The sequence below is a fragment of the Rutidosis leptorrhynchoides genome, chromosome 3 (assembly GCF_046630445.1).
Source record: "Rutidosis leptorrhynchoides isolate AG116_Rl617_1_P2 chromosome 3, CSIRO_AGI_Rlap_v1, whole genome shotgun sequence".
In the NCBI taxonomy this organism is placed as follows: Eukaryota; Viridiplantae; Streptophyta; class Magnoliopsida; order Asterales; family Asteraceae; genus Rutidosis; species Rutidosis leptorrhynchoides.
Genome location: NC_092335.1, coordinates 222,275,229 through 222,347,317, shown reverse-complemented (window position 1 = coordinate 222,347,317; position 72,089 = coordinate 222,275,229). Strand labels below are relative to the sequence as shown.

Genomic DNA, 72,089 nt, shown 5'->3' with positions numbered 1-72,089 from the left:
ATGCACGAACCTAACTTCAAACAATCACCATTTATGACCCGCAAACAACCAAAACATGTATCTTATATCATCGAAAAGGTATTTTGACAAGGAACACAACTAACTACTTTTCATCAAGCGAAAACATCATTTACAATAACTGATTTCTCGCCAAGTGGTCATTCAAGGTCCATTTTCAAAGTTTCAAGTTCTTGAAATGCATTACATGATTCGGGAATACAATCCACACATATGATATGCCATTTCGAAGGTAATTACTCATGCAATACAACTAAACACTTACTAACAACATTTCATGGCATCCAAAGTATCAAAAGTTCATTTCAAGTTCATCAAACCCTAATCAAAATTCACAAAAATCACAAATCATGTATTTGAAGTTTTCTTAATCAACCTACGCATCAAAACGAAGCTAGTGATACTAGTAACACAATTAAAACATGAACTTTAACAATTTAACAACATTTAATCTTCCAAAATCAAAGATTAAGCAAACCCATTTTCAAGTGTTCAAACTAGTTACTCAAATCAACAAATCGAACAAACAAAACATATATTCATGTTATACACGAGCCATAGACACTAATTAACACTTTTATAATTCAAAAACATCAAGAACACAAAATCTAGTGATTTTAGAAAGTTACCCAAATGAGATGAAATTGGTATCAAGTCGAAGAGGATGAAGAGAGGATTCCAAATATGTAATTTGTTTTGTGAAACACTTGCTAGATCATGAATGGATGATGAATTCTTTGTTTGGAGAATTTAGAGAAAATGTGAAAGTATGAGAAGAAAATGAAAATGAAAATGAAAATAATGAATGGAGGAGGTGGTGTTTTACTCCTTTGACCTAGTTAAATCTTTGACACTTTGGCAAGTTTAGTCCCTCAAGTTTGTAATCGGGTGCGGGAATTAACCGAACGAATATTTTAAATTACACGAGAGAACGAGAGATGTTATAATCCAATGATGGAAATATTTTAAGAATGTAAGCTACTGGAGGATACGAATCGAGATACTGGGGATATTATTAAAATAAAAAGACGGGCGTTAAAATAATTTAACCAAAAAATGCGGGATGTTACAATACGTTGTGCTGAGATTAACTCGATTACCCAAATTCTCCTGTAAACTCTGCCAAAAATTAGACACAAACCTCGAATCTCTATCTGATACAATAGATAATGGTATTCTATGTCAAACTATAATCTCATTCACGTATAGTTGGGCTAACTTGCTGAGCGAAGTTGTCTCACTTGTGGCCAGAAAATGCGCGCTTTTAGTCATTCTATCAACTATCACCAAAATCATGTCATGACCTTTCTGGGTTCGGGGTAACTTTGTTACAAAATCCATCATTATGTGCTCCCACTTCCACTGAGGAATCTCAAGTTGACGTAATGACCCGTAAGGTTTCTGATGTTCAGCTTTTACTTGAGCGCATATATGACACTTTTCCACGTAATACGCGATATCTTTCTTCATTGTTAGCCACCAATATAAAGGTTTCAGATCATGATACATCTTCGTACTTCCAGGATGGATAGACAATCTCGATTTGTGCGCTTCATTCAAGACTAAATCCCTCAACCCTCCGAGCAAGGGAACCCAAATTCTGTTACTGAAACTCTTTAATCCACGAGAATCGTCAATTAAATTCACTTTTTGCTTTAATAATATCTCTGATTTCAAATGTTCTTCCTTCAAAACTTCTAATTGGGCTATCTTTAACCGATCAATCAAATCTGACACAATTTCAATTCGCATAAATTTTACATTGTCAGTGGATTTCTTTCGACTCAAAGCATCTGCAACTACATTTGCCTTTCCTGGATGATAACGAATCTCACAATCATAATCCTTGATCAACTCTTGCAACCATCTCTGATACATGTTTAATTCTTTCTGTGAGAAGATATGCTGAAGACTCTTATGGTCGGTACAAATCACACAATGAGTGCCGTAAAGGTAATGTCTCTATAATATTAATGCAAACACAACCGCAGCCAACTATAGATCATGTGTCGGATAATTCTTCTCATGAGTTTTTAACTGTCTTGAGGCATAAGCAATAACTTTCTCTCTCTGCATTAACACACAACCAAATCCGGCTAATGACGCATCACAATACACAACGAAATCTTTTGTACCCTCAGGTAATGCTAAAATCGGAGCTTGAAACAATAACTATTTAAATGTATGAAAGGTGTTTTCTTGTTCATCGCTCCATCGAAAAGTTACATCTTTCATGGTTAACTTGGTCAATGGACCCGCGATCTTTGAGAAATCTTTAATAAACCTTCGGTAGTAACCGGCTAAACCCAGAAAACTCATAATCTCTGTCGGAGTCTTCAGTGAATTCCAATTCATTACCACTTCTATCTTAGATGGATGGACTTTAATACCCTCTTGGCAGATAACGTGACCCAAAAACTGCACTTCTCTTAACCAGAACTCACATTTAAAAAACTTGGCGTACAACTTTTCTCGTTTCAATAGTTCTAATACTTGTCTCAGATGTGTAGCATGTTCTGATTCTGTCTTTGAATAAATCAAAATATCATCTATAAATACTATCACGAATTTGTCGAGAAAATGTATGCACACCCGATTCATTAAATCATTGAATATTGCTGGCGCATTTGTCAATCCGAATAGCATAACTAAAAACTCGTAGTGACCGTATCTTGTACGAAAAGATGTCTTTGGAATATCTTCCTCGGCTACACGAACCTGGTGATAACCTGATCGTAGATCAATTTTAGAACAGTATGATGCCCCTTGTAACTGATCAAACAGATCATCAATTCTCGACAACGGGTACTTGTTCTTCACCGTTCTTTTATTTAGTTCTCAGTAATCAATGCACATACGGAGAGTTCCATCTTTCTTCTTCACGAACAACACTGGAGCACCCCATGGCGAAGAACTTGGCCGAATAAACCCACGATCTAGCAACTCCTAAAATTGTGACATCATATCACGAATCTCGGAAGGTGCTAATCAATACGGAGCTTTAGCAACTGGTGTGGATCCTGGAAATAACTCGATTTTATATTCTACTTCCCTAACTGGCGGTAAACCCGGCAATTCATCTGGGAAGACTTCTGGGAATTTGGACACTATCGGGATATCTGACACGGATTTCTTCTCTTTCTTTGCATCGATCACATATGCTAGAAACGAATCACACCCCTTGGCTAACGATTTCTTAGATTTTATCATCGAAATTAATGGACAATTAAACCCGCCTCGTTCACCTCAGACCACAGCACGTGTCCCATCGGCCAAAGGAAAATGAATTATTTTCTTATCACATTTTATACTTGCCTTATGGCGACCTAACCAATCCATACCTAATACAAAATCAAAGCTCGGTATAGGCATAACAAGACAAGTCATAGGGAATTCATTCCCATCTATTTCAATGGTTACTCCAGACACAGAGGTTGTGACTGGAACCGTTCTACCACTTCTATTCTTAAAGGTTCAGATAATACGTTGATAGGCAATTTCAACTTATCACATAGTGTAACAGACATAAAAGAGCGATTTTCTCCACAATCAAATAACACACGAGCCGGTGAAGAATTTATCATAAACATACCGGTAATCGCATCATCAGTTTCAGTAGCTATATCAATCGACATTTAAAAGGCTCTTGCTTCAGGTGGTGGAGGATTCTTTCGCTTCTGTCCCGTTGAAGAAGCAGATGATCCTCCGACTGACATTTTTCTTGCTCCGACCCCTACCTCAGAGCTCGCTCACCTTGCAGAAGGACAATCAGCTGATCGATGACCCGGTTTTTTGCAATTCCAACAAACATTTTCTCGGAATGAACAAACTTGAACATCATGACCCATCGCTCCACACCTTATACATCTTTTTATTAACTCTGTACAGGGTTCAGCGTGTGTTGACCTACATACATTGCACCACGTTTTCTGACTCAAATTAGTACCGCTGCTTTGAGTAACCCTGCCTCTTTGTTGGTTACCATGAGATCTTCTAGATTTACTACTCATTTGGCTCGTCTGGCTTGTCGCTCATTTTGGTTGTGACATTTGCTCTCTCTATTTACTCTTGGTGGCTTTGACGTCTCCTTCCACCATTCTTGCCATAGCAAATGCTTGAGGCAAGGTTGTTGCTAATCTCACCATTGATCGGTACTCAGGCAGAATCATTTCAACAAACTGATCGATTCTGGATTATTCATCAGGAAGCCATTGTTGTACAAAGCGGAGTTTGTCTGTGTACTTTTCGATCACTTCATCAATTGACATCTGCTCAGTCATTCTTAAATTCATAAACTCGCGCTTCATTTTGGAGATTTCGTACGGAGTACAGTATTGCTCGCACACCTTTGCTGAAAATTGTTCCCAAGTGACTTAACTCAACTATTCTTTTGAAAACTGGGCAGTCAAAGAATCCCACTAGCCCATTGCTTTCTTTTTCAGAAGTCATCTTGCATAAGTAACACGTAATTCAGGTTCGCATTGACAAGCATCCAATGTTCGATCTACTTCACGCAGCCAATCTAAGGTGTCTGTCGGGTTTGTACTTCCAGAATACTCTGGGGGTTTACAATCCATGAATTGTTTGAATGTACATTTCTTTCAGGTTTCAGCAACTGGTTGCGGTATCATTTGTAATGTGTAAGTGAACATAAACTGGTTAGGATATTGGTTTCCAGTTTGGAGAGGTATCTGGTTAGGCTGTGGTGTTTGAAATTGAGGAGGTAACGGAAACTGGTACTATTGTTGGTACTGAGATGAACTCCCAGTGGGTGCAGGCCCATGTTGGGGAAATGGAAAACCAGGAGGTGGCGGTTCCACATTTTCCCCTAGGGTACGTGCATAAAGAGTATTTTCTAATTCTATAATCTTTTCCCGAGTTTTCTGTAGCTCACTTTCCAACCTCTGGATGTATTCTCCTTGATCTTCATCTGAGATTTCACCCTCTGTCGGAGCTCTAAAGATACCAGGGGTCGGGGGAGCATGAATATTCGATTGTCCGTCAGTCATCTTTAACCTGTACTGCACATCATCTCACCAAAGCTTAGTGGATAACTTGTTAGTACCTAACACTAACATACAACTTCCACGTTCACTTAACTCTACCCCATGGATGTGTTTGACACAACATAAGCAAGGTTTGGGAACATGATATCCATGTGTACACGTTGCCAAACCTACGCTCTGATACTAACTTGTAACACCGTACATTTTTTTTTTAAATCACATCGGAAACATAATATATTGATATTTACAAACCATACGTAGTAATTAACTAAACTACAGTTATTACAGTCATCCAGGTGTTACGTTAACCAAAAAGCTTTTACACACATATGGGTATCAAAATATAAACATCAGAGTGTAGCATGTCAAACATATCCAAAAGCAATAGCTCCCAAAACTATAGCATGCAAAACTTAACCTGCAAGGGAGAAACTGTGGGGGATTAGCATAAAGCTAAGTGAATGGAATTATCCTAATAGTCATAGGTATCTAGCATCAAGCTAAGCACAATGACATAGCATCAACAAGGTAAACCAGAATGGTAACACTAGGCTCGGCGGCTTGTACGGGCCATTAACTACTAGTTGATCGAGCTAGAGTTTACCGAAAGTTCATGTTACTGTCTCCCTTGTATAGTAATTCGGACGCAGGGGATACATCATTCAAACTATACTACACGAATAGTAACTCTTGAACCTAACCTGACAGCAAGGTTGACCTTATGCTCAGCTTTATACCCAAATCTGATTACCGACTAGACATCATAGCCGATAATACCCAAGTGCACATAATCATCACATAAGCATAAACATCATATGCTAACTCATCAGGTATAACATGGCAGGACAACAGTAGCATAACCTGCTACTACATACATATAACAGTTAAGATACTCCCACTCACCTGATAAACAGCAAGAACTCATAAGTCTTATATTACTGAGCCTTCTTCGTTCCCTTATCACCTGAGAATATCATATCTCAAGTTAGCACATATCTAACCAATAATATCATCAATTCATACTCTAAACAAAATCATATAGCCTAATATATCCATATATGACAAGTTTACATGGTTTCCCATCCAATTGCAACTATCCCACACGTGTAGAATGAGGCATACACGCTATTTCATCATTTTTACCAAAATTAAATTTGATTAAGTGTTTCAAAACATCACCATTAGAAATTAAATCTCAGTACATTTCCAACGGTAGTTTATTCATCAAAAATGGAGTTACGGTTTGAAAGTTAAGGCCAAAACAAGTTTTCCAAAAACTGTCAGACTGCAACCGCGCGGGAGCACCTGCAACCGCCCACTTGCACCTGCACCCGCCCGGTTGCACCTGCAACCACCCGGTTGCATCAGAAATGGTCCGGATACACCCCGTAACTGTACAGATGCATCCTGCAACCATACGGGAGCTGTTCATCAGTATTAGGTCGCTGTTTTCGTCATTTTCAACCCCAAATCTCGTTTTTCACTATTTTGACACTACAAATCACTTAGGAAACATATATAACTCATATACAAACATTTTCTAACATCAATTTGACATAAACAACACATTCAAATCACTTTTTGATTCAAAACCCACTTTTACCAAAACCTAAACAAAAACCCATTTTGCAAACTGATTTGGCTATGAATATCTGATTAGTTTACCTTGTTGGATTCGTGAAATCACAAGGATTCCGATAATATGATTTAATTGGACAACCAAAAATGAATTTGGATTAGGGTTTGAGAGGATAGAAGCGTATGTGTGTGTGGGTTAAATTTCTAAAAATAGAAATAAAGAGTAGAGGCAGGAATAAAAGGAAAGGGAAGTTTTCTTCATGTGAGAGAAATCTCTTCCGTGATACACACGGGTATTTATCAGTTATCTAAAATACGAAACACCACATTAAGTAGTCCAAACGAGGTCCAAATTAAATAAACAAACCTATTCTGTGACCCTTGCCACAAACTCCTCAACTATATAATTAAATACGGAGTAATTATAAACATATAATTATTAAAATAACGTATAATAACACACAAGGGCAATTAGGACAATTACCACTAGGCCAAATGTGAGGTTGTTACATAGATTGTCGTAATAAGATCATGTATAAACTTTTGCATTGATAGATATTTAAAAAGTGAAGTTAAGTAAATGGGTCATATACTAACCTTAGCAAGGTACTCTTGAAGCAGTCATCTCAATAATAGCATGAATCTATAATCAAATCAGCCATTCAAACACAATTACATCTTTTAAAATATGCCTTTATATATGTTGCTAAATGATTGATATCCCTAAGATACCGTTTTTTAAATCACCATCATTTAAATTTAATTTCATTCAAGTTAGTCGCCTCAAATGAAATTCAACCATGGTAAGCACAAACATTTGACCAAACTCATGATTTCAACAACCATTTGAGTGACATTTGATAGCGGATTCCATACTTAAGGGCAACATATGCACAAATTGTAGTGACCCGAACTTTTCCGAACCTTTCTATGATTATATGTTTAATGAAAACTATATTTACATGATTAAATGTTTCCAACATGTTAAGTAATCAAACTTGTTAAGACTTGGTTAATTGAAACGAAAATTTTGTAAACGTTTGATTACCCAGTTTGACCAATGATTCATGAACGCTATAAGTTGTATATGACATGATGATACATAAATGAATAAATATATATGTTTAAAATGATATAATGATCATCAAGTATCTCATTAAAAATAGTACCAATAAGTTATATACTTAAAAAGGAGACTATTGACGTATGAAACTCGAAACGATACATATAACGATTATCGTTATAACCACGTCTTACTAAATATATATGAAGCATATTAATACATTGTTATATTATATATAACATGATAATATGATAATTAAATATATCATTAAGTGTATTAACAATGAACTACATAAGTAAAAACAAGACTACTAACTTAAGGATTTCGAAACGAGAAAAATATGTAACGATTATCGTTGTAACGACATTTAAATGTATATATCATATTAAGATATATTAATATATCATAATATCATGATAATATAATAATTTAAAATCTCATTTGATATTATAAACATTGGGTTAACAACATTTAACAAGATCGTTAACCTAAAGGTTTCAAAACAACACTTACATGTAACGACTAACGATGACTTAACGACTCAGTTAAAATGTATATACATGTAGTGTTTTAATATGTATTCATACACTTTTGAAAGACTTCAAGACACTTATCAAAATACTTCTACTTAACAAAAATGCTTACAATTACATCCTCGTTCAGTTTCATCAACAATTCTACTCGTATGCACCCGTATTCGTACTCGTACAATACACAGCTTTTAAATGTATGTATTATTGGTATATACACTCTAATGATCAGCTCTTAGAAGCCCATGTGAGTCACCTAACACATGTGGGAACCATAATTTTGCAACTAGCATGAAATATCTCATAAAATTACAAAAATATGAGTAATCATTCATGACTTATTTACATGAAAACAAAATTACATATCCTTTATATCTAATCCATACACCAACGACCAAAAACACCTACAAACACTTTCATTCTTCAATTTTATTCATATAATTGATCTCTCTCAAGTTCTATCTTCAAGTTCTAAGTGTTCTTCATAAATTCTACAAGTTCTAGTTACATAAAATCAAGAATACTTTCAAGTTTGCTAGCTCACTTCCAATCTTGTAAGGTGATCATCCAACCTCAAGAAATCTTTGTTTCTTACAGTAGGTTATCATTCTAATACAAGGTAATAATCATATTCAAACTTTGGTTCAATTTCTATAACTATAACAATCTTATTTCAAGTGATGATCTTACTTGAACTTGTTTTCGTGTCATGATTCTGCTTCAAGAACTTCGAGCCATCCAAGGATCCTTTGAAGCTAAATCTATTTTTCTCATTTCTAGTAGGTTTATCCAAGGAATTTGAGGTAGTAATGATGTTCATAATATCATTCGATTCATACATATAAAGCTATCTTATTCGAAGGTTTAAACTTGTAATCACTAGAACATAGTTTAGTTAATTCTAAACTTGTTCGCAAATAAAAGTTAATCCTTCTAACTTGACTTTTAAAATCAACTAAACACATGTTCTATATCTATATGATATGCTAACTTAATGATTTAAAACCTGGAAACACGAAAAACACCGTAAAACCGGATTTACGCCGTCGTAGTAACACCGCGGGCTGTTTTGGGTTAGTTAATTAAAAGCTATGATAAACTTTGATTTAAAAGTTGTTATTCTGGGAAAATGATTTTTATTATGAACATGAAACTATATCCAAAAATTATGGTTAAACTCAAAGTGGAAGTATGTTTTCTAAAATGGTCATCTAGACGTCGTTCTTTCGACTGAAATGACTATCTTTACAAAAATGACTTGTAACTTATTTTTCTGACTATAAACCTATACTTTTTCTATTTAGATTCATAAAATAGAGTTCAATATGAAACTATAGCAATTTGATTCACTCAAAACGGATTTAAAATGAAGAAGTTATGGGTAAAACAAGATTGGATAATTTTTCTCATTTTAGCTACGTGAAAATTGGTAAAAAATCTATTCCAACCATAACTTAATCAACTTGTATTGTATATTATGTAATCTTGAGATACCATAGACACGTATACAATGTTTCGACCTATCATGTCGACACATCTATATATATTTCGGAACAACCATAGACACTCTATATGTGAATGTTGGAGTTAACTATACAGGGTTGAGGTTGATTCCAAAATATATATAGTTTGAGTTGTGATAAATACTGAGATACGTATACACTGGGTCGTGGATTGATTCAAGATAATATTTATCTATTTATTTCTGTACATCTAACTGTGGACAACTAGTTGTAGGTTACTAACGAGGACAGCTGACTTAATAAACTTAAAACATCAAAATATATTAAAAGTGTTGTAAATATATTTTGAACATACTTTGATATATATGTATATATTGTTATAGGTTCGTGAATCAACCAGTGACCAAGTCTTACTTCCCGACGAAGTAAAAATCTGTGAAAGTGAGTTATAGTTCCACTTTTAAAATCTAATATTTTTGGGATGAGAATACATGCAGGTTTTATAAATGATTTACAAAATAGACACAAGTACGTGTAACTACATTCTATGGTTGAATTATCGAAATCGAATATGCCCCTTTTTATTAAGTCTGGTAATCTAAGAATTAGGGAACAGACACCCTAATTGACGCGAATCCTAAAGATAGATCTATTGGACCTAACAAACCCCATCCAAAGTACCGAATGCTTTAGTACTTCGAAATTTATATCATATCCGAAGGGTGTCCCGGAATGATGGGGATATTCTTATATATGCATTTTGTTAATGTCGGTTACCAGGTGTTCACCATATGAATGATTTTTATCTCTATGTATGGGATGTGTATTGAAATATGAAATCTTGTGGTCTATTATTATGATTTGATAATATATAGGTTAAACCTATAACTCACCAACATTTTTGTTGACGTTTAAAGCATGTTTATTCTCAGGTGAATATTAAGAGCTTCCGCTGTTGCATACTAAAATAAGGACAAGATTTGGAGTCCATGTTTGTATGATATTATGTAAAAACTGCATTCAAGAAACATATGTCGATGTAATATATTTCTATTGTAAACCATTATGTAATGGTCGTGTGTAAATAGTATATTTTAGATTATCATTATTTGATAATCTACGTAAAGCTTTTTAAACCTTTATTGATGAAATAAAGGTTATGGTTTGTTTTAAAATGAATGCAGTCTTTGAAAAACATCTCATATAGAGGTCAAAACCTCGCAACGAAATCAATTAATATGGAACGTTTTTAATCAATAAGAACGGGACATTTCAGTTGGTATCCGAGCGTTGGTCTTAGAGAACCAGAAATTTGCATTAGTGTGTCTTATCGAGTTTGTTAGGATGCATTAGTGAGTCTGGACTTCGACCGTGTTTTCTTTAAAAATGATTGCTTAACATTTTTGTTGGAAACTATATATTATTAACATGTATATGTTATGTGATATATTAATCTCTTAACATGTTTGATATTGTGTGATAGATGTCTACCTCTAGCACAAATCCCATTGACTCACCTAATAATAATGAAGAGTCAAATGTAAATTGGAATGATTCGTGAACTGATTCACAAGTTTCTGAAGAAGAACCGGAAGAAGAGTCAGAACCGGAAGAAGAATCGGAACCGGAAGAAGAAATAGAACCAGTGGGGGAAATAATAAAACGGTTAAGAAAATCCTCAACCAACCGACCAAAGTTAATTATGGTCAATGGTGTTTCCGCCAAGTATTGGGAGGATTACCAATTCTCCGATGAATCGGATCCCGACAAGGATTCCGATGATGTTATAGAAATTACCCCAACACAATTTAATAAGGCAAAAGAGAACAATAAGGGAAAGGGCATAAAAATAGAGAAATTTGATTCCAAACCCGGTGAACTTTATATGTATCATCAAAACCCGTATTTCTTAAGTTGTGACAATAACCCGGGAACCTCTAAACCACCAGGTTTTTCTAAACCAATGTGGAAAACGACGGCTCGTATTAGGGGAACATCATATATCCCTAGAAACTTGGCAAAACGAACCAAAATCGAACACGAAGAAACGAGCGAGTCGGAATAAGATAGTTGTATTCGTATGGTGTAATATATGTAATATAGTGTGCTTATGCTTTATGATATATGTAAAAATTGCTTGTATTAATAAGTATTTTTTTTATGAATCTAACTCTTGTCTATTTTATAGTATAAAAACACAAAATGGATAGACAACCCAATATTTTAAGAGACCTACCCGGAGACATGATTGATGAAATCTTGTCTAGAGTCGGTCAGAATTCCTCGGCACAACTATTTAAGGCGAGATCAGTTTGTAAGACATTCGAAGAACGTTCCAAGAATTCCTTGGTTTATAAAAGGCTTTCGTTCGAAAGATGGGGGATATCACATTGGGAAATCCATAAGTTACGATGTGTTTTCTTTGACGCATATATTGCGGGGAACCCAAATGCTATTTTACGCAATGGGTTAAGAAATTATTTTGACTCAATATATCCGAATATAGGACTTCGTGATTTAGAAAAGCGGCTAACATGCAACATAAAGAAGCATGTTATGCTTACGGCTTAGTAATGTTCGCTTCTCACCAAAGTGAGAACAAGAACATCGGGCTACAACTATTAAATAAAACGTTCCCACAAGTGACGGAGTCGGTCATTGGAGTAAGAAATGAGGTTTTTAGATTGTTAAGGGACTGTTGGATATTACGTAACCCTCGTCCCTTTGACGACGTTACAACACGCTGTCTTATCAACGGCCATAACGGTTATGTTTCACAAGACCAAGGATGGGAAGTAGTCCTAGTAAAACCAGAATGCATAACTTGTTTCTGGACGTATGAATTACGTGTCTTTATTGCCTTTGCTGAATGACTTGTGTACTAGCTAGAATTATCTTCACAACTATCTTGTATCAAAGTTATTGTGTGCTATATTTCATGCTTTATGTAAAATAAGCGGTATTGTAAGTTTATAAAATATTGTATAAAAGTTTGAACGCGAAATATTATTATAATCAGTTTTTCATATAGAATTGTAGTAGTTGAATTGTATATTAGCTACTAAGTATGAACTTAATGGGTAGGTACTACCCGAATTTAAACTTATAAAACGCTAATATGAAGAAAAAGCTTTTATAAATGAGTTCATATTATGCTACGAAATACTATTAACTACTCTTAATATTCTGTATGATTAACTTGTTCCATTTGACTATTTTGAAGGAAATGGCACCGACTACTCGACACACCGTAAATATGAATGAAGAGGAATTCCGTACTTTTCTAGCTTCAAACATAGCCGCAGTACAGGCTGTGCTACATACCAACAATAACCTTGGATCTAGCAGTACAGGAAATCGTGTAGAATGCACCTACAAAGAATTCACTGCCTGCAAACCTTTGAAATTTGATGGAACCGAAGGACCGATCGGATTGAAATGGTGGACCGAGAAGGTCGAATCAGTGTTTGCCATAAGTAAGTGTACTGAAGAGGACAAAGTGAAGTACGCTGCGCATACCTTCACAGGTTCTGCGTTAACATGGTGGAATACCTATCTAGAGCAAGTGGGGCAAGATGATGCGTACGCACTACCGTGGTCAGCATTCAAGCACTTGATGAACGAGAAGTACCGTCCCAGAACCGAGGTCAATAAGCTCAAGACAGAACTTAGAGGGTTACGAACCCAAGGATTTGATATTACCACGTACGAAAGACGATTCACAGAATTGTGCCTATTGTGTCCGGGAGCGTTCGAAGATGAGGAAGAGAAGATCGATGCGTTTGTGAAAGGATTACCTGAAAGAATCCAAGAAGATATAAGTTCACACGAGCCCGCCTCCATACAACAGGCATGTAGAATGGCTCACAAACTAGTGAACCAGATTGAGGAAAGAATTAAAGAACAGACGGCTGAAGAGGCCAATGTGAAGCAAGTCAAAAGAAAGTGGGAGGAAAACGGTGATAAGAATCACCAATACAACAACAGCAATTACAACAGTAATCGCAACAACTATCCCAACAATCGCAACATCAATCGCAACTACAACAAACGGCCCAACAACAACAACAACAACAACAGCAACTACAATAATCATCCCAACAACAATAATAACCGCAACAACAACAACAATCAGAAGCAGCTATGCCAAAGGTGTGAAAAGTATCACTCGGGGTTCTGCACCAAATTTTGCAACAAGTGTAAAAGAAATGGTCATAGCGCGGCGAAGTGTGAGGTCTACGGACCAAAGGTTAAAAGAACGAAAGGAACAAATGGTGTCGGAACGAGTAATGGCAGAGCAAGTAGTGTCGGAGCAAGTTATGCCAATGTAGTTTGTTATAAATGTGGAAAATCGGGCCACATTATTAGAAATTGCCCGAACCAGGAGAACACGAATGGACAAGGCCATGGAAGAGTTTTCAATATTAATGCGGCAGAGGCACAGGAAGACCCGGAGCTTGTTACGGGTACGTTTCTTATTGACAATAAATCTGCTTACGTTTTATTTGATTCGGGTGCGGATAGAAGCTATATGAGTAGAGATTTTTGTGCTAAATTAAGTTGTCCATTGACGCCTTTGGATAGTAAATTTTTACTCGAATTAGCAAATGGTAAATTAATTTCAGCAGATAATATATGTCGGAATCGAGAAATTAAACTGGTTAGCGAAACATTTAAGATTGACTTGATACCAGTAGAGTTAGGGAGTTTTGATGTGATAATCGGTATGGACTGGTTGAAAGAAGTGAAAGCAGAGATCGTTTGTTACAAAAATGCAATTCGCATTATACGAGAAAAAGGAAAACCCTTAATGGTGTACGGAGAAAAGGGCAACACGAAGCTACATCTTATTAGTAATTTGAAGGCACAAAAACTAATAAGAAAAGGTTGCTATGCTGTTCTAGCACACGTCGAGAAAGTACAAACTGAAGAAAAGAGCATCAATGATGTTCCCGTCGCAAAAGAATTTCCCGATGTATTTCCGAAAGAATTACCGGGATTACCCCCACATCGATCCGTTGAATTTCAAATAGATCTTGTACCAGGAGCTGCACCAATAGCTCGTGCTCGTTACAGAATTGCACCCAGCGAGATGAAAGAACTGCAAAGCCAATTACAAGAACTTTTAGAGCGTGGTTTCATTCGACCAAGCACATCACCGTGGGGAGCTCCTGTTTTGTTTGTCAAGAAGAAAGATGGTACATTTAGGTTGTGTATTGACTACAGAGAGTTGAACAAACTTACCATCAAAAACCGTTATCCACTGCCGAGAATTGACGACTTATTTGATCAACTACAAGGCTCGTCTATTTATTCAAAGATTGACTTACGTTCCGGGTATCATCAAATGCTGGTGAAAGAAGATGATATTCCAAAGACTGCTTTTAGAACACGTTACGGTCATTACGAGTTTATGGTCATGCCGTTTGGTGTAACTAATGCACCAGCTGTGTTCATGGACCTTATGAACCGAGTGTGTGGACCATACCTTGACAAGTTTGTCATTGTTTTCATTGATGACATACTTATTTACTCAAAGAATGACCAAGAACACGGTGAACATTTGAGAAAGGTGTTAGAAGTATTGAGGAAGGAAGAATTGTACGCTAAGTTTTCAAAGTGTGCATTTTGGTTGGAAGAAGTTCAATTCCTCGGTCACATAGTGAACAAAGAAGGTATTAAGGTGGATCCGGCAAAGATAGAAACTGTTGAAAAGTGGGAAACCCCGAAAACTCCGAAACACATACGCCAGTTTTTAGGACTAGCTGGTTACTACAGAAGGTTCATCCAAGACTTTTCCAGAATAGCAAAACCCTTGACTGCATTAACGCATAAAGGGAAGAAATTTGAATGGAAGGATGAACAAGAGAAAGTGTTCCAGTTATTGAAGAAAAAGCTAACTACGGCACCTATATTGTCATTGCCTGAAGGGAATGATGATTTTGTGATTTATTGTGACGCATCAAAGCAAGGTCTCGGTTGTGTATTAATGCAACGAACGAAGGTGATTGCTTATGCGTCTAGACAATTGAAGATTCACGAACAAAATTATACGATGCATGATTGGGAATTAGGCGCGGTTGTTTTTGCATTAAAGACTTAGAGGCACTACTTATATGGGGTCAAAAGTATTATATATACCGACCACAAAAGTCTTCAACACATATTTAATCAGAAACAATTGAATATGAGGCAGCGTAGGTGGATTGAATTGTTGAATGATTACGACTTTGAGATTCGTTACCACTCGGGGAAGGCAAATGTGGTAGCCGACGCCTTGATCAGGAAGGACAGAGAACCCATTCGAGTAAAATCTATGAATATAATGATTCACAATAACCTTACTACTCAAATAAAGGAGGCGCAACAAGGAGTTTTAAAAGAGGGAAATTTAAAGGATGAAATACCCAAAGGATCGGAGAAGCATCTTAATATTCGGGAAGACGGAACCCGGTATAGGGCTGAAAGAATTTGGGTACCAAAATTTGGAGATATGAGAGAAATGGTACTTAGAGAAGCTCATAAAACCAGATACTCAATACATCCTGGAACGGGGAAGATGTACAAGGATCTTAAGAAACATTTTTGGTGGCCAGGTATGAAAGCCGATATTGTTAAATATGTAGGAGAATGTTTGACGTGTTCTAAGGTCAAAGCTGAACATCAGAAACCATCAGGTCTACTACAACAACCTGAAATCCCGGAATGGAAATGGGAAAACATTACCATGGATTTCATTACTAAATTGCCAAGGACTGCAAGTGGTTATGATACTATTTGGGTAATAGTTGATCGTCTCACCAAGTCAGCACACTTCCTGCCAATAAGAGAAGATGACAAGATGGAGAAGTTAACACGACTGTATTTGAAGGAAGTCGTCTCCAGACATGGAATACCAATCTCTATTATCTCTGATAGGGATGGCAGATTTATTTCAAGATTCTGGCAGACATTACAGCAAGCATTGGGAACTCGTCTAGACATGAGTACTGCCTATCATCCACAAACTGATGGGCAGAGCGAAAGGATGATACAAATGCTTGAAGACATGCCACGAGCTTGTGTTATTGATTTCGGAAACAGTTGGGATCGACATCTACCGTTAGCAGACTTTTCCTACAACAACAGCTACCATTCAAGCATTGAGATGGCGCCGTTTGAAGCACTTTATGGTAGAAAGTGCAGGTCTCCGATTTGTTGGAGTGAAGTGGGGGATAGACAGATTACGGGTCCGGAGATAATACAAGAAACTACCGAGAAAATCATCCAAATTCAACAAAGATTGAAAACCGCCCAGAGTCGACAAAAGAGCTACGCCGACATTAAAAGAAAAGATATAGAATTTGAAATTAGAGAGATGGTCATGCTTAAGGTTGCACCTTGGAAAGGCGTTGTTCGATTTGGTAAACGAGGTAAATTAAATCTAAGGTATATTGGACCATTCAAGATTATTGATCGTGTCAGACCAGTAGCTTACCGACTTGAGTTACCTCAACAACTCGCGGCTGTACATAACACTTTCCACGTCTCGAATTTGAAGAAATGTTTTGCTAAATAAGATCTCACTATTCCATTAGAAGAAATCCAAATCAACGAAAAACTTCAATTCATCGAAGAACCCGTCGAAATAATGATCGTGAGGTAAAAAGACTTAAACAAAACAAGATACCAATTGTTAAGGTTCGATGGAATGCTCGTAGAGGACCCGAGTTCACCTGGGAATGAGAAGATCAGATGAAGAAGAAGTACCCGCACTTATTTCCAGAAGATGAGCCAACACCTCCAATCGCTTAAAATTTCGGGACGAAATTTATTTAACGGGTAGGTACTGTAGTGATCCGAACTTTTCCGAACCTTTCTATGATTATATGTTTTATGAAAACTATATTTACATGATTAAATGTTTCCAACATGTTAAGCAATCAAACTTGTTAAGACTTGGTTAATTGAAACGGAAATTTTGTAAACGTCTGATTACCCAGTTTGACCAATGATTCACGAACGCTATAAGTTGTATATGACATGATGATACATAAATGAATAAATATATATGTTTAACATGATATAATGATCATCAAGTATCTCATTAAAAATAGTAACAATAAGTTATATACTTAAAAAAGAGACTATTGACGTATGAAACTCGAAACGATACATATAACGATTATCATTATAACCACGTCTTACTAAATATATATGAAGCATATTAATATATTGTTATATTATATATAACATGATAATATGATAATTAAATATATCATTAAGTGTATTAACAATGAACTACATAAGTAAAAACAAGACTACTAACTTAAGGATTTCGAAACGAGACATATATGTAACGATTATCGTTGTAACGACATTTAAATGTATATATCATATTAAGATATATTAATATATCATAATATCATGATAATATAATAATTTAAAATCTCATTTGATATTATAAACATTGGGTTAACAACATTTAACAAGATCGTTAACCTAAAGGTTTCAAAACAACACTTACATGTAACGACTAACGATGACTTAACAACTCAGTTAAAATGTATATACATGTAGTGTTTTAATATGTATTCATACACTTTTAAAAGACTTCAAGACACTTATCAAAATACTTCTACTTAACAAAAATGCTTACATTTACATCCTCGTTCAGTTTCATCAACAATTCTACTCGTATGCACCCGTATTCGTACTCGTACAATACACAGCTTTTAAATGTATGTATTGTTGGTATATACACTCCAATGATCAGCTCTTAGAAGCCCATGTGAGTCACCTAATACATGTGGGAACCATAATTTGGCAACTAGCATGAAATATCTCATAAAATTACAAAAATATGAGTAATCATTCATGACTTATTTACATGAAAACAAAATTACATATCCTTTATATCTAATCCATACACCAACGATCAAAAACACCTACAAACACTTTCATTCTTCAATTTTATTCATATAATTGATCTCTCTCAAGTTCTATCTTCAAGTTCTAAGTGTTCTTCATAAATTCTACAAGTTCTAGTTACAAAAAATCAAGAATACTTTCAAGTTTGCTAGCTCACTTCCAATCTTGTAAGGTGATCATCCAACCTCAAGAAATCTTTGTTTCTAACAGTAGATTATCATTCTAATACAAGGTAATAATCATATTCAAACTTTGGTTCAATTTCTATAACTATAACAATCTTATTTCAAGTGATGATCTTACTTGAACTTGTTTTCGTGTCATGATTCTGCTTCAAGAACTTCGAGCCATCCAAGGATCCTTTGAAGCTAGATCTATTTATTTCATTTCCAGTAGGTTTATCCAAGGAACTTGAGGTAGTAATGATGTTCATAACATCATTCGATTCATACATATAAAGCTATCTTATTCGAAGGTTTAAACTTGTAATCACTAGAACATAGTTTAGTTAATTCTAAACTTGTTCGCAAATAAAAGTTAATCCTTCTAACTTGACTTTTTAAAATCAACTAAACACATGTTCTATATCTATATGATATGCTAACTTAATGATTTAAAACCTGGAAACACGAAAAACACCGTAAAACCGGATTTACGCCGTCGTAGTAACACCGCGGGCTGCTTTGGGTTAGTTAATTAAAAACTATGATAAACTTTGATTTAAAAGTTGTTATTCTGGGAAAATGATTTTTATTATGAACATGAAACTATATCCAAAAATTATGGTTAAACTCAAAGTGGAAGTATGTTTTCTAAAATGGTCATCTAGAAGTCGTTCTTTCGACTGAAATGACTACCTTTACAAAAACGACTTGTAACTTATTTTTCCGACTATAAACCTATACTTTTTCTGTTTAGATTCATAAAATAGAGTTCAATATGAAACTATAGCAATTTGATTCACTCAAAACGGATTTAAAATGAAGAAGTTATGGGTAAAACAAGATTGGATAATTTTTCTCATTTTAGCTACGTGAAAATTAGTAACAAATCTATTCCAACCATAACTTAATCAACTTGTATTGTATATTATGTAATCTTGAGATACCATAGACACGTATACAATGTTTCGACCTATCATGTCGACACATCTATATATATTTCGGAACAACCATAGACACTCTATATGTGAATGTTGGAGTTAGCTATACAGGGTTGAGGTTGATTCCAAAATATATATAGTTTGAGTTGTGATCAATACTGAGATACGTATACACTGGGTCGTGGATTGATTCAAGATAATATTTATCGATTTATTTCTGTACATCTAACTGTGGACAACTAGTTGTAGGTTACTAACGAGGACAACTGACTTAATAAACTTAAAACATCAAAATATATTAAAAGTGTTGTAAATATATTTTGAACATACTTTGATATATATGTATATATTGTTATAGGTTCGTGAATCAACCAGTGGCCAAGTCTTACTTCCCGACGAAGTAAAAATCTGTGAAAGTGAGTTATAGTCCCACTTTTAAAATCTAATATTTTTGGAATGAGAATACATGCAGGTTTTATAAATGATTTACAAAATAGACACAAGTACGTGAAACTACATTCTATGGTTGAATTATCGAAATCGAATATGCCCCTTTTTATTAAGTCTGGTAATCTAAGAATTAGGGAACAGACACCCTAAATGACGCGAATCCTAAAGATAGATCTATTGAGCCTAACAAACCCCATCCAAAGTACCGGATGCTTTAGTACTTCGAAATTTATATCATATCCGAAGGGTGTCCCGAAATGATGGGGATATTCTTATATATGCATTTTGTTAATGTCGGTTACCAGGTGTTCACCATATGAATGATTTTTATCTCTATGTATGGGATGTGTATTGAAATATGAAATCTTGTGGTCTATTATTATGATTTGATAATATATGGGTTAAACCTATAACTCACCAACATTTTTGTTGACGTTTAAAGCATGTTTATTCTCAGGTGAAAATTAAGAGCTTCCGCTGTTGCATACTAAAATAAGGACAAGATTTGGAGTCCATGTTTGTATGATATTATGTAAAAACTGCATTCAAGAAACATATGTCGATGTAATATATTTCTATTGTAAACCATTATGTAATGGTCGTGTGTAAACAGTATATTTTAGATTATCATTATTTGATAATCTACGTAAAGCTTTTTAAACCTTTATTGATGAAATAAAGGTTATGGTTTGTTTTAAAATGAATGCATTCTTTGAAAAACGTCTCATATAGAGGTCAAAACCTCGCAACGAAATCAATTAATATGGAACGTTTTTAATCAATAAGAACGGGACATTTCACTAATGAGATTCAAAGGTGAAAGAGTTGATGGATTGTAGTTGCTAAGTAAAAAAAAATTGATGAAGCATTTAAGAACCATGACACAAAACATGAAATCTAAACAAAGCAAACAAACAAACTTTAGCACAAAATGTCGAAATTTTAACACAAAACGTGAAAGAACTTAAACCAAAAAAAAAAAAAAAATGAAGGAACCCTATACACACTGAACACGATTTGAAATTGATTTTATATTAGCATAATCTTTTTTTTTCAACGGTCATCACAATCACAACTTTCAAAGTCAACTATCAAAAACACATTAACATAAAACAACACCACAATTCATAACCCATCAATTATAACATCCTTACCATATTGCCAAGAATCTTGCATAACATAGTCCACCAAGACGACTTCCTATAACCACAACATATGCTTCTTCCTTGCCAGAATGCCATTGCATTATAATTTTGCTAAACATTAGACTTGAACTGCATGACGATTAAGAATCAAATTAGCAGGATCATTATCTAAAATGATGTATAGCACCAATTATAATAGATGACAATTCAATATGATGTATAGAAACATATGACATTATCAGATAGGCGGAACACATTTACAGATTCAGTTACTCTATATGGCCAAAAAGTCTACTTTCAATTTTGTTGCCAAATGTTTTATGGTAAACTATAAACTTTAAAGATTTCAAACTTCGACGTATTTCTTATCAAATTACAATCATAAGGTAACAGATTTGATAGTACAAAAAAATTATTAGCATCATAACGTAACAAAATTAGACAACTACTTCCATTTGAAGAACATCTTCAAATTTAATTGCATCATAATCAAACCCGTGAGTCTAACAAATGCAAACACGAAACCAAAAAATCAAAAATAATCATTAGCTACAAACAAATAAAATATAATTACAAAGTTTAATTTCATCAAATTGTGGAAGGAAAAAAGCAAATAATTGAAGTTACAGATCTTGCCTTCCAAAATTGAAGTTAATGACACTATTTGAAGCATTGAGGCAAAACAAAACCATAACCAAAATGATACATTACATAGTCCCTGCAATCAAAATCATAAATTATATCAAAGAAAAATCAACTATCAATATAAATAAATTCTCAATATAAACAAAAATAAAGATAAAAAATTACATGAGATGAACCAAAGATCTGATGAATTTAGTTGATTTGAGAGAAATATTGTCAAAAGCACTGTCATTGCATCATACACACCAACCCAAGAAAAGTTATAAATAACTAAACTATAAATTTGACAAATAAATTCAATCAGTTAATGATTAAGCTCAATGGCGAACAAATGAATAAATTAGGGTTTATGGGGGGGTTATGAAAATAAGCGTTTATGAGGAACCTGATATTCTTTCGGGATATATTAGGTTTGTGAGGAACCCGACATATCCGATACAACAAATAAATGGAAGTCGCCATCTTAAAACTCGAGTGTAAAACCTGTACAAATCTTAGCCGCATAACAAAAATTAGAACTTTTAGGGTCATTACCCACATATGTTGAAACACATACCCAATCAAAATCAAACCCTATACTAAGATATATTAAAACACAAACCCAAAACTAAACAAATCGAGACTTATCATTTTCAATTTCAAGTCAGTAACATGCATTATAAAATATAGTCCCTGGAATCAAAATTACAATCATAAGGTAACAGATTTGATAGTAAAAAAATTATTAGCATCATAACGTAACAAAATTAGACAACGACTTTCATTTGAAGAACATCTTCAAATTTAATTGCATCATAATCAAACCCGTGAGTCTAACAAATGCAAACACGAAACCAAAAAATCAAAAATAATCATTAGCTACAAACAAATAAAATATAATTACAAAGTTTAATTTCATCAAATTGTGGAAGGAAAAAAAGCATATAATTGAAGTCACAGATCTTGCCTTCCAAAATTGAAGTTAATGACACTATTTGAAGCATTGAGGCAAAACAAAACCATAACCAAAATGATACATTACATAGTCCCTGGAATCAAAATCATAAATTATATTGAAGAAAAATCAACTATCAATATAAATAAATTCTCAAGATAAACAAAAATAAAGATAAAAAATTACATGAGATGAACCAAAGATATGATGAATTTAGTTGATTTGAGAGAAATATTGTCAAAAGCACTGTCATTGCATCATACACACCAACCCAAGAAAAGTTATAAATAACTAAACTATAAATTTGACAAATAAATTCAATCAGTTAATGATTAAGCTCAATGGCGAACAAATGAATAAATTAGGGTTTATGGGGGGTTATGAAAATAAGCGTTTATGAGGAACCTGATATTCTTTCGGGATATATTAGGTTTGTGAGGAACCTGACATATCCGATACAACAAATAAATGGAAGTCGCCATCTTAAAACTGGAGTGTAAAACCTGTACAAATCTTAGTCGCAGAACAAAAATTAGAACTTTTAGGGTCATTACCCACATATGTTGAAACACATACCCAATCAAAATCAAACCATATACTAAGAAATATTAAAACACAAACCCAAAACTAAACAAATCGAGACTTATCATTTTCAATTTCAAGTCAGTAACCTGCATTATAAAATATAGTCCCTGGAATCAAAATTACAATCATAAGGTAACAGATTTGATAGTACAAAAAAATTATTAGCAACATAACGTAACAAAATTAGACAACTACTTCCATTTGAAGAACATCTTAAAATTTAATTGCATCATAATCAAACCCGTGAGTCTAACAAATGCAAACACGAAACCAAAAAATCAAAAATAATCATTAGCTACAAACAAATAAAATATAATTACAAAGTTTAATTTCATCAAATTGTGGAAGGAAAAAATAAATAATTGAAGTTACAGATCTTGCCTTCCAAAATTGAAGTTAATGACACTATTTGAAGCATTGAGGCAAAACAAAACCATAACCAAAATGATACATTAAATAGTCCCTGGAATCAAAATCATAAATTATATCGAAGAAAAATCAACTATCAATATAAATAAATTCTCAAGATAAACAAAAATAAAGTTAAAAAATTACATGAGATGAACCAAAGATATGATGAATTTAGTTGATTTAAGAGAAATATTGTCAAAAGCACTGTCATTGCATCATACACACCAACCCAAGAAAATTTATAAATAACTAAACTATAAATTTGACAAATAAATTCAATCAGTTAATGGTTAAGCTCAATGGCGAACAAATGAATAAATTAGGGTTTATGGGGGGTTATGAAAATAAGCGTTTATGAGGAACCTGATATTCTTTCGGGATATATTAGGTTTGTGAGGAACCTGACATATCCGATACAACAAATAAATGGAAGTCGCCATCTAAAAACTCGAGTGTAAAACCTGTACAAATCTTAGCCGCAGAACAAAAATTAGAACTTTTAGGGTCATTACCCACATATGTTGAAGCACATACCCAATCAAAATCAAACCCTATACTAAGAAATATTAAAACACAAACCCAAACCTAAACCTAAACAAATCGAGACTTATCATTTTCAATTTCAAGTCAGTAACCTGCATTATAAAATATAGTCCCTGGAATCAAAATTACAATCATAAGGTAACAGATTTGATAGTACAAAAAAATTATTAGCATCATAACGTAACAAAATTAGACAACTACTTCCATTTGAAGAACATCTTCAAATTTAATTGCATCATAATCAAACCCGTGAGTCTAACAAATGCAAACACGAAACCAAAAAATCAAAAATAATCATTAGCTACAAACAAATAAAATATAATTACAAAGTTTAATTTCATCAAATTGTGGAAGGAAAAAAGCAAATAATTGAAGTTACAGATCTTGCCTTCCAAAATTGAAGTTAATGACACTATTTGAAGCATTGAGGCAAAACAAAACCATAACCAAAATGATACATTACATAGTCCCTGCAATCAAAATCATAAATTATATCAAAGAAAAATCAACAATCAATATAAATAAATTCTCAAGATAAACAAAAATAAAGATAAAAAATTACATGAGATGAACCAAAGATATGATGAATTTAGTTGATTTGAGAGAAATATTGTCAAAAGCACTGTCATTGCATCATACACACCAACCCAAGAAAAGTTATAAATAACTAAACTATAAATTTGACAAATAAATTCAATCAGTTAATGATTAAGCTCAATGGCGAACAAATGAATAAATTAGGGTTTATGGGGGGTTATGAAAATAAGCGTTTATGAGGAACCTGACATTCTTTCGGGATATATTAGGTTTGTGAGGAACCTGACATATCCGATACAACAAATAAATGGAAGTCGCCATCTTAAAACTCGAGTGTAAAACCTGTACAAATCTTAACCGCAGGACAAAAATTAGAACTTTTAGGGTCATTACCCACATATGTTGAAACACATACCCAATCAAAATCAAACCCTATACTAAGAAATATTAAAACACAAACCTAAAACTAAACAAATCGAGACTTATCATTTTCAATTTCAAGTCAGTAACCTGCATTATAAAATATAAATAGATCATTTTTACAACAGGTATTGTCAATTTTACATTTAAAACCAAAGAGTATAAAACATGTAAGAAAACCAAAAAATAAACATACCTCGTCAAGATAATTGATGGAGAAATTATTGATTGAAGGAGAGGAAGAGGATATATATAAATCTCTTGAATGATTTTTGGAAAACGATTTGATTAGACACATGGATCAATCAGTTATTTTTAATCATCAAAACATTATGTTTGAGGAAGAGGAAATAATACTCCAGGTGTATGAGGCCTCTCCTCAGAGCGGGCATGGGGTAGGGCCGCGGGTGCGATCGTACTGGACATCAAGTAAGAAAAGGCATCCAATATGGCATTCAGATTTTTTTCTTCTTCAAAAAAAAAAAATCAAGTTGCAGTGATTGGATAGAGAGATGAATGAGAATAAGGAAGAACAGAAATGTGGAGTGACCTGGAGGGAGAAAATGTGTACAGTACTTTACAGTACAAGTAGGTAATGCATTTATATGTATCTTTTGAAACTATATGAATATTTTAAGTAACAATGAATTGGTAATTATAAAATGATGAGGACATCTCGTGACTTTCAAAACTTCATATATTTAGCTTAGTAAAATTATTTATCTTTATATTTCTTTTTTTCCCTTCTATTTTGATTCTTTGTTATATTAAATGAGCTACACAATTTTTCTATACAAATTTGATGTTTCTAAATTTCGTTAAATAGAAGAATTATACGGAGTAGTTTTTATTTAAATAACTCTTGTTTATGAAGTAGTATTATACTTTATTGATATAATAAGTTATGATTATTATGCCCTCTTAAATAAATTATACATAGTATGTAATAATCTAGTAAAAAGTTATATTATATTTTTGAAATATAATCTTTTTCTAGTATCAAGTCACACTATTCCGACTAGAAAAGAACTTAGTTTTGATATTAGAATTAGTTTTTGAATATATCGATCTCAGATTTGACTTATGATATGAATTATCATTATCATTATGATTTTTAAGTGTAGTTTATCTCTTCAAATTGTTACACTATACTGTACAGAGTATTTGTTAAGATATTAATATGAGTATGAGCAATATAAACTAACGTTTCAAACACTCCATGTAGTAAGTACATAAATTTTAATAGGGGCATCTTATTATCATCTCGCACCGGGCAACAAAACTTTCAGTTGCGGCCTTGCAAATGCATTACTAAAGAACTTGTAATACATATAATTTAATAATTTGAACATTTCTGTCACAAACCGCATTTTCACGGGTCTATAAACTAGTTGCTGATAATAACTTAATACTCCGACAAGGATGAGGAAGATGATCACAACGACTGTGACTTCGCTAGGCGTCTTTTTTTATATGTATTGTTTTTAACATTTTGATGATCATCGTGTGAACCGATCATATGTGGGAAATTAAGCATAGCATGCGAACCACGAAGTTTAAAAGCAGCTCTATCATAAGCCATAGCCGCTTCTTCTGCTGTTTTGTACGTCCCTAGCCATAATCTCGAACCCTTTTTTTCCGGGTTCCTCATTTCAGCTGTGAACTTTCCCCACACTCGTCTTCTTACGCCTCTATACTTCATTTCGGTGACAAAAGATTGCTCATTTTGTTTCCCAAACGAAAATGTTTCGTCACTAAATGAAATAACATTCCCTGTTGTGAAATCTAGCTTTACGGGCTTGTTTACAACTTCTTTCATGCATGAATTATTTGTGAAAATGGTTGGAGTATTAGTAACTTCAACTATTTCATTGTCGTTTTTGACTGAGAAACTACATGTTTCAAAATCATCAACATTTAGTGGAAGTTTAGTTTGATCATCTTGTGGAGAGACATGATCAATTAAATTCTGGCTATAAAAATCGTTCGAGTTAGATGAACTTAACGACGTCAGATTATAAGTTACATCTTCATGGTTTATGAATGATTCGGGGTATGAGTTTTCGAGAAAACTCCAATCGTCGTCGATGTTAAAACATGGATGATTAGTGCTAGTGTTTTGGTAAATATCATTATGATGATCGTATGAAATGTCTAAATGTTCATCAATAAGAAGATAATTTTGAAGGGAATCAAGGACGGTATGATTTGAATTTGATAGTGTGAACATTTTGTCACAAAGGGATAGGTGTTTGTTGATCAGTGGTTCTAGGACAAATACAAGTTGTTTAGGATTGCTGGCATTTACAAAAATAAATAGTCATTGGTTGTTGACTGAAAGTGTATCGTGTTGATCTTGCAAGTAATAATGTGATGTATAAAATATAGCCGTAACATTTGAATAGGAATTATATATATATATATATATATATATATATATATATATATATATATATATATATATATATATATATATATATATATATATATATATATATATATATATATATATATATATATATATTGAAAGAATCTAGAGACAACTTAACATAGGAAAGAACCCATACCACCATGATTTCACTTATTTCACTTCCATGCCGAGCTTTTCTTAGTACCATGTTATTTCACTTATTTCACTCATATTAGTAAGGGTATTTTCGTCCTATCGCATCAATTCATTCTAAACATAAATTAGGGTGTAGAAATTAGGGTTTAGAAATTAGGGTTTAGGGTTTAGATTTAAGGTTTAGATTGAGTATTATAGATAGAATATTATAGATATATTATATATCCACGAATATTATAGATAGAATATTATAGATGGATGATTGAATGATGATACATTAGTTGGTGTAATTATGTGTGAATGTGTTAATTGTATTGAAAACAGACACTAACTCCTTATTTTTTTTAATCGAGATTTTCATTTAAATGTTTTGAATGAAGGAATTGTTTGTTGTGAAATTATACAAGAACCATACATTTAAGTTTGGAATTAGTTTGGATTTAAAGTTGAGAATGGAAATTAATTTGGTGCTGATTAGGGTTTGTGATTTGGAGAAGATGAAGATAGGTGATGAAGTGTTTGAAGAAAATGAAAAAAATTAGGGTTTGTTAATAAAGATGAAGGTGAGGAAGACAAAATAATTGGGGATAAAGATTTCAGCAATTTTGTTACAAATTATGGGGACCATTACATCAATTTTGTTACAAACCACATGGACGATTTCACCAATATTGTCAATAAAGAAAGGAAAGGACAAAAATACCCTCACATGTCTGACACGTGACTGGAGTTAACAAAATTTTTTAACGGCCATCAGCAATAGGGACTAAATTAGCAACATTTGCAAACCACTGGGACCAAATCCATAAAAAAAACATAGAAACGAAACCAGCATTTTAGTACAAACCACAGGAACTATTTCAGCAATTTTGTCTTAAAAATACACCCCTAACAAATTAGATGGCCCATTCACAACAGCTTTTTGTTCCAAGTAATTGCTCTTTACGTAGGCCCAATCCATTAACTATACCATTCACGCAGGCTTACAATGTTATGTTATCACAACTATACAAATCAAATTCAGCTAGGGTTTTATTCTCCATAAACATTGCAGGCGGCAGAGTTCTTACATCCTAGGGTTTCAACGCAAATCCAAAAAGACCTTTATTTTTATCACTCAGGTACTTACGATTTCCGTCATTTGATTATTAGTTTTTAATAATTATTTTGGTTAATTAGTGTTTGAATATTTAGGGTTTTGTTTTTCGTTTCAGGGAGATAAAATGTCGATCGGAGAACTTGCTTCCACTTACGCTTGTTTGATTCTATCTGATGATGGCATCCCTATCACTGTTAGTAATTTCTATCTTTTCAGTGTTCACATAAATATCTGATTATTATTTTATAATTTGTTCCTTTAATAATTATAGTTAAGCTTCATTGCATATATATCTATCATTTAGTAATTATTCTATAAATATCAGAGACTTGTATATGTATTGATGTATTTACTTGTTGTACTAAAATGTTAGATGTTTTATAATTGAAATGATCACCAGGACTAGGTTTTAGCATAATTTCGGATCTTTTGCATATATCGTAGGAGCTAAGTTTGATTTGTATGATTGAATTTTTGCATAATTGTTATGAAAATTATTAGACTGGCAAAGCATTATTTGACTAATAATGGATGGATTGCATTACTTGAAATCATTTTGTTAAATTAATGCCGTTTGTGACACACAACATATATCAAATATTATGTTGATACCTTACCAGTTACAAACTTCGGTACAAACTTATGCTAATATGATTATATTGTGTGTTACAAACATTGGTGTGAACTTATGCTACTTAATGGTTAATTTCATGATATGATCTGGTCACTGCAGGCTGAGAAGATTGCTACTATATTGAAGGCAGCTAATGTCGAATGTGAATCCTATTGGCCAAGTTTATTTGCTAAACTTGCAGAGAAGAAAAACATCGAGGATCTTATCGTAAATGTTGGCGCTGGCGGCGGCGGTGGTGGTGCACCGGCTGTTGCTGCTCCTGCAGCTACTGGTGGTGCAGCTGCAGCCGTTCCTGCTGCAGAAGAAAAGAAGGTACAATTTTCCGTTTTCTTGATTTTCCATAATGTTTTTGTTTATATATATATTGTTAAATTGTTAAATTGTTAAATTGACTTGCTTTTTTGTTCAATGTACACAGGAAGAGCCAAAGGAAGAGAGTGATGATGATATGGGATTCAGCTTATTCGATTAGAAGGTTTCTTTTGTTCGACTTTGAGCAGTTAATCCTAGATTTGTCACCTATATTATCTTGCTGTTTTGTGTTCTTTTTGGTATCTTTAAGATTTTATGAATGATCCTTTTTTCTTAAATGTTTTGTGTTTAGTACATTTATTTCAACCATTTTACTCTCTGCTGATGCTCTTTAGCCTGTATGTTTATGGTTTCATTCTTCTGCACTTGAGAACATCCCATTCTTTGATTGTATTCATGTGTTCTTGTGTCAATGAATGTATAAATCGAGTGTCAATGGTGGATAGTTGAGACCACAGGCAATCCTCTTTTGAAACTGGACGAACTTTCCTGACATGACTTCAAATCATTTGACGATAACATTCTCATAAATTTGCACGCATGTGAAATAATATATACTAATACCTAGATTTCATTACACTAGTTGATATTGATATTGTTTATAAGAAACAACAACAACAACAATACTCAATTCCACTAAAGTGGAGTATGGGGAGGTTAAATGTAGACCGTCCTTTCCTCTACCCTAAAGTAAAAGGGACGTCATTCCTCCACCCACGGATACCTATCGGTCCCCAGGTAGAGGAAGTCGTCCCTCCCTATTCTGTAGAGTAGAGAGGCTGCTTCCTAGGGACCTCTGACCAGAAAGAACCATGAATTCCGATATGTGCAGTAAAATATACAAGCAAAGTTGATAAAATAGAAACTTTACCATGAATAATGTTTACTCCAATACGATATGTATAGGTAAATAAAGCATGTAACAATATTACTATAGTGTAATATAACACATAAGTAAAATATGTGAGTGTCAAATATGCAAGTATAACAAGTCATGTAAGTACAATAAGTATACATAAACATGTTGGTAAGAAGCATGTAGGTATAATATGCAGTAGAAAATAGATGGTATACTATGTAAGCATAGACAAATAAGTATACTATGTTAGCATAAAAACATGTGATATGTAAGTACGTATAATTTAATTGTTATATAATGTAATGCAAACATGTAACCATATAGTGCAATAAAGCATGTGAATATACTACAATAAGTATAGATATATTATATATCCATAAAACATGTACAACCAATACGTAAAGTCCCACGGAAAAAAATAAAAAAAATAGACATATATGAAGTGCCCACAAGCAAGTAGGCAAGAAATATAATATAAATATATAAAATAAATAAACATTATGTAGAACCTAGTCATCTGTTCTAATTCTACTCCTCCACAAATTCCTATCAGAGATCATGTCCTCGGTCAATAAGAGCTCCTTCATGTCAAGCTTCAATCTATCCTCCAACCTACGTCTGGGTCTACCCCTTCTCCTTACGCCCCCAACAACGAGGGTCTCGACTCTCCTAACCGGGGCTAAAAGTGGACGCCTCAAAACATGTCCAAACCATCTAAGTCGTCCTTCCCTCAACTTGTTGGTTATGTTCCCAACTTTCAAGTTCTCCCTAAAAACTCCATTTGGTATCATATCTAGCATTGTCTTACCACACATCCACCTAAGCATCCTCATTTCTGCCACCTCCATCCTTCCCTCCTGGGCTTTCGTCATTGGCCAACACTCCGATCCGTACAACATGGCCGGTCTGATTGTCACCTTGAAGAATTTTCCTTTCAATTTAAGGGGTACCTTCTTGTCGCACAACACCCCTTTCGCTGCCCTCCACTTCAACCATCCTACTCGTATACGATGTGTCACGTCCTCATCTATCCTTCCCGATTTGTGAAGCATCGAGCCTAAATATCTAAAGGACTCTTGTGGAGGTAAAATTTGATCCCCAATTCGGACATCCACTATATCCTCTTGTTCCTCTTCGCTCGTCCTGAAATCGCATCTAAGGTACTCCGATTTAAGTCTGCTAATCCGTAGGCCATTTGATTCAGGGGCGATCCTCCATTGCTCTAGCCTTCTGTTAAGCTCATCCTGGGAATCCGAAACTAATACAATATCGTCCGCGAATATTAGGCACCATGGGATGTTATCTTGTATCCTTTGAGTCAGTTCGTCTAGAATCAAAGCGAAAAGATAGGGGCTAAGGGTCGATCCCTGATGTAAACCTACCTCTACTGGGAAAAACTCAGTGTTTCCTACCGTCGTACGTACACGAGTCTTCGCCCCCTCATACATATCTCTAATAGTTCTTATATATCTACTTGGGACACCCCTAACATTAAGAGTCTTCCAAATCAGCTCACTCGGGACACAGTCATAAGCCTTTTCCAAGTCTAAGAACGCCATGTGTAGGTTCTTTTGTTTTTCCCTATACTTCTCCATAAGGCTCCTAACGATGTGGATCGCCTCCATCGACGAGCGTCCTAGCATGAAACTGAACTGGTTCTCTGAAACCTTTGTCTCACGTCGGAGCCTCGTCTCAATCACTCTCTCCCAGAGCTTCATTGTATGACTAAGTAACTTTATGCCTCTATAATTACTACATATTTGCGCATCTCCCTTATTCTTGTAAATGGGAATAACCTCACTGAGTCTCCATTCCATAGGCATCTTTACGCTTCTAAACGTCATGTTGAAAGGGTTTGTCAGCCACCTAACCCCTTCATCTCCTTGGCACCTCCATGCCTCAATCGGAATTTGGTCTGGTCCTACTGCTTTGTTTCTCCTCATCTTTCGTAGAGACGATCTAACTTCCTCCTGGTTAATCCTCGTGCAGAAACAGTTGTTTTGATACTCACGAACCTCGTGGAGTTCCCCGTTCCGCTCGGGTCTTTCCCTACTGAAGAGGGATGCAAAATACTCCTCCCATCTATTCCTAATAAGGTCTTCTTTCACTATACTTTGACCCGCTTCATCCTTAATAAATTTGACGTTAACCAAGTTCCTGCTTCTTCGCTCCCTAGCTTTAGCTATCCTATATATGTCATTAGCTCCCTCTTTAGAGTTTAGTTTCCTATATTACTACACTATTTACTATCAACAATAATAAAGTAGGTATGATGATCTAGTGAAAATACAAGTGATCGTCTCACCTGATACGATAATTGACAACCTTGTGAAAAAGCCTACATACATAATCAACCAACATGATCAGCTTGAAACAAACAATTATATCAGCAAACGCTACGTACACAAAACCACACATGCCATACAAACATCCAATGAACCTAAATAAAACTCCAACATTGAAGGTGAAGGAGGAAGTGCTGCATGAAACACCGACCAACAATCCAATGAACCAAAATAAATGCCATCGAGCTTGAACCACCAACACCCCACCGCGCCAATTAACGTGGACGTCTTCGGTACATGTGCAGATGTGCAACCGAACATGGCCCAAAATTTTAAAAAATAATAATGCATATTTTTATATAATAGTGGAATATTATGGAAACAAAAAATTTAAATTGTAGTTAGCTAGTTTACATAGTACGAGTTTAAAAAAAAAAATAAAAAAATTCTCATTGTTTGACCCGTTAGTCATCTCAATCTCTAAGAGAAAATGATATTGACCCAAGTCATTTTAGTTGATCCAATTCAACCGTATATCAATTTAGGCATTCAGCCATATGTGATACGTACTTACATTTATACAAATATATGAAAAAAATATTGTATATAAGGGGACCCATTTTTATGGCTCGAACTGGGGCCTCAAAATAATCGAGACGACCTGCTAATTAACCACCCAAATCTTCTGTAAGACAGTAAGACCCATTTGCCAGGAACCCACAAACTCCACTTTCGACACCGACAATCAGAAATCTAAAGAAACACTCTTGTTAACCAACAAATCTCGGAGGAAACCACCAGATGACGGGGAAACCACTGTAAAATAGAATAATTTACCACAATGAAATAAATTAGAATTTTATAGCTAAATTAAGCATCAAACCTAAATACAAGTAAACTCTTAAGATATTGCGTACAAATTTAGCACACATGTGAAATAATATATACTAACTAATACCAACAGTTCATTATAGTAGTTTAGTAGTTACAATAAACTTGTGTAAATTGTAAACATCAACACTTCAAAGAATTAGAAATAAGACTGTTTATTTAGGGATAAGCTTAAAAATGTGAAAAATGACTTGAAGTGTTGGAGTAAAAAAGAGTTTGGGACTTTAGATAATGATATTTTGTTGTTAAAGGAAAAGGCGAGTAGATTAGAAATATTGGCGGAATCGGGTACAATTAGTGAGGTTGATCGTGCATGTTGGTTGGAGGCTCGGAAATCTTGGATTGAAAAAGAGGGAATTAAAACGGGTATGTTGAAACAAAGGGCGCGGATCCGATGGATTTTAGAAGGTGATGAAAACTCAAAGTATTTTCATTCCGCCATCCGTAGAAAATATAACAAATGTAACCTTCGTGGTTTAAATATTAATGGGGTGTGGAATGAAAATCCATCGGATGTAAAGGCTGCGGTTCTAAATCATTTCCGGAATATTTTTGGGGCTAAAAACATCAAAAGACCGTCTTTTTCTAGTGGGCCGGAGATCAGAGGTAATGGGCTGGATTGTCACGATTTTGCATTGGGCCATAGGATTCACACGAGTGGGCTGGAGGATGATCACAGTAGGCAGTTTTTGCAGGACTCTATTTCATCAAACATGAACAAATTGTCACCCTCGGAGGCAACCGACCTGGAGGTAGTGTTTAGTGAGTCTGAAATTTGGGAGGCGGTTAAAGATTGTGGGAGCTCGAAGCCTCCGGGTCCGGATGGTTTCAATATGGGATTCTACAAAAAATTTTGGAACACCGTTAAAGGCGAACTTATTGAGGCAATTAACAGGTTTTGGGGAAAGGGTGAGATTTCAAAGGGATGTAATGCTTCATTCATCACCCTTGTCCCGAAAAAAGCGAACCCCGTTGGTTTAAATGATTATCGGCCAATTAGTTTGATCGGTAGCTTCTACAAAGTGGTTGCCAAACTTCTTGCTAACCGGTTAAAGAGGGTCATCCCAAATCTTGTCGAGTTTGAACAAAGCGCGTTTATTAAAGGGAGGAACATTCTAGATGGGGCACTTGTCGCTAACGAGACCCTCTCTTTTTTAAAAAATAAACGAGTCAAAAGTGTTATCCTCAAGGTTGATTTCGAGAAAGCGTTTGATTGTCTTAATTGGGATTTTTTGTTAGAAGTAATGGAAATTATGGGTTTCGGGGACAAATGGAGAAAGTGGATTCTATCTTGCTTAAAGTCTGCTTCAGTCTCTATTTTAGTTAATAGTTCGCCGACAAGCGAATTCTCACTAGAACGGGGGGTAAGACAAGGAGATCCATTATCACCTTTCCTTTTCATTTTGACGGCGGAAGGTTTGAATGTTCTAACTAAACAAGCCGTGAAAAACAAACGTTTCTCGGGTGTGGAAATTGGTAGCGACAAAATCTCAATTTCACACCTTCAATATGCGGGCGACACAATATTCTTTGGGTCATGGAGTGAAGGGAACATTCGGAATCTTATGAAGCTTCTTAAGTGTTTTGAGCTAACATCGGGGCTTAAAGTCAACTTCCAAAAGAGTAATCTTATCGGGATTGGGGTCGAAAAGAGTGAGGTAGAAAGTATGGCCCGTCTCTTTAATTGTAATGTTGGTACCACCCCATTTATGTACCTAGGTCTCCCGGTTGGCGGCAACATGAAAAAGGAAGAAAGTTGGGATCCGGTGGTAAAAAAATTTGAAAAAAGACTTTCGGATTGGAGGGCTAAAACGGTTTCATTTGGTGGACGCTTGACTCTTGTTAAATCGGTGTTGAATAGTCTTCCGTTGTACTACTTCTCGCTCTTCCGTGCTCCGCCATGTGTGATTAAAAAACTCGAGTGTGTAAGACGTTCTTTCTTTTGGGGCGGGACGGGTAACAAATCAAAATTATCTTGGGTTAAATGGGACGAAACGATTTTACCTTATCGGGATGGGGGGTTAAATTTGGGTTCTCTTAAAACTAAGAATTGGGCTTTGATTGGCAAGTGGTGGTGGATGTTTAAATCCGAAACCAACTCCTTGTGGGTCAAAGTTATTTCTAGCATTTTTGGAACTTCGGGTGGGCTTGGGATTGATGACATCCCTCTAAACGACTCTTATAAGTCGCTTTGGAAGGATATTATTAAAACCGGGACTAACATTGAAGACTCCGGTCTTCCTTTTAGAAACTTTTTTGTAAAGGAAATAGGTGACGGTGCTTCTACCTCCTTTTGGAACGAGACGTGGGTTGGTAACGAGAAATTAAAGAATAAATTCAAGCGATTATCAAGACTAGAAACAAATCTAGAAGCTTCTATTCAAGATAGACTTTCATGGGATGGTGTTAAGTGCGTAGGGCAATGGTCATGGCAAAGAACTCCAAGAGGTCGGGCGAAGGATGAACTCCAACAATTGATGGACATGCTCTCGGGTGTAAAACTAAATTCTCACGCAAAAGATTTGTGGATATGGAAAGCGGGCGGTAGCGAGATTTTCTCAACAAAAGGTCTAACGAACTTGCTCAACTCGAGACTTTTAATCCCAAGTAGCAATAGTCGTGAAACATTGTGTAACAAATTAGTGCCGAAAAAATTGAAGTCTTCGTTTGGAGAGCAAATAAAAAACGTCTTCCGGTATTAGTAGAGCTTGATAAGAGAGGTATTGATCTTCATTCGGTTCGTTGTCCGTTATGTGATAACGATATTGAAACGGTAAACCACTCTCTTATCTTGTGTAAACATGCGTTCGATGTGTGGTGCAAAGTGTTCGATTGGTGGGGACGAGGTGGTATTCCCTTTGTTAATGTTGAAGATATGTTCACGGATGCGGGTCAAACAAATACATGTGTAGGCAAAAGTATATGGCAAGCGGTTATTTGGTCGACTACATATCTTATTTGGAAAAACCGAAATCAAAAGGTCTTTTCAAATAAATCGTGGAACACACCTATGGCATTAAACGAGATACAAATTAAAAGCTACGAGTGGGTTGCCAAAAGATGCAAGGCAAAGTCGTTGAATTGGCATACATGGCTCCACAACCCTCAAGGCTTCCTTTCCTAAAATCCGGATGCCACCTTAGCATCATGATTTAGTGGTGGTCTTTGTGTATGAGTTTGTGTATGGCCTTCGTGTTTGTTCTTTCGTGTTATTGTATATATTTGGTTGTGTAAAACGTTATAAATATATCAATAAAAGTGTTGCCTTTAAAAAAAAAAAAAAAACACTTCAAAGAATTTGAGATAAATAAGAAATTTACGGTATAAGACTGATATTTTGGTGATGATTGAAAAATCACTCTTTACATTAATTGTTGTGAATAAGAATGAATATTAATGACTGAATGGTTGATAAAAAAATATTTGGTGTAAAAGGAGCCACCCACATTACATGTTAACGAATGGATCAAATTTTATAAGTCCACTGAATATAAAAGTATTAATTAAATACACATTACCCCATCCTACAATTTGAATGAATACACCACTTACAATATATACATATTGACTTTTGAGTAGGTCACAGTAATTTATGTGGTTTTTCCACTGTATAAGCAACGGTGAATCCGTGATGTAATTGCTAAATCATACAGAGTGAAGATATGAGTTTATGCAGTACGGAGTAGTTGTGAAACTTGTCCAACTAGCATTTGCGATATGATATGGTTGATATGAGTTGTTGGTTGTGACAATATATATTGATGATAACCGTTAACTAGATTAACAATAGCAATAGTATAAAATGATGATAATAATACATGCGCGAGTTAATACATATATCAATTCTTGCGGATGATGTTGCTCAAATTGGTGGTGTATCCATATATGATATACTCCGTATGTCTTTTAGTTTATGTATTTGTAGGTTGTGATTTTAGTTATATCGTACATGTCGTAGAATGCGCTCTTTGATTTTTTTGGATTTTGTTTCATGTCGAGAAGTTATTCCGAAAAAAAAAAATCTCAAAACAATTGAAATGCATCAAACATGAATGAGCCGCATTCCAATTAACGTAATATATCCTATTTTGATCATAAGATACTTTTTTTGCGAGGAATGAGCTGCATTCACGTGAATGTTCCAGAAGGAATGATTCACATTTTATAGAATTAGTCGCATTCATGTAGATCTTTCTAACGTGAATGAAGCGCATTTTCTTGAAAAATAATATTGTCAATTTCGGATGTCACGTCAAGGTCTTTTAAATACTCATAAATTTGACAATAGTTTTTAACGATCGTTAATGACAGGGTATCTTGAGCTTAACTTGTGTAAATTACGATGACCAACTACGTTAAACGGTACATGACCATCAATGAAATCCAAAGTAAACCACCAATCATTTAATTTTTTTTCTTTATATCACAATAACTATAATACACTATTTCACGAATCTGGGTGACATGAAACCTTGAGCAAGGACGTCTAACATGCGTCCATTTTACTTGTGAACGGAGGCTGCAAAAATAAGGTGTTATTTATTTTTTAAGATGTTTTTGTCTGAAGATCTGCAGACCATATCTGTTAAGAAGATCTGGTCTGAAGGTCTGTATGCTGAATAATGAAGACTGATTGTTTTTATGTCTATAACATAACTTAATTCTGTCTGCAGCACTTAGAAGCACATTTCTAAGTCTGCGAGGCTGCAGACATAATAAGACATTATTTTATCTTATGTCTTCAGAAAAATAAACCGTGTACAGTAAAAACGTCTGCGAGCTCGAAGACATAAGACATAATAAAATTCGCAGACAAGAAAACAAACAAAAAGTATGAATAATTGAATATACTTGTCATCAATAATTTGACAATGAAATGAAATAACACTTGAATACCGAATTATTGTTATTACATACATGAATTACACAAACTAAACAACCGATCTGATCTGTAACTAGAAGACGACGACGATACGTAGATTTCCGCCTTATCTTTTATATTATCCACTCTCTCCTCTTTTAACCCACCCCCAACCGCTTCCATCTTTACCAATTCGAACATTCAATTCAATTATATATAATATAATTTCACAACATGTCGATTACTTACAGCTGTTCGATTCCATCCTTCTCATCCATCTCAGTTTCCAATTCCACAAATCATCGTCGCCCTAATCGAGTCAGCTGCTCTTCTGCCGGAGGTATTTATCCCAATTTTGCATATGAATTAGTTTATTAAGTTACGCTATTAATGAGTGTTTGACTATTTTGAAGTCGGATAGGAATGATTTCCAAATTTCGCACAGTATTATTGTCTCTGTCATCAAAGTTCTATATTTTATTTGTTAATTTATTCAATGTTTGTAATATGAAATTAAGTAGTAGTCTAAACTGATGATATCCAGCTAGTGTTGCTGAACGGAAAGCGGTTAATACAAGTGAACCGTTACTGCTTAATGCGGTTCGAGGTAAAGATGTCGAAAGACCCCCGGTTTGGCTTATGAGACAAGCTGGGAGGTACATGAAGGCAGGTCTATATAACCAACCACATTATTTACTCCCATTGTTTTATTTGTTCAGCATTATACCACTATAAACAGGTAAAACAGATAAGGTTATCATCATCTTATTTTGATTTTCATGTGGCAGAGTTATCAAACCCTATGTGAGAAGCATCCGTCCTTTCGTGAAAGATCAGAGAATGTTGATCTTGTGGTTGAGATCTCTTTACAGCCATGGAAAGTATTTAAGCCTGATGGGGTAAGCGGCTTGCTCGATTCGGAATCATACTATTTTTATGTTTGTTATAAAGCGAACAGTGTTTGTTAATTCAGTTATATTGACTATCTTTTTACAGGTTATTTTATTTTCAGACATTCTTACACCTCTACCAGGAATGAACATACCCTTTGACATTGTTAAAGGAAAGGGTCCCATTATATTTGATCCGATAAGCTCAGCTGCTGACGTGGATAAAGTAACTGAATTCACCCCTGAAGAGTGGGTCCCGTATGTTGGCCAAGCTCTGTCAATTCTCAGAAAAGAGGTATTACTCGGATGCCTTCAGAGTTAAGACAATCTAACTACAGTTAGTTTGTGTTAATATTGACTGTGGTTAATACTTTTCTTGTATGGTAATTAGGTAAATAATGAAGCTGCAGTCCTTGGTTTCGTTGGAGCACCTTTTACTCTGGCATCTTATGTGGTAGAAGGTGGATCATCGAAGCACTTTTCTAAAATAAAACGGCTAGCTTTTTCACAGCCGAAGGTACACTAATCACATTTTCTATTATTTTCGGAACTTCAATTTTTTCTCTAGCATATTTTGTACCATGAATGGCTTTTGAATCACGTTAGAGATCCTTCGTTAGTATGAATTGTTATTGTTAACCCTTATATAGAGACGTTGGCAATTTTCTTTACATTCACTGATAAACAACTCAATTTGTTTGGATTATATCTTGTCTCTAATGGGAACAAATTAAACAGGCCGATTATATTGTAAGTCACCCAAAGTGTTCAAATTGCAATAAAAGTACGGTTTATCTATGTAGTAATATTGTTGTTTTAATTCATATTTCAAATATTAATTGTTACAGAACTTAAGATTAAAAAGGGAAAAGTTGTTTGAAGGTTGACCCAACACAACTTATTTTGACCCAGACCCGTTTTGACCATTAACCAACCAACCCTTTTACAATACCAACAACATGTCAAAATGTTAACTTTATAATCTCACTGTAGGTTCTTCACGCGCTACTTCAAAAGTTCACAACCTCAATGGCTAGATACATTCAATACCAAGCCGACAACGGTGCACAAGCGGTCCAAATCTTCGACTCATGGGCAACCGAGCTTAGTCCAGCCGATTTTGAAGAATTCAGTCTCCCATACTTAAAACAAATCGTGGACACAGTAAAACAAACCCACCCAAATCTCCCTTTAATACTCTACGCAAGCGGGTCAGGCGGGTTACTTGAGAGACTACCATTGACTGGGGTCGATGTAGTGAGCTTGGATTGGACTGTGGATATGGCTGAAGGCAGGAAACGGTTAGGGACTGATATAGCGGTTCAGGGGAATGTGGACCCGGGTGTGCTTTTCGGGTCGAAAGATTTTATCACGAATAGGATTAATGATACTGTGAAGAAAGCAGGGAAAGGTAAACATATTTTAAATCTTGGACATGGTATTGTTGTAGGTACACCAGAGGAAAATGTTGCACATTTTTTTGAGGTTGCTAAAGGATTAAGGTACTGAAAACAGAGTTTTTAGTTTAGAAAACTATAATTCATTGTATCCTTGAGCGTTATTACTATTACAAGTTAATTTTGGTATGTCTTCGAAGTTATAATATTCGTCGATTTTCAGTAAGAATTTATGTTTTGGCTGACAATTTGTGTACTTTTTAAAGTTTCTTGAGCTTTGCAAGGGTATGCCTCATCATAACCATCAAATATTTCACTTGATGTATGTACTACATAGCGTGTTTGTTCTTTTTAATTAATGGTATGTGACGATAGATTTGCCTACCTTAAGGTTAATTCAGTAATTTCGTCCATTTTTGTGCATCTGTTTTTTAATTTGTGAATGTGTAAAATCTGGTGCAAGTGTAGACATTAAAATCTGTTGTCTAAAAGAATCAAGATCGAAGTCAAGTAGAAAGGACCGAAACAACTACACTGTAATTTTGCAGGTGTACCCAAAACATACAACTTTCATGTATAACGGTCTCTACTACAATTATTTTATTATTATTATTATTATTATTATTATTATTATTATTATTATTATTATTATTATTATTATTATTATTATTATTATTATTATTATTATTATTATTATTATTATTATTATTATTATTATTATTATTATTATTATTATTATTATTATTATTATTATTATTATTATTATTATTATTATTATTATTATTATTATTATTATTATTATTATTATTATTATTATTATTATTATTATTATTATTATTATTATTATTATTATTATTATTATTATTATTATTATTATTATTATTATTATTATTATTATTATTATTATTATTATTATTATTATTATTATTATTATTATTATTATTATTATTATTATTATTATTATTATTATTATTATTATTATTATTATTATTATTATTATTATTATTATTATTATTATTATTATTATTATTATTATTATTATTATTATTATTATTATTATTATTATTATTATTATTATTATTATTATTATTATTATTATTATTATTATTATTATTATTATTATTATTATTATTATTATTATTATTATTATTATTATTATTATTATTATTATTATTATTATTATTATTATTATTTTTTTTTTTTTTTTTTTTTTTTTTATTTATTTTTTTTTTTTTTGAGTTTGCTGATCTTTAGAATTTTTTTTTTTTTTTTTTTTTTTTTTTTTTTTTTTTTTTTTGAGTTTGCTGATCTTTAGAAATATTTAGACATGAATAATTCATTTATACTTTTCGAATAACCACCTTCAGTAGTCACCTACTAACCTTAATGTACTTCACTATTTATGCTTAAATTATTTATAATTTATTTAAATATAGCCCCTTGAGATGTGAATAGTCACGTTTGGCCGTCAACGTATACAAGATTGAGAATCAGTTCGGAAAAAATTCTTTGAAAACAGACAGTTAATGGAAAATTGAAAATGGCGGGTCCTCAAGGTTGATTGTTGGGGTCCATCTTTTGTTTTTCGCTTGGTTTCGTTCCTTTTATTTTCATGTTATTCTCGATTTTTGTTTGACTAGTTTGTTTGTAGTTTTCTCGGGATGTTAAGGACGCTCGTTTTTTTGGAATATTGAAATTAAAAACTATTAAAGTAATGTAATGTATAGAGTGAAATCATTTGTTCCTGTAAATTACTTCTGGTAACAAGAAACCATATAAATACACGATTTAACACGAAAAAAGGTACAAAATATGTAACGTCGGTTGTTGTCTTATTTATAAGAATGTGTAACAATAAGAAACACTGTCCAAAAAGTTTTGCATGTGAATTCAATGAATACATTACTATCGATGAATTTAAGTCGAATTAATATAAAAAACAACAATGTCTAAGCCATCATTCCACTGTGACACAAACAACCTTGTGAGTCTTCTAGAAGTAGAACTTGGAGTCCATAGTTTTTATAGTTTTTTTTAAAGGCAATGCCCAAAGTTGTAGCCTATAGAGATTAAATATGTGTCTCCGTTAAACAATTTCAAGTCTCAACCACTAAGTTACCCTACTATGATTAGTTTCATCGAATTTTAGATGAATAAATCTACGATAAATGAAATTAGTTGATAACTATCAACAATATAAAATGATCAAACATGTAAATGCCCGAGTCCAAAATCCCCGAAGATTGGAGTAAATTAGTAGTTGTAGCACTTCAACCGGTTATCGTGGTTACCCCTTGTTGAGATGAAGATCTCAAACCAATAGTAACCAATTATCGCCTATCAAAAGACGCCACCCATTTGAAGCGAAATTGAAACTGATTTATCTTGATAATAAATAAATTTAATGCGGGCTGTGGTAAAATCGATTCTTTCTTGCATGATATGTGGCTTTCATTCACCCTTTCATTGAATACCGAGATTGAAGTCGCCGGGCGGCGTGAACTCTGATTCGATCCATATATAGGTTCCAAAGAAGAATGAGAAGAAGCCCGGAAAAGAGAAAAAAGGACCCGGGCTTTCAAAAAGATGAACATGCAAAGGGGTAAGGTAAAGAGGAAGTCTTTTGAACAACCATTTCTCTATAGACTTTTCTCTAGCTAAGAGAGATGGTAGGCTCGTAAAGAAATGAAGTGAGCCTCTACAGGGCTTTCGTAGCGTAGATCTTTCTTCTCTTGTGGGATTTTGAGAAGAGTGAGCTTTGTTCCAGGGGTGAAGTAGCTTGTTCGAGTTGGACGTTCGTGAATGGCGCAAAATCAGATATGGCCCGGTATTCCCTTGTTCCATGTATTGGTTATGTTCTTTATTTCTTGTCGGGGGACCACGTTCCTATCACATGATCATATCTGTTCCACGTGAACACATGTCAATGATGTTTCACCGAACAACTGAGATAGGACATGCTATGGTGTAGTCACCTTTACGAAGCACCCCTCAACAGCTGCCATAGGACATGCTCAGATAGCGATGTCTTCAGAGGAGTTCATAACCAATTGCAAAGCAAACTGTTCTATGTATTAAACTGGATAGTCACTTATCTCATGAACTTCTGAAGTCTGAACTGAGACTTCAGTTAATACAACAGACTACTTTGACTCCTAGAAAGAAGAATAGCCTTAGCCGATTGATCCAGTTAATCAAAATGGGAGGGACGTGTCACTTTAGAGAGGAAGTGAAGATATGAACTGTTTGAAGGGTGGCTTATGTAGTTATGCAAAAGTCTAGGGATGTAATTTTTAACAAGGTCATTGCTACAAAGATAAAACCCATACAAAAACGCACAGAATTGAAGCTCTGTAATCCAAATGGGGATACTCACACTTCCATTGGTAACCTCTCTTCTCAAACCCCATAAACCCCATACCTTTTCTCGTCTATTCACCACCACAATCCACCAGTTCCACCACACCCCTATACGACGCCGTTTCATTACTTCTGCCATCACCCAACATAATCATCAATCGTCATTAGCATTAGATGAATCTAATACAAATGCAGATGAACACCCAATTAAAGTTTCTATACCAACTTTTCAACAAGCAATTCAACGTCTTCAGGTTATTTTGATTTTTTTTTTTTTAGATTATTGACTATTTTGATTAGTTAGACCTGTACCCAATTTGTAATTTGTACGTATCCATCCATCTGATTATTATTTATAATTCTATAATCGAGCTGGGTTTATAATTTTGTTATGAAATAAGTTTTCTTGCTTTAGTTTCATGAGGTGCTTAATTTTTTTTTTTTGAACCGCGATTTTTTGGCATTAGTAGATCATTTCTTTCAACGACCCTCATCATTTGCACGTAACACACACGTTCGGCGGAAACCCGAACCCGATCGACGGTACCCGGGAACACATCCATTGGGCCAGTGGTTCCGGGTAGGGGTCCGTGAACGAATCCGGTAAAACCTCCCTATAGGGTCAATATATACCACCATTATTGGTGTTCAGTTGGTTTAAAGAAAATCATGTCATCCCTAAGGATCGAACTCATGACCTCTCCCTATCCCATGACACAAAGTACATGGTGAGAACCGTTAGGGCTATGCCCGCAAGTTCCATGAGGTGCTTAATGAAAAGTCACTTGCTTTTTATGTTTATTATAGCTGCATTTGGTTGGCTTATACTCCGTAATAGATTTGCAAATATCACTTTTTGACACAGTTTTAGGTCAAAATCTCTTGTTGTATTTATATGATTGAAGTTTTTTGTAGATAAAATAATAAATGATGTTCTCAGATCAAATGTCTTTACAAATTTAAAATCCCAGGTAACTTTTAGTTTTTAGACTAAATCTTACTCAACATGTGTCTCATATCATACTTTTAGGTTTTTTTTATAATTATAGCTTTCCATGTGTATTTCGGTGTATAATTTTACAATGCTCTTACTTGTGACTGCTGTTGTTTATATATATATATATATATATATATATATATATATATATATATATATATATATATATATATATATATATATATATATATATATATATATATATAGTTGGTTTAGGAATTTCTATTTAATTGTGATAACTTTCTTTTGTAATTTTTTTGTTCATACCGAATGTATGACTCTTTCTTATGCTGCAGGAGTATTGGGCATCTGTTGGATGTACTATAATGCAATGCAGCAACACTGAGGTGCTCACAATAAACACACCTCTCTTTTGCTCTCTCTCTCTCTCTCTATATATATATATATATTTATATATATATATATATATATATATATATATATATATATATATATATATATATATATATATATAGGGGCAGGATCAATGGGGAAGTAACCAATCGGGGGGAAGCATATTTTTTTTTTTTTTCGTTCTTTTTGAATTTTTTTTTTCCGGCATCAAGATCACACGAAAATATGAATATTTAGAAGAGACACTTCGTGATGAATGTTATTATTTAGGCGGGAAAACGATCGACAAAAATAACATTCAAGATAATATTGTTCGTGAAGAATATGCACGTTTTTTTTTCATGTTTTGTGAAGCAAAATTTAGCCCGATTTAGAGTTTAGGGATTAGGGTTTAGGGTTTAGGGTTTGGTGTTTTGGGTTTATTCCATAAACCCAAAACACCAAACCCTAAACCCTAAACCCTAAACTCTAAACCGTTCGTGTTAAAAACTCAATCTAAACCCTAAATCTAAACCCTAAATCTAAACCCTAAATTTCTAAACCCTAATATCTAAACCCTATAAACCCTAATATCTAAACCCTAATATCTAAACCCCAATAGCTAAAACCTCAAAATACGCTCGAAAAACACGATAATTGTTATATATTACTTCTTCGAGCGTTTTCCCGCCAAAATAAAAACATTTATCACAAAGTGTCTCTACTAAATGTTCATATTTTCATCTCATCTATAATGTTCGTGAACAAAGTTTTTTCAAAAAACGAAAAAAAAAAGTTTTTGCTTCCCCCCGAATGGTTACTTCCCTCTTGATCCTACCACTATATATATATATATATATATATATATATATATATATATATATATATATATATATATATATATACAACAACAAAACCCAATACCACATGAGTGGTGTATGGGGGAGGTGAGATGTAGACAATCCTTCCCTTATCCGAGAATAAAGACAAGTCATTTATCCACCCAGAGTGAAACACTCTCAAGAGTAGAGAAAGTCACCCCTCTCTTTATTCGATGGATAAAGAGATTGCTTCCGAGAGGACCTCCGGCCTTTAAGTAGGAAAAAATAATAATAATAATATAATATTAATAATAGAAGCCATGAAAATGGTAGAATCAGATTTCCATGGGTTTTAAATCCTGCCTGGAATTTAAATTAGGCTCTAAGAGTCAGTCAAGTCGTCAATAAATCGACGATTGATGTCGACTCAATAGAGCCGTATGATCAGAAATTAAAGAAATACGATCCTATGATCAATTGAGTTACATATGATTACAGACCCTGCCTAGTATGTATTGAATACATCCTGCGATCTAATTGAACTGCACAATGTGACAACCAATTAAAGTTTCAGTCACTCTTTTATTTCTCATTGTTTATGGTTACAAAAGAACTCAAAGGTCGCACATGCTCTATAAATGGCCCAGTTGTTAAATTCTGGTGCTTACATTACTTTGTTTGTATTAACCAGGTTGGAGCAGGGACTATGAATCCCTTAACATTTTTAAGGGTTCTTGGTCCAGAGCCATGGAACGTTGCGTAAGCGTGCTTTCTATGTTGATACAATTTTATATATGTCTTGATTGATCTTTTTTTTTTTTTGTTTTGTTTTTTTATTTTGACATTGAATGTGATCGCTGATTTGGTAGCTTCTGGTGGAAGGTATGCAGAGCCAAGTATCCGGCCAGATGATAGTCGATATGGAGAAAACCCTAATAGGCTTCAACGACACACTCAATTCCAGGTAAAAAGTCGATTCCGAATTTATTCACACGGTATCATATAATAAAGAAATTCACTAATTATTTGTTGTAATTAAAGGTTATATTAAAGCCTGATCCTGGAAATTCACAAGACCTATTCATCAGGAGCCTATCTGCCCTAGGTTGTTATTTTGATATATTAACACTTAAATTGAAGTAGTTATTTATTATTTATTTTTACTATTCATTTTCAACTATATAGTCAATAGTCAAGTGGTTTTTTTATTTGCAGTTAAACTATAATGGATATTTATATGTTTTGTCTCAGGTATTGATGTCAACGCGCATGATATTCGTTTTGTGGAAGACAATTGGGAAAGCCCAGTAAGTTGTAACCTATATACGCATCCTCGGTTACATTTTAAAAATCTACTTTGACTTTAGAGAGTCAAACAAGTTAGTTTTCAATATAATTATTTAATATATGCAGTTGACTACTTGACTCATGGTAAATTCTCATGTAAATGAAAAGGTACTTGGTGCTTGGGGATTGGGCTGGGAGATTTGGATGGACGGTATGGAGATTACACAGTTTACCTACTTCCAACAGGTACCGTATTTAAAGTTCCCTGTCAATTTGGACGGGTCGGATAATGGGTCGACATATATCATAATTAGTGCTGGTCTAAATTGGTCAAGTCCAATTGGGCTGACCCGCAAACACTTTTTTCTTCGTCTATTGCAATATACTTCAAAAGTTACAAGTAGTTAATAAGCTATACAAGAAGTCTAAATATTTTAATATAAAAAATAGGATGTCATATGCATTGAAATCTAACAATTAACTCCATGCAACGTTTACCCCATTTGATCTGTTCCTTTTTATCTAATATTTATGACCTGTTTGAGATAAACTAACACACGACCCAGATCAACCTATTAATAACTTGAGTAAATGGGTTGGGCAATTAGTAATCCAAATTATATTCTATATTTCGGTTCTTATTTTTCTCTTCTTTCTTCTTTTGTTTAAGGCGGGAAGTCTTCAGTTGATGCCAGTTTCTGTTGAGATAACATATGGTCTTGAACGCATCCTAATGTTACTTCAGGTTAATATACACCTACTTTATTTTTACTATAAAATTACTTAATTTTCAGCTTGCTTTATAGAATATACTTTCTTTTTTTTTTTTTTTTTTTTTTTTTTTTTTTTTTTTTTTTTTTCAGGGAGTTGATCATTTTAAGAAAATCAAATATGCTGATGGAATAACTTATGGGGAGCTCTTCTCTGAGAACGAGTATGCTATTCGTTCTTTACATAATAATATTTTCCGATTTTTTTAGAATTATAGAAAACAATAAATCTTTATTTCTAATGAAAATGAAGATTTGAAACTTCCTTCGTTTAGGAAAGAAATGAGTGCATATTATCTAGAGCATGCTAGTGTGGATCATCTTAAGAAGCATTTTGACTTTTTTGAGGCAGAATCACGTGCTTTGCTCGATTTAGGCCTTGCAATACCTGCGTATGTTTTTAAACCTAATTTCGAATACATTTTCACACATATGCATTATTTTGTAATTTAATATAGCCCGTATGTTGAACTTTTTTATAGATATGATCAGCTTCTCAAAACTTCTCATGCCTTCAATATGTTAGACTCTAGAGGGTTTGTCGGTGTAACAGAACGTGCTCGTTATTTTGCTCGAATGCGAAGGTAGCTTCTTTTTAACCTGTTTTGTTTTAGCGTGTCTTTGTTTAATAGTGGAGCTTTCGAGGTAGCAATATCAGCCTTTTACTTATGAATGGGTCGATTTGGGTTCAGTTTCTTCTCATACGGGTCAAAAGGGGTTATTTCACCAGTCTATATAGGTTTTTAAAAATAAAATTACCATAAGGAATTAAGAAAATAATTTGACAAAGCCTGTTAGCCGGTCAAACTAACTTGATCAGCCCGTTTCAAATTGTGCTAAAAATGACCCGTTTCTTTTTCCATCAGTTTGGCTCGGCAATGTGCTGTGCTTTGGTCGAATACAAGAGAGACACTCGGACATCCACTTGGCGTTATATCTCAACCTAATAACGTTGTGACCCCCATCGAGTTTCTAGAATCAGAAGCCAAAAAGGTACATAAAATTACTATTCCTTCTTTAAGTTTTGCAAATATTGGTTAAAATCATCTATTAGTTTGTAATGGGGGCAATGAGAATAATTTTTTCTTATAAATGTAGCATACTCAGGGACATCCCGATTAAGATAGGTGTACAATTTTCATTTAATGTTGAGAGTATCTCACAAGTCACGACTGAAGTTATCTTGTTTAAACTTTTTACTTATCAATACGTTTATATGGGTTCGACTGAATGTAATTGTACGGCCCTCTAATGAACATCCCTGTATTTATAACTTTTGCACGGTTTTATGAGGTATAGGTGTCTATTGAACCGAGATTGTTTCTTCTTGAAATTGGGACTGAAGAATTACCACCAAATGACGTTACTAGTGCAGGCCAACAAGTATGTTCTTCATTACGGTCCAGTTAGTTCGTTTTTGTTTTGTTCAGTTAGCTATTCATTCTCTAATCTAATTTCGTAATATGATGATTCGAAATACGCATGTGTTTCAGCTCAAAGATCTACTTGTGCAATTACTTGGGAAACAAAGATTGAGTCATGGTGAAGTTCATGTATTTGGCACCCCTCGGAGACTAGTTGTATGGTTTTCACTTCCTTTAGCTAAGTTTTATAATATAACCATTTTGACCCATTTGAGATTAAATATTACCCAAATCAACCCATCTAAAAGTAAATGTTTCAAAATTGCTACCTTTGACATATATCAACCTATACATAGATGTTGTAGATTTGTATTATTGTGCGTTCAAACTTGGCTCTTAATTTTAATTTTTTTTGTTAAGTCAATATTGGTGTTTGCAGATTAGTGTTGAGAACCTATGCTCTAAGCAATCAGCTAATGAAGTCGAAGTTCGAGGTCCTCCTGTTTCAAAAGCTTTTGACAACCAAGGAAATCCAACTAAGGTAATTACTGTTCATGTGGTTTTCTCCCTATATGTAACTACTAGTGTTTGGGTCATTGGGCCTTGGCCCAATTTTAAATCCATTGTTTTCAACTGCCTACAATTTTCTTACCAAGGATTAGTAAAACGACAGTTTGATACGCAAAACGGCAATCCAACCCTCCGCTATCATATGTTTTAAAATATGCATAAACACACACACACACACACACACACACAAACTTGTGTGTATTTAAATTAATATATTTTTGTTTCAGCTAATATTTTTTATTTCTTTTCATCGATTAGGCAGCTGAAGGTTTTTGTCGTAGAAATTCTGTACCAGTGGACTCGTTGTATAGAAAAACCGAAGGTAATATTTGATTTTGTGGATAGTTATTCTTTCATATTTACTTTCGATTGCCCAACAAGTTTTTTATATGGGAGCATATATGTTAAATGTATTTAATACTCCGTAATAGTTAAGGTGAGGTAACGTATTCATATTGTTTTCCAGACATGATCTTCTAGATTTGAATTTCTATATCGTGTCTATAATACTATTTATATAATATATAATATATATGGTGAATCTAACATGCTATAATCATCATTTCGCTCGACCAAATTGTGATTGACAGGTAAGACGGAATATGTTTACGTGCGTGTGATGGAGTCAGCTCAGCTTGCTCTGGAGGTACGATAAGCAGTAATCCGTAGTTTATATCCCCATTTTTGAATGGAACAGGCAACCATTAGGAATTTCACATTCGTATTTCACTGACAGATTATTACACATTTTCGTGATTCTGGATTCATAAACTTTTTTCAGTTTGCTTAATGATTGTTTCCGTTTCATTTAAGATTGTTCATTTAACAATTTTCACATAATAATGTACAAAATTTAGAATCTTTATATTAATATTTATAGAGTTGGTTTATGCATTGTTTTTTATAGGTTTTATCGAAAGAGTTGCCTGGTACGATTGCTAAAGTATCATTTCCGAAGTCAATGCGCTGGAACTCTGAGGTGTGTCCCCCAGAACCGTTATTTATAAGCTATCTGATTGTATATACATACGTGCTTAAATTGTATATATATGTTTATTATTATTTTATAACTGTTATACACCACATGATATGAAATAAAGTAAAAACGCACCTATTTTGTTATTGGCAAACAAAAAAATGACCTAACTATATATACGTTAAAAGCGGTACCACTGTAACAACGGTTAGCTCTCACGAAACTGAAAACCTAACTCCCATTCATTATTGTTACGGTGCTCGTAACCATCATTGTGTTGATTATTATTATTATTATTATAATACAAATGCCGTTTGTTCTTTATGCGACTGTTGGTGATTCAGTCTCCATTTTCTGTCCCGGTAGCAATTGTCACACCGTATTGTTACCTCTTTTTCTCACTACGCCTAATCCTCCTAGTTTCTCAGGCGATGTCAAATATCACCGTCGTTTCTAAAAATCCGATACCGATCCTCTTCGTAATGCACCAGATGTGTTTTCTCGACGGTCAATATCACAAGGGGTACGTACCGTTGCAGTGTTAATTGAATACATACAGTACGCTGATATATAATTTTTGTTTAAAAGCAAAATTAAACGAGCATTAAGTAGAAATATATGTTAGACGGAATGATGAGTTGACTATACTTAGGTATTATACAACGAGGTTGTCAGCGCAGAGGTTTTCACTTATAGCTGGTGTCTCGATCCACAACCTCGTTCTACAATACTCAAGTATAATCAACTCATTATTCTGTTTAACTAATACTTCTACTTAATGCTCGTTCAATTTTTCCATTAAACAAAAATCATATATAAATATACTCCGAATATATTCTATTGACACCGAAAAAAGGTACATACCCCTTCTGGTATCGTCCGTCGTGAAGATGCATCTGAACATTACGGAGAGAATCCATATCAAATTTCTCGAAGTGGCGATGATATTTGACATTGCCGGAGAATTGGATGGATCATCAACAGTCGCGTACTCGCGTAAATAACAAACCACGATTGTATAATACTAATCAACACAGTAATGGTTAAGATTACCGTAACAGTAATGAATGACACATGTGAATTGTGACATGAAAATGTTCTAACGCTGTATTTATATACAGTTTCATCATATACGTCAAGGTTGGAGATCTCGGACGTTGACTTTTTAATTTTCTTTTTAATTATATATATATATATATATATATATATATATATATATATATATATATATATATATATATATATATATATACTTCATCAAGAGGGAAGTAGATTTTAGGAGGGAAGGGGGAAATAATTTTTTTTTTCACGAACATTAAGATCAGGTTAAAATATGAACATTTAAAAAAGACACTTCGTGATGGATGTTATTATTTTGACCAGAAAATGCTCGAAGAAATAACATTCATCGATAAATGTTATTTCTGATAACATTCATCGTGATGAATGTTATTCTTCGAGCGTTTGTTTTTCATCCGTTGTGAAGTTTTTTTCAAAATTTAGCCCGATTTAGGGTTTTGGGTTTAGTCCCTAAACCCAAAATTAGGGTTTAAAAATTGGGGTTTAGAAATTAGGGTTTAGCTATTAGGGTTTAGAAATTAGGGTTTTGGGTTTAGAAATTAGGGTTTAGGGTTTAGATTGAATTTTTAACACGAACGGTTTAGAGTATAGGGTTTAGGGCTTAGGGTTTTGGGTTTAGAAATTAGGGTTTAGAAACTAGGGTTTATATTGAATTTTTAACACGAACGGTTTAGAGTATAGGGCTTAGGGTTTAGAGTTTTAGGTTTAGGGACTAAACCCTAAACTCTAAATCGGGCTAGATCTTGAAAAAAACTTCACATATGATGGAAAAAAACGATCGAAGAATAACATTCAGAAATTAACATTACACATGCTACATTGTTATCAGTTTTTTCTTCGAGCGCTTTCCCGCCAAAAATAATAACATTTATCACAAAGTGTCTTTTTTAAATGTTGCTAGATCTTGAAAAAAACTTCACATGTGATGGAAAAAAACGATCGAAGAATAACATTCAGAAATTAACATTACACATGCTACATGTTATCGGTTTTTTCTTCGAGCGCTTTCCCGCCAAAAATAATAACATTTATCACAAAGTGTCTTTTTTAAATGTTCATATTTTCAAAAATGTTCATATTTTTGTGTGCTCTTAATGTTGGAAATAAAAATTTCGAAAAAATAAAAAAAATTAATTTTTACTTCCCCTTCCACCCAAAAAGTGCTTCCCTCTTGATTATGACCCTATATATATATATATATATATATATATATATATATATATATATATATATATATATATATATATAGTGGTAGGATCAAGAGGGAAGTAACCATTCGGGGGGAAGCGGGGGGAAGCAAAAACTTTTTTTTTTTCGTTTTTTGAAAAAACTTTGTTCACGAACATTATAGATGAGATGAAAATATGAACATTTAGTAGAGACACTTTGTGATAAATGTTTTTATTTTGGCGGGAAAACGCTCGAAGAAGTAATATATAACAATTATCGTGTTTTTTGAGCGTATTTTGAGGTTTTAGCTATTGGGGTTTAGATATTAGGGTTTAGATTTAGGATTTAGATTGAGTTTTTAACACGAACGGTTTAGAGTTTAGGGTTTAGGGTTTGGTGTTTTGGGTTTATGGAATAAACCCAAAACACCAAACCCTAAACTCTAAATCGGGCTAAATTTTACTTCACAAAACATGAAGAAAAAAAACGTTCATATTCTTCACGAACAATATTATCTTGAATGTTATTTTTGTCGATCGTTTTCCCGCCTAAATAATAACATTCATCACGAAGTGTCTCTTCTAAATGTTCATATTTTCGTGTGATCTTGATGCCGGAAAAAAAAAATTTCAAAAAAAAAACGAAAAAAAAAAAAAAACCTTTGCTTCCCCCCGCTTCCCACCGATTGGTTACTTCCCCATTGATCTGCCCCATATATATGGTTGGATCAAGGGGAAGTAACCAATCGGGGGAAGCAATTTTTTTTTTTTTTTTTTTTCGTTTTTTGAAAAAACTTTGTTCACGAACATTATAGATTGGATGAAAATATGAACATTTAATAAAGACACTTTGTGATAAATGTTTTTATTTTGGCGGGAAAACGCTCGAAGAATTAATATATAACAATTATCGTGTTTTTCGAGCGTATTTTGAGATTTTAGATATTAGGGTTTAGATATTAAGGTTTAGAAATTTAGGGTTTAGATTTAGGATTTAGATTGAGTTTTTAACACGAACGGTTTAGGGTTTAGGGACTTAGTATAATAACTAAGTATAATCAACTAATATATTATACAATGAGGCTGTGGATTGGGACTCCAACGTAGAGGTTTTAACTTATAGTTGATACCGGGAGTCAGGTTACTTTTGTTCCATGTTCTACCTTTAAACATTGTGGAAAGAATGGGGTATATCCTTTCTATGTCTATAATGCATTCTTTGTTTAATTTTAAAATCTCACTACACTTTATGCGGTATTTTGTTCTATATGTAATTTGTTGAAGCAAATAGACCTTAATGTCATATTTATTGAAATTGATTACACTTACAAATATACAGAAGATAATATAATATTTTTGAGGTATGGCTTAGTGAGAAAAAGAGGTAACAACAGCGTGTGACGATTGCTACCGGGATGTTATATATACACACACACACACTCACATATTGTTTCTCCAAGCATATCAATTTTGATTCATATTACACTTCTTTGGGGTAATTTACTGATTGATCGACTTTATACCTCTTTAATATGAGAATAATCAGAACTTTGCTATCTTTTTAGATATTCTTTAGCCGACCTGTTCGTTGGATTTTGGCTCTCCATGGAAATGCAGTTGTTCCCTTTGCATTCACTGGTATTTTAAGGCAAGTGGCATTTCATACCATTTTTAAAGTGTTAAACTAACAGGTCAAACACTAAGTAATCTTAATAATGATAAATAAATAAATATTTACTGTAAAGTTATTTATACATTACTACTGTGCAATAATGCAAGTCATATTTAAACTGTCAAAAATGCAAGGGGACATATTTTGGATTGTAGATGTATTTTGAATAATCGTCTACTTTATACTAATAGGCTTACAATTTATTGTTTGACTGCAGTGGTAATGTCTCTCACGGTCTCCGGAATACGACATCAGCAACGGTCATGGTATGTTTTTTACATTAACTTCAAATATGGGTTATTTTTATAGAGTATCATTCATGAAAATTGGTTTTTTAATGTGCATATTTTTCTTATGCAAATATGAAGTGGGAAAGTTTGATTTAGGGGTGTGCGAAAAATTGTGAAGACATAGATGTTGATTTATTTGTACAATATTTTGATTAATTCTAAAGCCTCTTTAAGTTTCCACTTCATACAAAGTTATTAATATATTGTTTCTAAATCATTATTCTTTTATTTTCAGGTGGATTGTGCAGAGTCGTATGCCAATGTAATGAAACAAGCCGGAATTTCTTTTAATAATGAGGTATTATAAAATTGCACATCCTATTTATTATCTTTTTTTTTTTTTTTTTTTTTTTTTTGCGTGCTAACTTTTCTCATTGCAGCAACGAAAGAAAATAATCATAGAACGATCGAATAATTTAGCAAAAAGTGTCGGTGGATGTCTTGTAATGCAGAGCAGTCTACTAGATGAGGTAACTGATCTAAACTACTAAAGGTAGCAAAGTGGGCGATTTGGGCGGTTCGGGCAGGTCGGGCAACATGTCAAAATGTGTGCAGGCCTGGTCAGGTTGACCCGAAACACATTTTTGCTCAAAAAATGTTTAGTGTTTATCAGTGTCTAGTGTCTCATATGATCAAAATAACTGTATTATTTCAAAAATAGCGTGATTATGATGATTTGGGAGGTTTTATGCGAACAACCTACAAACTAGGCGACTTTTGACATCTTCCCTTTTCACGTTAATTTTATTTACCCGAAAACATAACGAGAATAATTAAATGGGTATAAAGCTATATATTTTCTTTCTCAGTTTTATTATTATTCAAACGTTTAACTGAGCATTTCTGCTAATGAATGTTAGGTTGTAAACCTTGTTGAGGCACCTGTTCCTGTGCTCGGGAAATTCTCGGAGTCGTTCCTAGTGCTCCCGAAAGATCTACTAGTAATGGTACGATATTCTTCTCTTAAAAGGTTTTTTTTTTTTAGCTAAATACAGAAATGAATTTAAAATAGATCTAGAAAATCTAATTGTGTTACAATATTGACTCAGACACGGCTTCGTCTGATTAGCAAAAGTGTTAATGACAAATTAAGTTATCTCATATATACTAGCAAATGACAATACATAATAATTTTTTTTTTTTTTTTTTTTTTTTTTTTTTTGTGAATAACAAGTATTTTGCTTTTTTAAGAAGTGATTTGAGATGATGCGACACGAGTAAATTTGTTTCTGCAGGTTATGCAGAAGCATCAGAAGTACTTTGCCCTGACAGACAATGAGGGGAATCTGTTACCGTATTTCATCGCTGTTAGTTATTAACACCATTTTTTGTACTTCAATAATGCTTATAAATTTATATTGATGTTATTCATATTGATTACTTAATACTATTTAGGTTGCAAATGGAGCAATTAATGAGTCAGTTGTTCAAAAAGGAAATGAAGCTGTACTCAGGTTTGAACTCTCTCTCTATGTCATTTCAGTTTGTTATTCTCATGCGATATAGGCAACTTGATTTTGTGTAATCTTAAATTCAGAGCTCGATATGAAGATGCCAAGTTCTTTTATGAATTGGACACTAGTAAAAGGTTTTCAGAGTTTCGTTCTCAACTTAATGGAATTCTGTTTCACGTAAGTAATTCTTGCTCTTTGTGTTCTTGATAATATGTTTTTTTTTTTTTTTTTTAAGGTAGAAGGTTTTCCTTATTCTGGTTACCGAGAGGGCGAGTAATACGATCTCATACTCTGATGTACGTAGCCCAGCAGGATTACTCCCTGGCTATTTCCAACCCATCCCTAGCCACCACTAAATATTCGTCCTAGACGGGACGACTTTCAGCCCATTTGACCTGTTTCTTTTTAGCTATCTTTTAGTTGACGTATTTGAGATAAGAAAATACCCAAGTAGGCCCGTTTGTTTCTCTAACAACCCAATATATGCAGGAGAAACTTGGAACTATGGAGGACAAGATGATACGGGTCGAAAGTACTATTAATGAACTCGGTTTGGCTCTAGGAATTAGTGAAGATACGCTCGAGATTACTCGAGAAGCCGCGTCACTCGCCATGTCGGACCTCTCAACTGCCGTTGTTACTGAGTTTACGTCCCTATCGGGAATAATGGGTCGTCATTATGCTCTTCGTGAAGGATACTCACAACAGGTTATTAAATTCACTCGATTGTATTGTAGCTTTTATTTAATTTTTTTTTCAATTTAATATTGATTTTGCTAGGAGGATATCACTGTTTCAGAACTTGTAATTACTCGGAGAGTACTCGGTTTTTGCAACTCGGGGAGTACTCGGTCAAAACTAAGTCAAAATCGGTCAAAGTCAAAATTGGTCAACATCCGAGTACTTCCTGAGTTTCCGAGTACTCCTTAAAAAGTCCCCTTAGTAGAAGTTGCATTTAACATTGTTCACGTGTTATTTATTATAATAGGTTTCGGATGCGTTGTTTGAGATCACACTACCTAGATTTTCTGGGGATATACTCCCGGAAACTGACGCCGGAACTGTATTGTCGATTGCAGACAGGTAAAATGTGTTTGAAAGCTATTAACGTATCAATAGCTTGTATGCATATCAAAGATTTACGAGAGAGAGAGAGAGAGAGAGAGAGAGAGAGAGAGAGAGAGTGTGTGTGTGTGTGTGTGTGTGTTACAAGTTTATGATTTTTGATTCACTTTTTGTTACATTGACAGGTTAGATAGCCTAGTTGGCTTGTTTGGAGCCGGATGCCAACCGAGCTCAACTAACGACCCGTTCGGCCTACGTAGAATCTCTTATGGTCTTGTAAGCCGTCTGTATTTCTGGTCAGTCAAAGCCTACATGTTGACCTTTTTTGTTCTAAATATTGACTTATTTCAGGTCCAAGTGTTGGTAGAGAAAAACAAAAATTTGGACTTGCGTCATGCTTTAGAAATTGCAGCTGCTGCTCAATCCTTGAAAATAGAAGCGGTAACAATAGATGAGGTAAGCATACTGCAATATATATTGTAATTTATTATTATTACTATTACCGTTACCGTTAGCGTTATCATTTTAATTTATATTTATTATAATTATATATATTTATTATATTATATTCATATATAATCATATATGTATGCCATATTGAGTAACGTTCTTCATTCAGAAGTTAGTTTCTGTTACTAAGCATATTTTCTTCCAACTTAGGTTCGTCAATTTGTTACACGAAGACTTGAGCAATTTTTGGTACGTCTACTCATCTTTTATAGTTCTTTTGAAATTCATGACATTTCACTTTCTACTCTAAAATCACCATCTCTGTATTTGATCTTTTATCCACATTATGATCTTGTTTTGTTGCTTTACGTGTACTTTAAAATTTCATTAAGAAGCAACTCATTTGATTTACAAAAGTCTGATGTTTATTCAAAATGATCTTGTTTTTTGTCTCTTATATGACTGATAAAAAGTGATAACCTGATTTTGTCGGTTTATTTTGTGATGTTAGGTTGATAAGGGAATAAATCCAGAAGTGGTGCGTGCGGTTTTATTAGAGCGTGGAAATCGGCCTGGTTTGGCAGCACAATCAGCATACAAAGTAAGCAACAGATTACCATTTTAATGATTCATTTAATGCTACTATTATTACATATTAATATTAATATATCTAATAATATATAATTATATAATATAATTTAATTGTGACAGATGGATGTGTTGTCACGAGGTGAACTTCTGCCTAAGGTTGTTGAAGCATATTCTCGACCAACAAGAATTGTTCGTGGAAAGGACGTCGATGTTGACACCGAGGTATGTTCTCTTTACAAAAGGACTAAAGCATCGATTTTTCAAAAAACGTTCCATCATTAAACCCATTTGACGTGTTTATTTCAGCATTTTACTACTTCATCTTTAATCTGTTGAGAGATAAATCATAACCCTAATCAACCCATTCATAACTATTTGGGTTAAGCTTCCCAATATTTAGGGTAAACTATCAACAATAAATCTCCATGTAAAAGTCAACATTAACCATTAACCACTTTGTACAACACATTAATGCACGTTAATGACAACCTAAAGGTGGTTGTTAGAAAAATCCTTTCAACTGTCATATGAATACAAACAATCGTATGAATATAGACATACGCATACACAAATTATTCAGGGATAAAGCATGTTACTTCAAACATGATTTGCTATTAACAATATAGGAAAAAATTGCTTTCTTTTAGGTGGATGAAGCATCACTTGAGACGAATGAAGAGAAAGCTTTATGGAGTGCTTTCTTGTCTATTAGAAGCAAAATACATCCCGGTAAACCTTAAAAAGCTAATTTTATTTTGGTCCCTGGAAATTGTGACACTTTACATGTTGAAACTTCCCAACATTTTCTTATTATCTCGAAGTTCAATCTAGGATGCCTTATTTCCTCCTTGTTCTAGTGAGCTAATGAAGTTGTTTGTTATTAAAAATTTTCAGATATAGAGGTGGATGATTTTGTCGAAACGTCTTTGCAACTAATTCAACCGCTTGAAGATTTCTTCACTCATGTCTTTGTTATGGTGGTACGTTCCCATTTTTTGTATCTTAAAATAAAGCGATTAAAGTAACTAAGCAATCAAGTACAACCTACAACTCTTGTAAAAAAGATGTTGACCAGAGACAATGTGATTTTTATAAGCTATTGACATAGTCAGATGTATATTAATTCATCGTAATTATAAGGAAAATTTGTTGATGTATACATTTTCAGGATGATGAAAAGATAAGAAAAAACAGACTTGCTCTGCTTAGAGTAATTTCGGAACTCCCTAAAGGAATAGCCGACCTCTCAGTTCTGCCCGGGTTTTGAAATCGTCATAGTCTTCATCTAAAGAGGATTGTATTTATAACTAATTATTTGTACGTTTTCAGGCCATGTGAGTTCTAGTAAAATTTTGTGTAATAGATGGGTACATTACTAAACAGTCAAACAAACTGTCTAAATAGTGTACTTTGAGTACGTCCGAGAGTCATTTGAGGTAGCTACAGAACTCGTAGAAAAAACGACCAACATAGTTGGTGAAGAGAAATTGTTTACTAAAATAAATGTTGGTGCAACTGTAGTACTGGTTTGTAATGACACGGTTATTCTTTTGGACTTTATTATTAAGATGATTTTTTTATTTTTTATTTTTTATTTATGTTTTATCAAATCAATGTGTACTTTCTTTGTACTTTTGAGATTACTATTTGAATAAGCAGTCTTTTTGTATAAAGTAGTAATAAGTAGCCTTTATTTTTTATTTTTTGAAAAGCTATGAAATATCTTATTAAGATCAAAAGGCCAAAAACCCAGTACAACCAACGAGCTCACCAGGGGTGGGCGTTACTTCTTCGATATAACAAACCATTACAACAATCCAAGACACGCTAAATTTAATTCCTTTAAACCACGACAATATTTGCATTTGACACCACATTTGAAACACCGACAGGAAGCGAAAACTAGACATTACATGAACGATATAAATTACGCCAAATGGGAGTTACTAACAAGTAGCCTTCAATTTTTTGGCAAAAAAAAAAAAAAAAAAAAAAAAAAAATTTGAAGGAAAAAAAGAAAAAAATAAAATAAAAAGTAGCCTTTATTGATGACAAAACTAATCGCAAAGAGAGCAAGTCATTGCCAGTTAGACCTTCAGCAACCGTGACTTTGACGAGAGGTCAAATTTTACACTTTTTAGAGAAAAGTGATTTTTTTAATTGTGACAATTATTTAGTGGCAATGAAAAATTTATTAAATTTTTTACACCTGTCCTATTTATATTCGGGTTCAAGTTTCACCACTGGGTGGTGAGTAGAGATGGCAATGGATCGGATATGGATCGGGTGAGGCCGTATCCATATCCATATCCATTTATTTTTTTTAGTTTTCATCCATCCATATCCATATCCGTCGGGTAAAGCGGGTTAATGGATAATTATTCATATCCGTTTAAATTTATCTTATTTTTAACAATTATAAGCGGTGGTTCATTATATACGATCAAAAGTAATATTTTTTAATAGTTTATGCGATCGAAAGTCACATTTTTACTAATCTATATAACAAATATTCAATAAATAGCCAATTAAATGTGTAAAGATATCGAGTAAGTTGCTTACTTTTAGTTACATGGAATCACATTTAAACCACCAAAGTACGATAAATACATTTAAATTAAACAAAACAAAATATAAGAATAAAGTTATATTTTTAGAGAAAATATAACGAAAGATGAATATGAATATAATTAATGAAATATCACTATATAAATGATACTAATTTGAGTGATAAATTTATATATTTAGTTATTTCGGGTGGAAGCGGGTTCATCCATGGATGAAATTTTTTCGTCTATATCCATATCCATATCCATTTAGATCATCCATATCCACGAATAATCGGGTGGATCGGATGGATATCCACTGGATCGGGTATTCATTGACATCCCTAGTGGTGAGTATTAAATTTGATTGGAAATATATTGAGTGATGTGGTAAAAAAAAGGTTAGAAATTGGGTGAAAATAAATAAATTAATAATATATATACATGTGTTAATTTTTTATTGGATAAAGAAATTTAAACGCTTCTTTTTTCTGTCACAAATGACTGATGCCTTCACATATTAACGCCCATTATGGGCATCATTAGACGTTGAAAGTTGCTGACGATATTTAGGGCATCATTTTTGCGGAGTAACATCGCGTTGTGGCTAGTCTTAAAAATATGTTATGGACAAAATTCCCAAATTCATTCCCGTGTTTGTCAATTTTCTTTTTTTTGAGTCCCTCTCCCTCAAAATCATTTATAATAGTCCTTAAATGCCATTTTAAATCTCAATTTCGTCCCTCTGTTACTTTTTCTTAAACGTCCGTTAAGGGTAATGGACACATGCTGCTGCTCACGTGACAGTCCAAAAGTGTTGCAAGGTTAATTAATCACATGCTTCTCACGTGACCAGCAATGCAACATTTCATATTATGCAGTTGTCAAAAAACCTAGTCGTTTCTCAAGATACAATTGCAGTTCATCCACCTGTTTATGCGACTCAAATGTCTGCGTTTTCTCCTTTATCTACTATTGAGGGTATTGACAATGCTGATCTGCAAAACAGTTATGGTAAGTTTTCGATTTATTTTTTTCTTTCTTATTTTTTTGTTTAATTTTACAAATATCAATAAAAGAACTGTTCCATTGATAATAATGATTTTCGTTTTTTTTTTCTAATTTAATCATAGATAGTGGACAGTTGATTTCTTATATTGATGATGATTTGGCTTTAGTGGAACACTCTGGTTATCAAAATTTTGAAGATTATGTTAATGTTGATGATAATGAAAATGAAAATGGTGATGATAGTGGTTCTTCAAGGTGGAAGAGGTGGTGGTCAAACAGGTGGTAGAAGAAGTGGTGGTCAAACAAGTGAATTTGAAAGTCAACGCTGGAGTCAAGGTGGAAGTCAAACTGTGAGTCAAGGATGGAGTCAAAGCTGGAATCATGGTTCAAGTCAATATGGTCAACAGAGACAAAAACTACCAGTGAAGAGAAATGCATGATAGTTTCTGAATGATCAAGATGAATCTGATGTAGTGTTTTTTTTTAATGCTTATTTTGGATTTTGAATGTTTAATTGAACTAGTGTTGATGCTATTTTGGATTTTGAATGGTTATTATAAATCTGATGTACTGTTTTTTGGATGGTTATTTTGAATCTATTTGGATTTTGAATGGTTGTGTTTGAATGCATATTATCAATGAATGTTTCAAAACAGTCCACATGGGTTTAATATTTAGGTTAAAATGGGTCAAAAGAAGTCACTTGTTTAAAAACAGTCAACTAGGTTTCATATTTAGGTTAAAAGTTTAGGTTAAAATGGGTCAAAAGAAGTCACTTGTTTAAAAACAGTCAACAAGGGTTAAATGTTTAGGTTAAAATGTTTAGGTTAAATGGGTCAAAAGAATTAATTTGTTTCAAAACAGTCAATTGTTTTCAACTTGGGTCAAATAGTCACTTGTATTCTTTCAACTTGGGTCAAAATAGTCACTTGTATTCAACATGGGTCAAAACAGTCAATTGTTTTCAACTTGGGTCATATCTTCTTGTTATGAAAGTATTTTGAGATAGTTACAGTTTAATTAGGTGTATAAACTTGGATAAAATAGCTGAAGCGTCTGTTGAATATAATTAGGAATATTATACGCTGATGATGGTCTGCTTGAACCTCTATATAATATTTAATTTGTAATGTAATGGTTATAGATAGGACAATTGCCTGTTATATAATTACTGTCATTGTTTCCTTCTTCAAAATCATATCAAATGTGATCAAATGTGATATTACTGTCATTGTCACTTGTTTGATACATAAAATGGGTCAAAAAAAGTGAGTTAATGCATCATGTCAAAACATTCACCATTTTCATTTCCTGGAATATCAGTTAAACAAGTCCAATTCCAATCAAAAAACACACATCAAACAAGTGGGTAAAAAACAGTTACCATTTTCATTTCCTGGAGTATAAGTTACACAAGTTCAATTCCAATCACAGACCAAATTAATAAACTTGACTTACAACAATTGATCAACCTATCACATTACAACTACACTACTATCTAATTGAAATACAAATAACAAAAAAAAAAAAAAAACAAATCGACATGAAAAAAACAAGTTTCTCCCATCTTAGCAATTGAGCATCCTTTTCACGTAATATTTCTTCAATTGGAGGATCCACCAAGCAAATGAAACCGAAATCTTACGTTCCTGTAGCATATCGATTATCTTGTCAATTAAATCTGTATTTTAATTTTACAAATTAAAAAAAAAAGAATACGATAACAAATCTTACACTTCGAGCACAACAAAAGAACTTACGACCTGGATTCTTTGATGTCTTTGAGATACAGATAACGGAAGAACTACCACACACACAATACACAGGCATTGATTTCCTTGGATCAAAGTTTGCTTTGGAAAGGTGCCTGAGAAGTATCGAACTGAATTAGGGTTCTAATATTTGTAATTGCTTATAGGGTATGTTTTAAACAGTCATGTGACTAGCAAAAAATAGTACTAACGGCAACTTTAAACGGATGTTAACAGAAGGACTAAATTGGGACTTAAAAATGGAAATAAGGATGGTTTTTGCAGCTATTAATTGGGAGGGACTAAAAAAAATAAAAGGAACAAACACAGGGACGAATTTAAGAATTTTATCTATGTTATAAATACAAAAAGTTTACGACATTAAAGAAGCTTATTAGTTGTTAGTAGCTTATTAACACTTTACATGCTAAATATGGTGGGACTTGTGGTCGTCCCCTCTATGCCAAAACGACAACAGCCCCCTCCCTTTTCACACTTGTATTTCCATTCTTCCCCCTCACCTATACCCAACTTGCAAAAATTACACCAAACTTCAGGGGTGTAAAATGTAAATTCGCTAAATTAAAATAAAAACTCCACCCTAACTCTTCGAGAGCCCGTATCTTCCGCCTCGCTCCGAGTTAAATTTCACCAGGTACTCCATTAAACTCGAAATATTTTTACGAAACTAACTACGTTCGAAACGGACACTTTGTAAAAAACGCTAAACATGAGGACACCCCGCATCTTCCCGCTCGCCGTGAGTTAAATTTTTTCGACAACACCGTCAGAATCGAAATAATTTTATGCACAAAACAATACTAACTACGTTCGAAACGAACACTTTTTAAAAAATGCTAAACACAACGACAGCCTGTATCTTCCTGCTCGAAGCGAGTTAAAATTTTCGCCAACACCATTAGGCTCGAAATAATTTCATCAATAAAATGAAACTAACTACGTCCGAACCGGACAAATTTTAAAAAACACTAAAGACGACGACACCAACAACGACGCATAACGCATGTGCCGTTTTTCGTTCTATAAATAAAACTGCATTAAATATGAATATCCCGGCTGAAAGCCCCCTCCGCATCACGCGGGCCGAAGCCGAACTAATTAAAACTATAAGCCCTACAACTTTAAACTACTTGAAGTAGCTTAAAAAAGGGAGAGCTTGTGAAACATAAAATTACTAAAAGCCCCCTAATATATTATTTTATAATTTTATATTTTGTCCTTTTAAGTCATTTTACATCAATCATATTTCAGCTCTAGCTACATTACCAAACACTTATAAAAGTATAAGCTTCATCTTCCAGCTTCTAGTCTAGCTAGGGATGGCAATGGATCACTTTGAAAGCCGTTGATCTTGGTACCAAATTGAGTCGGTACAAAAATTAAATAGTTACAAAAAACACCATAAAAGTCCAACTTGTGCCTGAAAGGGTAAAACCATGTGAAACGAGAAAAATCACTAATAAATATAATGTAATGACGATAGCCATTGGTAGAAACAACGGAAGCAAGTCCCCATAAGTCACAATGAATTAAATCAAGAACTTTATCACAACGTTTGTCATTATTGATAGTGCTCCAAATGATCATATATTTAGTCGCAATATCCTTCCAATATGTAAAGTTTTTAGTTGTAATTGTTCTATTTTTATGTTGTAATCATTTAAATAAATAAGTGCGAAGACGAAAGACGAAAATGAAGATATGAAGACGAAAACGTCCAAAATGCTCAAACGTACAAGTAACTCCAAGTGATACTAATTATCGATGAATAACGTCTAAATATTGACAAGAGTACAAGCCGCGAAATGCAAAGTACAAGATATTAAATCATACGAAAAGACGTTCGAGAATCCGGAACTGAGACATAAACCGAGTATCAACGTACGAGTCAACGGACCTAAAATTACAAGTCAACTATGCACAAGACTATAATATAATATATATATAATTAATATAAATTATATATATTATTATGTCGACAAGAAAATAATAATAATAATAATATAATTATAATATATTATAAAAGAAGCCATCAGATGAATTGCAAGTTGATTATATCAACTTGATTAACTTTACACTTTACAGCCAAATTGAATTCTCAATCAACAATTCAACAAACTGTTCCAACAAACATACAAATGGAGAATAGTACTTTCATATGGCCTATAAATACAACACGGAGAAGAATCAATTGAGGACACACCTTTTACACATATATCATATATCTCTCCCTATATATATATATATATATATATATATATATATATATATATATATATATATATATATATATATATATATATATATATATATATATATATATATATATATATAAAATATAGTTTAGTTTTATATTAGTTAGTTTGGGTTATGTAACGGTTATTTTACGGCTTCTAAAATCGAAATTCTGTCCGTGTAAAGCTACACGATAAATAATCATTGTAAGTTATGTTCTTCCTTTTTAAATTAATGTCTCGTAACTAAGTTGTTATTATGCTTATTTGAGCCGAAGTAATCGTATTGTTGGACTAAATATTAAGACGGGGTTATTGAACTTTAGACCCTAATTGGGGTTTGGACAAAAGACCGACACTTGTGGAAATTGGACTATGGGTTATTAATGGAGTTTATATTAGATTAATATAGAGATTTACAATTTGACATATTTATAAATAGCCACATACGCTCGATCGGGTACGGTGAGCGGGATATTTATAAATACTAATAATTGTTCATTTGACCGGAGACGGGGATGGATTAATAGTCAATGGACTCATTAAAACAGGGGTAGATTACATACAAGGGTAATTGGTGTAATTGTTAACAAAGTATTAAAACCTTGGATTACACGCAGTCGATAACCTGGTGTAATTATTAACAAAGTATTAAAACCTTGTTACAGTTTAAATCCCTAATTAGTTGGAATATTTGACTTCGGATATAAGGGTAATAGGACGGGGACACTCGCACTTTATAATTATGACCGATGAAAATAATCCAGGACAAAGGACAATTAACCCAGGGTAATAAATTAAAATCAAAACGTCAAACATCATGATTACGGAAGTTTAAATAAGCATAATTATTTTATTTTATTTCTTATCGCAATTTTAATTATCGTCATTTATCTTTACGCTTAAAATATAAAATCGACAAACCAATCATTAAACGGTAAAACACACTTTTATAATAATAATAATTGTAATATATATATATATATATATATATATATATTTTTTTTTGTACAAATATAGTTATATAAAAATATAGTGTAAAATAAGCCGTCTCCCTGTGGAACGAACTGAACTTACTAAAAACTATACTAGTCTACGATTAGGTACACTGCCTATAGTGTTGTAGTAGAGTTTAGGTATATCCCATCTGTAAATAAATAAATTAAAACTTGTATTATATTTCGTCGTATTTCGTAGTAAAAATAATAGTATATTTCGTACCCCTCCGCTCGCACATCAAGTTTTTGGCGCTGCTGCCGGGGACACGCGAAACGCCATATTTTTAATATATATTTGTAAAAATATAATTATATATAAGTTTTTTTAAAAATAAAAAATAAAAATATATATATATTTCGTACAGCATAGTAGCATTCAAATTTTGTAAGGTGCAATTTCAGTTTTACACAAGCAATTTCGGATTTGAACCTGCAATTTCAGAATTTACACATGCAATTTCGGATTTCAACAGGCAATTTCAGATTTTAAACATGCAATTTCAGATTTTAAACATGCAATTTCAGATTTTAAATATGCAATTCCAGTTTTAAACACGCAATTTCAGATTTTCAACATGCAATTTCGGTTTTTGAACACGCAATTTCAGTTTTGAACATGTAATTTCGAATTTTACACCCGCAATTCTAGTTCTGGACACGCAAATTCGGATTTTCAACACGCAATTTCGAATTTTCAACACGCAAATTCAGAGTTTTAACACGCAATTTCAGTTTTGAACATGCAATTTCAAATTTAAAAATAAAAAAAAATAAAAAAAAATTAAAATCGAAAAAAAAAAATTATCACTTTCTTTTAAAATTTTCTCTAAAATTTTAGACGCTAAATTTCTTAGTTTTAGTTTTTAGTTTTTCAACTTTAGCTTTATTACAAGTTTTTATATTTTGTACAAGCGATTAAATTAATAGACACCAATTTTCTGGTTCGTAGTAATAGTTGGATTTTTTAGTGGCGAGTTGTGGGCTTCCGATTTAAAGAGTCCCGGCTACCTGCTGCATCTATTGGCTATTCGAAACGTGGGCAAAAGCAGAAAAGTCTATTAATTTGATAACTTATATAATTTTTAGTTTTATAACTAATAAGATAATTAGTAAATGCACCACATTGTTGCTAAAATTTAGTAATAAGTGTATTATGGAAAATTTCGAGAATATGTTGGAAACTCTTTCTGACATGCGAAATCAATTAAATCAATACTCTCAAATGAGTGTTGATGAAAATTCATTCGGTCAATCTTGGATCACGAATGACGAAACAATAACTAGTTGTGAAATCTGTGAAGATTATCACTCAACATGAGAATGTTATTATTACGTTCCTATGGAAAATTATGCACCTATAGAGCCTGAATGGAATGATTATAAGGAATACAATTCAAATTGGGATTATTCCCAAGAATATATCCAGACTCAACAACCAGAGGACGAGAAAAATTATGTGTCTGAAATTTTTTTAGATTATATGAAAATCAAACTCGAAGAACTTAATGCTCAAAATGAACAGATAAGAGAGTTTGCAAATAGGCAAGCTGAAACTCTATCAGACTACACACCTGTTGATCTGAGGAGTCATGTACAAGAAAATATCATATCATCGAATTTTAATGAATTCGAGAGCTCCGAAATCACCAATTATCCCGATGATACTTTATATTCAGTTTTACCAATTTCACAACATATCGACACATTAGCTTCTACCGACGAAATCATCGATCCATCAATGGATGAATAAGAAGTAAGGGTGACAAATTTGTACTCTTGGGAAAACGATAACGTTGAAAATTTTACCCCCGAGACCAAAGTGGTGGGACCGATAAGAACCGTTAATGAAGAAGAATTTGCTTCGATCCCGAAATTCACCATTCCACAACTTTCCAACCCAATATTCTCAATAGATGAGTCATCTACCGAAGATGAACTACGAGCTGTAATAGATATCGACACCTCGGATTTCACCCAATTGGGTAATAGAGGTGAAACCTTTGATCCCGAGAATGAACGGAAAGAAATGTTAGGAATTGTCCACCTTATAGAAATATGTATGTCGGTGTATAACGATCTATTTGACCAAGAACCAGAAAAGAGACATATCCATTTACTGAAAGCTACACTTAAAAAAGAATTAAGTAGTGACGATCGGGTAGGTCTAAACTATAAACCCATTGATATATTATACACCACCCGAGATGTAAATAACTAGCTCACTATTTTAATTCGTGGAACTTATTCTACCGACTTCACATGTCGTCAGCTAAGTGTGGGGAAGTATAACCCCACTTAACATTAAATTCGGGGTTCGGGTTAGTGCATAACTTGTTAATGAACATGCATGATAAGATAGGGTAAAATACGCATTTTCAAAGTTTAGCAAACAGTTCATAAAAGCAACAATTTTTGAAGAAAAACATGTGTGATAAAATAACGAAAGTAATAAACGATGAGACGTCATCTATCATTTGACAAGCTTTGAAATTACAAACTCGGCATTTTTAATCACTTTTCTATACTAATCACCCTCATGAATTTATAATTATAGTCTGATTTTATGCAAATGAGGGCATTGCATGATCTCAAGTGTGAGGAAGGGTTATAAATTCTCTCGGGTTTATACTTGATTTATTTTCGAAATTTTATGAAAAATTTGAAAAATTTTCAACTAAATGAATTCAAAATCATGTTTATATATATTTATGAACGATAAAACTAGGTGTTAATACCAAAATTGTCGTTACCTTGGAAAAGATATAAATTGAGAAACAACCAAAAACGCTTGAATTTATTTATTAGAAATAAATAGACGCATGAAAAAAGCCAAGTGTGGGGAGAATGTACCAAGTTATTCAATTAAAAACTATCTGTAAAGTTATTGCAGGTGCTTTTGTTTTGGACTAAATTAACTGTTTTACCCGATTTATTGTAATACATTTTAAAGAAAAGATGGATCTACACGATGAATCAATTCCATCATTAAAAGGAAGTAAAGTCTTTCAAAAAAGAAATGCGCTTCTTGATTTAGGCCAGGAAGTCGTCATCCAGACCAGTTGTAGAGTCTACGAAAAACCTTGAAAAGTTTTCTCAAAAATCAGCTGGAAATCCACGGACCTCAGCATCAAACAGGGTCGCCATGTGGTCAGACTTATCCTAACCATGAGAGGATCTGTCTCGTAAAATGGGGAGGGCGCCGTGTAAATTAGATTGATAAGACTAATGAATCAGACCCCCAGAAAGGATAATCTCTTTAAAGATGAAAAAATTAGCTTTTAAGCCTGATATTACTCAATCCTTGAGATTGACCTTAAAGATTGAGAATTACAAACTCATGGAATTCAATGATATCTAAACTCGAGCTTGAACGAGAAAATATTTTTGATCAAATTAAAACCGATTTGTTTTCTGAAAAACCTATTTTCAATGCGTTCATTACCATTGAACGTAAAATCCCGAGAATTCATCGGAATTCATTAGGTCACCTGAACCAAATCAGGTGTAAACCGTAAGAACGGTGGTTGCATAGCATGGTCGAAGACAGGACCTTTTGCCAGACCAAAAAATTATAGGGTGATCTTTACTATTTCTCCTACAAAGGATAATAATTGCATCCGACACATTGTGGACCATGAACATCTGCATGTCATTAGACATTGCCTTAAAAGTTGCTTGTTCAATGCTTTCCTTTACAACCGGATGGTAGTTTACCAAAAGGTAATATACGGATCAAGTAGACTGGACGTGTTGCTTTCCTAATACAAGGTTAGCAAGTGGGTAACACAAAACCGCAAGTTTTGAGCTAAAATTTTAAAATCTGAAACCCACAAAACCCACAAAAAAAAACATTTTGCAAACACAGGTGAAAGGTTATTCCGGAAAACTTATCTAGGGTAAAAGCTAGAATGAATTTTCAAAAGATCAAATATCTTCATAAAGATTCAATTTCCTTAAAGGATCTAAATTTTCATAGTCATGTGGGACTGTAAACCACATTGTTACTATCATTGTTTATACCGCTGTATCAAAATCACTGATGTATAAAGTGTGAGAATAAAAAAAGTGATTCGAGTGAAGTGTGATTTAATTTCAAGTTCTGTATTGCTTGAGGACAAGCAACGTTCAAGTGTGGGGATATTTGA

General features: G+C 33.6%; 3 protein-coding genes across 4 annotated transcripts; all 3 read left to right on the top strand.

The window, feature by feature from the left end:
- The first annotated feature begins 28,899 nt into the window (after positions 1-28,899).
- Positions 28,900-30,365, top strand: LOC139897245 (uncharacterized). 2 transcript variants are annotated; one of them, XM_071879938.1, is made up of 4 exons: positions 28,900-29,027; positions 29,121-29,198; positions 29,739-29,951; positions 30,058-30,361. In XM_071879938.1, exons 2-4 carry the CDS (start codon positions 29,130-29,132, stop codon positions 30,109-30,111), a joined length of 336 nt encoding a protein of 111 aa, XP_071736039.1. In that variant the 5' UTR covers positions 28,900-29,027; positions 29,121-29,129; the 3' UTR covers positions 30,112-30,361. The 2 variants fall into 2 exon arrangements, with proteins under 2 accessions (XP_071736039.1, XP_071736040.1); XM_071879939.1 differs by having other exon boundaries at positions 28,939-29,027; positions 29,101-29,198; positions 30,058-30,365.
- An 8,529-nt stretch (positions 30,366-38,894) lies between these two features.
- Positions 38,895-41,323, top strand: LOC139897243 (uroporphyrinogen decarboxylase). Its single transcript, XM_071879936.1, has 6 exons — positions 38,895-39,187; positions 39,392-39,513; positions 39,636-39,746; positions 39,844-40,032; positions 40,129-40,254; positions 40,731-41,323. Exons 1-6 carry the CDS (start codon positions 39,082-39,084, stop codon positions 41,244-41,246), a joined length of 1,170 nt encoding a protein of 389 aa, XP_071736037.1. The 5' UTR covers positions 38,895-39,081; the 3' UTR covers positions 41,247-41,323.
- A 3,144-nt stretch (positions 41,324-44,467) lies between these two features.
- LOC139897242 (glycine--tRNA ligase, chloroplastic/mitochondrial 2) lies at positions 44,468-60,962 on the top strand. The gene is made up of 36 exons (XM_071879935.1): positions 44,468-44,748; positions 45,788-45,838; positions 47,337-47,404; positions 47,528-47,609; positions 47,687-47,750; positions 47,897-47,952; positions 48,101-48,178; positions 48,603-48,677; positions 48,796-48,866; positions 48,978-49,094; positions 49,185-49,286; positions 49,569-49,695; positions 50,002-50,085; positions 50,196-50,282; positions 50,506-50,607; positions 50,895-50,958; positions 51,227-51,282; positions 51,544-51,615; positions 55,427-55,509; positions 55,751-55,799; positions 56,059-56,121; positions 56,204-56,293; positions 56,684-56,770; positions 57,059-57,130; positions 57,219-57,277; positions 57,361-57,454; positions 57,767-57,985; positions 58,266-58,360; positions 58,528-58,618; positions 58,694-58,798; positions 59,003-59,041; positions 59,304-59,393; positions 59,504-59,605; positions 60,031-60,112; positions 60,278-60,363; positions 60,552-60,962. The coding sequence occupies exons 1-36, from the start codon at positions 44,497-44,499 to the stop codon at positions 60,648-60,650; spliced, it is 3,213 nt and encodes a 1,070-aa protein (XP_071736036.1). The 5' UTR covers positions 44,468-44,496; the 3' UTR covers positions 60,651-60,962.
- The last annotated feature ends 11,127 nt before the right edge of the window (positions 60,963-72,089 follow it).

Excerpts from the sequence above, each read along its gene's own strand:
- LOC139897245 (XM_071879939.1), top strand. The coding sequence starts at position 29,130 with ATGTCGATCGGAGAACTTGCTTCCACTTACGCTTGTTTGATTCTATCT. Across the intron at positions 29,199-29,738 it reads ATGATGGCATCCCTATCACT|GCTGAGAAGATTGCTACTAT; the intron begins GTTAGTAATTTC and ends TGGTCACTGCAG. Across the intron at positions 29,952-30,057 it reads CTGCTGCAGAAGAAAAGAAG|GAAGAGCCAAAGGAAGAGAG; the intron begins GTACAATTTTCC and ends CAATGTACACAG.
- LOC139897243 (XM_071879936.1), top strand. The coding sequence starts at position 39,082 with ATGTCGATTACTTACAGCTGTTCGATTCCATCCTTCTCATCCATCTCA. Across the intron at positions 39,747-39,843 it reads AAGTATTTAAGCCTGATGGG|GTTATTTTATTTTCAGACAT; the intron begins GTAAGCGGCTTG and ends ATCTTTTTACAG. Across the intron at positions 40,255-40,730 it reads TAGCTTTTTCACAGCCGAAG|GTTCTTCACGCGCTACTTCA; the intron begins GTACACTAATCA and ends ATCTCACTGTAG.
- LOC139897242 (XM_071879935.1), top strand. The coding sequence starts at position 44,497 with ATGGGGATACTCACACTTCCATTGGTAACCTCTCTTCTCAAACCCCAT. Across the intron at positions 48,179-48,602 it reads AGTTTACCTACTTCCAACAG|GCGGGAAGTCTTCAGTTGAT; the intron begins GTACCGTATTTA and ends CTTTTGTTTAAG. Across the intron at positions 57,986-58,265 it reads GTGAAGGATACTCACAACAG|GTTTCGGATGCGTTGTTTGA; the intron begins GTTATTAAATTC and ends TTATTATAATAG.